Below are 72089 nucleotides of genomic sequence, written 5' to 3' on the forward strand. Positions count from 1 at the left end.
CATCTGACCATGGTGGCTTCTGTTTCCAATTTGAATTAACTTCAAGGGCAAAACCTAAAGTAAATAGATACAGGCAGGTTGCAGCAGACCTACGTGACAGGAAATGCTAGGCGTTTGGAGGGCCTAACTGTTATCAGGTAGTCTCCGAATCCCCTGCAGAAGGGAGGCCAGCATATCCCTCATCTTCTGAGCTCCAATGGTGCCGGGCCCATCCCAGCCTCTGAGATGACCAAGGAGGGGTCTCAGATGCAGCTCCCACAGCGGAGTTCTGGCTATGCTGTGAGAGCCGAAGAGTCCAGCCCTCCTAATCCTCCCAGGCTGGCACCCATGGGGTGGGTGTAGTAGATGCCACGTTGCAAATCTTCCCCTGGGAATATTGGGCTTTCGGGGGGAAAGTAACGAAGGAGATCAACATAGATTCTCACTTTATTTAACAAAATAAATTCCAGATGGATTTGGTAAACTCAGAGTCAAATGTAAAATTTAATAAAAAATTTGCAGACAAAAATGGGGAGTTAATGATACCAGGGAGAGGAAGCTATTTCTTAAAAAGAAAAACAAAGAAATGAATCACAAAGAAGGGAAAAATTGGATAGATTTGTGTACCTGAAATTCAACTGGAAAAAAAAAATTGGTGTGACTAAAGCCATCACAAATGAAATGAAAATCCAACTGGTGAACTGATGAAAAATATTTGCAACCCTTTTGATAAACAAATGCTTAGTGCCCTCAATATGTTTTTTACAAAGCTCTTGCATATCTAATAGAAAACATTAAAACCCTAAGAGAAAAAGAGTCAACAGAAATGGACAGCTCCCAGAAGAAGGAATGCAAATGACTGAAAGAACAGATGAAAAAAAATGCACATAGCCAATTTCACTAGGAGCAAATGGCAGGTTTGGAACACATTTTTAATGAGTGTATTTCATGTTGGCAAGAGGAAGTCAAGATAGATCCCTTGACCATGGCAGGAGGAAGAGCCACTTTTCTGGAAGGCATCTGGTTGCCCATGATGTACCTTAGAAGTTCATGGTTTCTGACCCAGTGATCTCATGTCCAGGAACTCATCCTCAGAGAAGATCGTAGATAAAGAGATTGGAAACATCTTACATATTCATAGGATGTTACGGATGGGACATAAGATGGAATTCTCTATGGCCGTTTAGAAAAGTTGTGAAAGACTAATGATTAAGATGTAATATGGTGAAAACGTACAGAAAACTGTATTTTTAAAATGACTTTGATATGTGTGTGAGCATGTGTCTGGATGGGGCTACGTCAATTCAGAAATATTCGTAGAAGGATATTCACCATAAAGTTAACAGCGGGTTGGGGAATTGGGGACCATGTTTCATTTTCTTCCATCTATTTTTGTGTATTTTTTACATTTCATATTACAAACACATTTTTATAATAAGGGAAAATTTCCAGTCAATTCAGTAAGATTAGAAAAGTCCGCCTCAATTTGGGGCCATTTGTGTTGGCAGGTGCCTCAGAAGGTGTGTATTAGTAAGGCAGCATTTCCCAGCCTCTGCAATCTCTGCAATCAAAACAAAGAGATGTTTCCAATCTCTTTATCTACGATCTTCTCTGAAGATGAGTTCTTGGACATGAGATCACTGGACACTCTGGGGCCAATAATTCTCTGCTCTGGGGGTTGTAGGAAGTTTAGTAGCACCCCTGGGCAGTAGGGCCACCAGATGCCAGTAGCATACCCTCCCCCCGCCCCACCAAATATCAAACAACCAAAAACATCTCAAGAAGTTGACAAAATGTCTCCTGACGGGGTAGGGAGAGCAAAAATCACCCCCAGTTGAGCACCACTGAGCCAGGGATAAGGAAGAAGCACTTTTCACCTGTTGTCTCTGGGGGTGCCATTCATCGATCCATATTTTGTTCACTTATTCATTCAGCAGACATTTTCAGATCCTTGTTCTGGGAGCTGGGAGACCTGAATTCTAGTTCCATGTCACACTTTCATTGTGTGGCCTCAAAAAGTCATCTAAGGCTCACTTATTTATCTACCAAACACTCCCTGGGCCCTTCCTTGGTCCATGGCCCCATGAAGGTGGTTGTACATGGAGGGGCAGTGTTGCATAACCTCATGCTCTGCCCTCCAGGAGGTCACCGCCCAGGAGAGGCAGCCCCTGTACAAACTGGTATGTTTAGATTTAGTGGGATGGGTGCCCACAGAGGGATGCTAGAGGGAGATGGATGGGTGAATGAAAGAGAGAGACACTAATTGGCAAGAGCAACACAGATGGTAATGATCTTTAGTATAGCCTTTTGCCTGTGCACCACACTTTACAGTTTACCAAGCGGAACATCAGACAAGACATGGTGTATTCGGTGGGATAACCGAGGAGAGTTTAAGACTGGGATACTAATGACAGCGTCGGGGGAAGACAGAAAGAGCAACAGGGAGGATGCAGCACCTTTGCAGGGAGCAGTAGCAGGCAGCCCTTCCATCCCTGGGCTGAAGGGTGCTGGAGCAGGTAAGTGATGCTGAATCCTAGAGACAGCTGTGGTTGCCTCTGTGAGAGACACTGAGGAGAGCAACCTAGCCACAGCTGACCCAGAGCCAGGCAGGGAGGGAACAGAGGGGACAAATATCCCAACTTCACTCCTCCCACCCTCCAATTTCCTGACATCACCTCCCATTGGCTGAGTCATACTGGAAGCCGGAGAGCAAGGAACACCACTGAAATGGCCCAGTCAGCTGCCTGAGTCGAAGAGCAGTGGGGTGGCGGAGAAGAAAGAGGATTGAGAGGGGCACACAGAAGATGTACAACACAGAAAGCACCATGCCTCGCCTTCTCATTTCATCCCTACAACAGTCTAGTAAGGTAGATTTTATTATCCACCTTTTTAAAGAGAGGAAGCTGAGGTTCAGAGAGGTAGGGTGATTTTCCCAAAGTCACACAGAAAAGGTGGAGATAGAAGAGATGGAGCCGGGATTGAAACCATAGTTTGCTTGAGCCTCTAAGCACCAGGCTTTGTGGTTAGGAGGACCTGGGTTCAAATCCCAACCCTCACGCTTAGTGCCTTTCAGTCTTGGGCAGTACCTGTGTGTCTCTAAATGTGCTTGTCCATAAAATGGAGTTAGCGATTCCTTCTCCAATGGGACTGTTGAGGGCTGGATCTGGAGTGTAAAATGTGGGAGGCTTCCTGGATAGTGAGAGAGCTGACTCAGGCAGGCTACCCCCTGTCTGTTCCCCACCAGGCAGTTATTAACCAGAACATCAGATTCTGCATTATGCATGGGGCAATTTGTCCGCCTCCTCCTCCACCTGCAGAATCGATCTTCGCGCTCAGCTGCCTCATTGAGATTCAGGTCTGCAGCTCTGGGACTCCATCCCGGCGTCTGGTCAATAGCTTATATTTTTAATTTGTCAATAATCAGTCCGGACCTTGGCCAGAGCCCTGTGGAGGGCTCAGCAAGATTGCTCTGCCAGGGAGGGGGAGGCAGCACTGTGCACGGAGGGGAACGGACTCTGAGTCAGGCTGGCAAGCCCAGGTGAGGATGTGGGACATGTGGGTACCCACGGCAGCCTGCCTCGCAGGCCGTGTCTCAGGTGTCAGGAGGCCTAGGGAGTCATGGAACCTGAATTCCAATCTCAGCTCTGCCACTTTAAGGGTAAGTGCCCTTGGCTGGGCACGGTGGCTCACTTTTGTAATCCCAGCATTTCGAGAGGCTGAGGCTGGAAGATCTCTTGAACACAGGAGCTTGAGACCAGCCTAAGCAACATAGCAAGATCCCCATCTTTACAAAAAATAAAAAAGAGTCCAGGCATGGTGGTGCACACCTGTAATCCCAGCTACTTGGAGGCTGAGGTGGCAAGATTGCTTCAACCCAGGAGTTTGAGGCTGTAGTGAGCTATGATTGCACCATTGCACTCCAGCCTGGCAGGCAGAAGAAGACCCTGTCTCTCAAAAATAATAATAATAATAATAATATTAATAATCGGTCAACTTGACCAACAGACTAAACCATTCAGAGCCCCCATTTCCCCATTTGTCCAGTAGTTGCTGTAGTAGTAACGCACAACTCACAGGTCTGTAGAACAATCAAGTGAGTTAATTAATACAGGTGACATGCCCAGAATAGTGCCTGATATGCAGTGAGCACATTACTGTATACATTAGCTAATATTGTGATTGTTTTTAGGAAGTCACACAAGAGAGAAATTGGTAAGTAGGCAGTGATTATCTGCATACTTACAAATTCCCAACGCAGATGGGAAACCTGATATTCACAGAGGGGAAGTGATTGTCCCCATTTTACAGATGAAGAAGCTGAGGCTCAGAGAAGTGAACTCCCTTGCTCAAGGTCACACAGCTGGGGTGCAGTGGAGCTGTCACTGCAAGCCCACAGGGTCTAACTCAAGGCTCTATGCTTCTGACCACCAGGGAATAAAGATTCTACATTATAAATGTCAAAAACAAACCTTCCTGTCTTCATTCTTGGCATTTTTGGGGAATAAGTGCATTTCCTTCTTTTCTTCCTGACAAGCAGGCACAAAGTGCCCACAGGATGGCAGGGGAGGTGAGGAGAAGAGCAAGAAAATCTGTTTCTCCTCGTGGGTTCCTATCCATCCTGTCACTAAAGAAAACCTCAGCTTTTACCTGTTCTGTGCTCCTCCCTAAAGAAAAAGCCCAGGGGAGGCCATGGGAGGAAACAGAGGAGCTTAAAGAAGGTAGTGTTGGCCACGGAGGCAGCAGAGTCCTGTCCATGGTGAGCAGACAATCTACAGAAGGGCAAAAAATGTTTGCAAACTATGCATCTGACAAAGGTCTAATATCCAGCATCTATAAGGAACATAAACAAATTTACAAGAAAAAAAAAATCCTATTAAAAAATTTGGTGAAAGACATATGCAGATATGTTCTTTTATTCTTTTCAAAAGAAGACATACGTGCGGCCAAGAAGCATATGAAAAAAAGCTCAACGTCACTGATGATTAAAGAAATACAAATCAAAACCACAATGAGATACCACCTCACACCAGCCAGAGTGGCTATTCCTAAAAAGTCAAGAAAATAAGATGCTGGTGAGAATGTGGAGAAAAAGGAATGCTTACACACTGTTGGTGGGCGTGTAAATTAGTTCAACCATTGTGGAAAGCAGTGTGGTAATTCCTCAAAGAACAAAAACATAAATACCATTCGACCAAGCAATCTTATTACTGGGTAGATACCCAAAGAAATATAAATCATTCTATCATAAAGACACATGCATGCGTATGTTCACTGCAGCACTATTCATAATAGCAAAGGCATGGCATCAACCTAAATGCCCATCAGTGGTAGACTGGATAAAGAAAACGTGGTACATACACATCATGGAATACTATGCAGGTGTGAAAAAGAACAAGATCATGTCCTTTGCAAGAACATAGATGGAGCTGGAGGTCATTATCCTTAGCAAACTAACACAGGAATAGAAAACCAAACACTACATGTTCTCACTTATAAATGGGAGCTAAATGATGAAAACACGTGGACACAGAGGGGAACCACACATGCTGGGGCCTACCAAAGGGTGGAGGTTTGGAGGAGGGAGAGGATCAGGAAAAATAACAAATGGGTACTAGGCTTATTACCTGGGTCATGGAATAATCACGTACAACAGACGCCCATGACACAAGTTTACCTGTATACCAAACCTGAACTTAAAATAAAAGTTAAAAAAATATATAGTTAGTGTTAGAGTCAGGACTTGAACACAGGCCATCGAAGGCTAGTCCAGGGCTTTTTGGTCTGTTCATGGCTTCCTGCCTCGACCTTTGCCTCTAACATCCCATCTGCTTGATTCTTGATTCTGCTGTCACTGCCTGTGCCTATCTGTCTCTTCTTGTGGACTTCACTGTCAGCTCCACGGGACAGGGTCAGTCCCTGCCATTCTTCTACAGCCCTGCCCAGAGAACCCAGTCCAAAGCTGGGCTCCTACCCGAGAGAAATAGACATGGCCCAGCAGTGAGCACTGGACCCTAAGTCAAAACACCTGGCATCATCACCTCCTAGACATGGAGTCCAAGGTGAGTCCCTCCAGCCTCAGTTCACTCACCTGCTACCTGAGAGCCATGACACTTGCATGGTTTGGTGGATTGGAGGATTCTCTGAAACAGCCCACATAAATGCTCCTGACACTATGTTGGTTAAAAAGCAGGCTCACAAGAAACATGCACTTCTACAGCTTTTCCTCCTGCAAGCCTTGGAGATTTTCTCCTATCTTCATCCTCCCATGCTCTGCTGTCTCCAGAGAAACTACCTCCTGAGTCTACACCTATTGAAATACACTTTTCCACCAGAGAACTCCCCAGACATCAGTCGAATCCCCCATACATAGAATTAGGAAGCTGTTAAATGGCCCCAGAGAATCACGGAGGCTCCTGGGACTCATTGTGAAGTGTGGATCACAGCAGGATGTCAGAGAGCCCCAGAAATCAGTGCTTTTGGAGCCTCAGCAGCCACCTAGTCTGACCCTTGTGCCAATGATCAGAGGGGAAACTGAGGCTTGGGGAGGGGGAGTGGCTTGTTCAAAGACACAGAGCCACCAGCTGGTGCGGAGCTAGGATTTTGGTCTCCACGCATTGCCCAATTTACCTTCTCGCAAAGATGCTGGGGGCAGGTGACCAGGAGCAAACCCATCCTCAGGGTTTAGGCAACTCCAAGAGAAACAGGATCTCTCCCAAGTCTCCTAATGCAATCATCTTCACAGACTTCATTGAATGTTGAGTGAGGAAAGATGAGTTCTGGTCTATGCTTTGCTCTCAGCTTTCTAGATGAACCCAGACAAGTCATGTATCACCTCTACATCCTAGTTACTCCATCTACCATGGGTCATAACTATTCACTGAAGTAATAAACAGAATAGCTCCATCATCACCAACATCATACCATCTCCTCCTCCTCCTCCTCCAGCTCCTCTTCCTCCTTTTCCTCTTCCTTTTCCTTCTTTCTTTTTCCTTTCCTCCTCCACCTTCTTCTCCCTCCCCTCCTCAGTTCACGTTTATTAAGTATTTTTACCATACTCAAGACACACTTCAAAAACATTTATAGGAAACCTAGGAGGAAGGTACTATTACCCTATTTTCCAGATGATAAAACATAAGACTGGAAATATTATTTGCTTGCATTGGGTCACCATAAGATCCCCAGAGAAGCAATCAGCATTTGGATCAGGGGGCCAGTCAGAGAGCAGAACCAACACCCTTCCTTCTGCCCTGATCCTCCTCCCATGCGGAAGGGATCTGCCACTGACAAAACCCTGCAAAGCCTGGCAAAGATTCTTTTCACTGATGCCCTTTCTGGTATTACAGACCAGAGAAGTCACGTTTGAACCTAAGCGTGACATATTGAACCTAAGCTACAGGGCCAGCTTTAATTTTTCCTGCCTCTCCCTTGGCTGAGGCTGAAGACAGCAGGTGGGTTTGCTGAGTGGCATTCAGCTGTGAAATGGGTCAGAGAAGAAATGAGGAAGGAGAATTTAACATGTTTGGGTTCCTTTGTGGCTGGAGTGTAGCCACGCGAGAAGTGAATTGAGCCTACACATTTCCCATGGGGCTGGGGATGACAGAGAAGCCCTCGAGCAGGGAGGTGGGGGAGCTACTCCTCAACTTTTGTACTAGCCCAGGATCCCTCCAGGTTTTCTAGACATTGAAGGTGCTGTCCCACCTGCTGTGTGACCCAGGCAGGTCACCTCCCTCTCTGGGCTCCAATTACTCTATCAGTGAAACAAGTACATTGGAGTTGAGAAAGAACAGTGCTAACTTCCTTGAGTTTCCTGTGGACAAAGCCTTTATGCTGACTAGCACTGCTTGGTACTATCTGTCATTAGAATTACCCAGGGTGTTTCTTAAAAATACCAATACCAGACTCTGTGTCAAAACAACTGCATAAAAATATCTGGAGATTTGAGCCCAGGCATCAAAATTGTTTAAATTCCACAGATGAATTTAGCTGCTAATTACTCTAGATTATCTCTCGAGCAAGCTTTCTGGGTGGCAAATGTAAATAGACCCATTTGACTGCTAACAAACTGAGGCTCAGACAGGAGAATGACCTATCCAAGATCACAAGATTGACCTATCCAAGGTCACAAGGGTGGCAGGGTCAACGTGAAGATGCAGTGGAGGCTCTGTCCAATGTGCTGAAACGGGAGGAAGGCAGCTCAGCAGATGTCTCTGAACTCTGACTGGAGGCTGGTGCACGCATGTCCTGACTCCCACCCTCTCACCCACACGCTCAGATTAGTTCCCCACAAAAGATGTTTTTGTCGTTTCCTTTCTACCTTTCTCTCTCTCCATCATTCTATTCCTCTTCCACATCTCTTTCTTTTTATAGATTCCTCCCTCCCTCCCTTCCTTCCTCCCTCCCTTCCTTCTTTCCTTCCCTCCTTTCTTCCTTCTTTCTTTCCTTTCTTCCTTCCTCCTTCCCTCCCTTTCTCCCTTCCTCCCTTCCTTCCTTCCCTCTCCCCTCCCTTCTTTCCTTCCTTCCTTCCTTCCCTTCCTTCCTCACTCCCTCCTTCTCTCCCTCTTCCTTTCTCTCTTGATTTATGTATCTCTTCATCTCTCTTCCCACCCCCTGTATCTCTCTGTCTCTGCCTCTCTCCATTTATCTCAGTCTCCATCTATCTCTCACCTCTTTATATCTCTTCCTCTACCTCTCTCTTTGTCCCAATCTGCGTCTTCCCAGCTGCTCCCTCATAACTCTTGACTGAAGTCTCTTCCCCACCCAGCACGTCTCCCTCTGGCTTTCTTGCTGAGGCCAAACACCAATCTCCATTCCAAGTTCTCTTTCCCTTTCCTCTCCTAGCTCTTAGGAGAAGTCCAGTTTCTCCCTATGACTCCAGACGGGGATTTAGAACCACAGATGTACCTTCCTTTCAATCTCTCATTGTAGAGAGACCCTAAATCTTCAGAGGGAAATGACTGGGGAAGATGGTTTACATAATTCAGCATGGCAATGGCTCTGCAGCCACACTCCCTACCCCAAATGGGGACACGCTTCTTTAATCAAAAAACTTGATGCTGAGCATCTACTGTGTGCTAGATTCTGGGATCACAGCAGTAATAAAGGTAGCCTTGTCTCTTCCTTCCTCCTCCTGGTGGATGAAGCAGAAAATAAGACAAGGATATAGAACTCACTTAAATTCTGTGTTATGAAGATGATAAACGAGGTGTTGGGATAGAGGGTGACTCAAAGTGGGGTGAGGCTGCTTTAGACTGAAAGATCAAGGAAGGTCTCTCTGAGAAGCTTACATTTAAACTGACTTGAAGATGAGACGGGATCAGCCATGCAAAGGGCCAGTGGAAGAGGGTTTCAAGCATAGGCCATAGCAAGTGCAAAGGTCCTGTGGCTTGGAAGAGTTTGGTAGTGTCAAATAACAGAACGAAGTCTGGGTAGCTGGAATAGGGAGGGCAAGGGAGAGCGAAGCAGGAGATGAGGGTGGAGATAGCAGGGCCAGACCCTGAACACCTTTGAGGGCTGCAGAACAGAGCTCGTCTTTGATCTTTATTGTGGTGGGTTTGGGGCTGAGGCATGCCTGTCATCTGATTTGCATGGGCATTGGTCCCATGGAGTAGTGAGGTGGGGAGAAGTGGACACATGGGCAAAGATCTTTTCATAGATGTGGCTAGGATTTAGAGGTTCATTAAAAGGTGGGATCCTCCCCCTTCTTATGCTTGTCCCATCTCGCTGGGGCTTCAGCAATTCTAACTCTACTAACTCCCCTCACAGAGCCCAGGATCTAAGGCTCTGCTTAGGGAATCATAGTACAGCTGTCATCATTATCACCGCCACCACCACCACCACCATCATCATATCCTCACCATCATCATTATTGTCATTATTTTGGAGTGGCTGTAATTGACATAGGAATAAAAGCAAGGCAAAATATCCCTAATGGTCTCGTTCAAGATTTTTGTCAGAGAAGACAGAACAAATGAATTAATTCCATAAGCACATACAGAATGCCTACTGTAGGAAGTAAAGGGAAACAGATCCCCAGAGAGGCTAAAATGTATAGCCATATCAAGAACCACTAATGTTTATTGGGCCTTCGCTAATTGCTAAGGGCTTTATAAGGATTGTCTTCTTAAATCCCTACAATAATCCTATGAGGCACATACTATGAGTTTTTCTACTTTTCAAATGAGAAAATTGAGGCACAGGGAGTTAAAGCAATCAATTTAGCAAATTAAAATCTTTCTACTCCATCCCCAGCCTTGAGACAATTGTTAGCTGCTCTGCTCCTTCCTCCCTGTCCCCTAAAACTCTGTGTTAATAGGTTCATATGTTACAAAAAAACTCAGAGACCAGAGTTTGTCCAAGTGGGTTCCAATCCTAGCACTTACAGTCTATTAAATACTTGGTTTCTCTGCATTTGCTTCTTTGTGTGTAAAAAAAAAAAAAAAGAAAAAGATAATTGGTCAACAAATGGTGACTAGTGTGGTTGTAATAGTAGTTTTAGAATTCATATTCATGTTAGCAGGGCCTTTTATGGGTAACTTCTTAAACCCAAAGAATGACCTCTAATGGTGGAATTTCTGGCATGTTGTCAAAAACAGGAGATGGTACATTTTTGAGTGAAGGACTGGGAGTGGAGGCTGACCCAGGGAATAGAAGGTTTCAATAGGGACAACCTGTCCCTCTGACCTGAGATAAGGGTCTGCCCTTCTCAGTAGGGAGAACCAAAGAGAAACCCTCATCTCACCCCTAGAACTGCTCATCCTCCTCCAAAAGCCCTCCCTCAGCGCTACAAGCTATTTCACTTCACCAACGCATGACTAATAAGCGCTTCATCGAAGGCAGTATTCAATCGTGCTGCAGAATTAAAGGAGCGGACAAGCTCACCGTATATCACCCCAGCTGCTCGTACAAGCAGGAGATCAATAGTCCAGCAATAGACATTTCATAATTAAAAGAAGAAGAAGAAGAAGAAAGGCAAGGACCCTGGCAGATGGTCTTGCATTTTCCTGTGCTTTTCAGTTCCCAAAGCTTTGGGGGATTTGCCAGAACAATAAGTCCTGGTTGGAGCTATCCCAAAAGGCTGACTGGGAAGGGACTTCAGTAAAGTCACGTGGTCCGTCCCCCTGCCTGGAGGCTGGCTGGGGACAAATGCTGCCATTTCTAGACTCACTGAAGTTCCTTTTAAGACCTCTCTGGTGCCTTTCTGTGTAATCCGAAGCTGGCTGGAGTGAACGTCCACTCCTATTCTCTTCCCAGTAGCCAAGTCTCCATCTTTAAGTTAAGCACCAAGAGTTCCCTCCGGGAAAATCTCCCCCTCAGGGTCATTTGGTTCAGTGTGGAATGAATGTGACCTCCACAATCCGGAGGTGGCCACATGGATCGGATCTGGCCAGTAAGAGCATCCCATTCATTCTCACTAATTGGTTTATGGATGCACGTGTGACCCAACTCAGGCCAATTGAGGCTGATTCTGGGACTTCGGCTGGGGCTGCTCCTCTCTTAGCAGGCGTTACTAGGCTTGGAGGACTGGAGCCTGAAGCTGCTGGGGGCCGTCTTGTCATCATGAGGATAAGAATGAAGTCGGCACACCGGGAAGCAAAACCGAGATAGAGGTGGAAAGAGGGACTGACCAGGTCCTAAGGAAATTGTTAAATTCATTCAGCCAGTCGCGAATCCGAGTTAGACTTTATTTATGAGAACCCATAAATTCTCCTTTGGTCTAAACTATGTCAAATGGGGTTACCATTAGGGTTTTTTGGTCCACCCATCTAACAAATGAGTTAATATAGAGAAAAATGCATAAACATTGAAGTTAGATTCAAAGTCCAACTCCTGACTGAACTATCTACTAACTGCGTGATCTTGGGGAAATTGCCTAAGCTTTTTGAAACTCGGTTTCCTCGCCTGTAAAATAGACATGGTGCCGCCCTCTAAGAGTTGCTGTAAGGATGAAATAAGACTGTCTAGTTCTTAAGAAGCATGAAATACAGTCAGTCCTTCCTCTTACCTTGCAGTCTCACTCTGCTGTGGGGAAGAATAAAACTATCATTCAAAGATTCTACCGCCACGATCACCATCATTTGCAGCAACAAAGTGCATGTGCTAGAATGCATCGTCGTGCAGAAAAGATGTGTGGCAGCACCACCTGGACCAAAGCGGAAAAACACAAGTAAATCTTAATTGAGGTAGCAGGTTTTGTTCAAGCACAGAATTAGCAGAAAGGAATCATGATGATTTGAAAATAAAATATCATTTGTTGCACATCCAAATGGCACCCCTCCATATTTTTCGTATTATTTTAATGAGAAAACAGAGGCTTAGAGAGGTGCGGTGACTGGACTAAAGTCACACAGCCGGCAAACCTGAGTCCAGACCCTGTGCCTTTAAATTATTTAATTTAATACTTCCTGGATCTTGGATTCTGACCATGTGTCAGGCACTCAGGAAGGCTCTGTCTGCACATGTCTTCGCATCAAATCCTCTTATCACCCTTTGAGAACAGTTGGTTCCCATTGTACACATGAGAAGCAGCCATGCTAGGCACCCAGTATGTTTACAGAGGGAAACTAGGATCTTACTTCTCATTCTATTATAAACTGCACATTTATTTTACATACATATAATATATAACCACAATTTTAAAATGATGAAAAATAAACATTTTCGGAGTTTGGTTGGTTGGTTGTTTTGTTTGTTTGTTTTTGAGTCAGAGTCTCACTCTGTCACCTAGGCTACAGTGCAGCTGTGCAATCTTGGCTCACCGCAACCTCCGCCTCCTGGGTTCAAGTGATTCTCCTGCCTGAGCCTCCTGAGTAGCTGGGATTACAGGCGCCCGCCACTACACCTAGCTAATTTTTGTATTTTTAGTAGAGACGGGGTTTCACCATGTTGTCCAGGCTGGTCTTGAACTCCTAACCTCAAGTGATCCACGCCCCTTACAGGATCAGGGATTACAGGAGTGAGCCACCATGCCTGGCCAAAAATAAATATTTTCAAAGAGCATGTTTATTATAAAAAAACTATCCAAATATATTAGTAACTGAAACAAGAAGCCAAACAACAACAGAGTAAAACAAAACAAAAAAATCTCCAAAGGAAAACCTCTCCATGCTCCATCCCCTCAACCCTTTCAGCCTCAGCCCTGCTCCTCTCCCTGATGCTCCCAGCCCTGGGAACCTTAGTCTTGCCCCGGCTCTCTGATCTTCTCTGCTGGCAACGCTTTCCTTTTCCACCTTCATCGGTGAGATCCCACTTGGTCTTCAAGCCCATTCTGCACAGCAAAGTGCCTCTCATCGGGCCACGATGAGTTTCCCAAGGACAGGTACCTGTGTGTCCAGCACCCAGCCCCAGCCTGGCCCAGAGGAGGGGGGCAGTGGATAGCGTGAATGTCCAAGAGTATGACCAGTGGGAAACAGATGACTCGGGGTCCGTGACCAGGATCAGTGCCTGACCTTGAGTCTTTACCTCGGTCATCTCTCCTGGTCCCTGCGAATTCATGTAGGGTGTGAGTTCAGAGGATAGAAGTGACATTTCTCACACACCTCCTTGGTTCCAGGTTCTGTGATGGGTATGTACATAGATATATCTTCTTTGAATCTTTAGTTTTGTATTTTTATTCTTCCATTTTACATGTAAGAAAACTGAGGTCACCAGAGAGGGAAACCGACTCAGTCAAGGCTACTGGCTGCTTATTGAGGGGCGTAAGGTACACACCTAGGTTGAAGGCACAGAGGAGTGAAGCAGCTGCCTCGCCCTGCGCCACATCACACCCTGCGGCGTTTAGACCTAGTGCTGCGGTGGATTTCTTATATCTGATCTATAACGTGTCATTCAGGCTACACCAATAGACAAGAGCTGGCCACTGGCAAATTGACCCATGTACGACTCTTTGTTCACCGTGGAAAGGGATGCTCATTTGTGAGCTTAGGAAGATGGTGGGCTGTCCCGGGAGCTGTCACCCTGTGACAATATTGACAGAGCCTGTGCCCCCACCTCGTAAAACCGCAGTGTACACACTTGGGGAAAGCAAGCCCATCCTCTCTCACTGAGAGAATAAGTGTAAGGAATTAAGGAGACTCTGATTAAACAAACAGATGTTTTTAGTCGGCAATAGAAGTGTCAACATGATCCTAATTAATGAATGTGTTAATGGCTGTTCTCTGTTTGAAGACAATAGTCACCACCTTCTAGATGTATCTGCAATGACTTTAGGGCACATACCTAATGTGTGCATACATGGAGCCTGCATGAAGGGTGAGGGGTGGAAGAGTGCAAGCCCATATGCCCTTAGGCATCCAAGGGTCACGCCTTGGACTCATAAAAGGGACACAGGATGGCATGAGTCACACACAGGGAGTGTGCCCTGAGCCTTTAGGGAATAGGTAGAATACTCAGGGCATACAGAGTGCTGGAACGCACACGGTTACAATTCCTAACACACACGTACAACACACACACCACCCCACAGCAGTCCATAATACAAAACAACTGACAATACTTACATCACCCACATCACCCCTACAGAAACACACAAGAGCACCCATATCACCCATGTGACACCCAAACAAAACACACATGCAAGGCTCACACAATACCCCCACACCACCCACACAAAATTCATGCAATGACATGCATACAACAAACACAATACACACAACACAATATAACACGATGCACACACAACACACATATATACAACACATGCTCAATACACAACACACATACTCAACATACATGTATCATATACATAGTACATCATAACACACATACACATGACACGTAAACCCAGTGTAGAGTTCATGGTTCTCAGCGCACTAGCCTGACACACTTAGCACACACTCACACACATATTCAATAGCAGCAGTAATAATATTCACTATGTGTTTCCACCATGTAGCAAGCTCTATACTGAGCTATAAAAATACAGGAATGAAGATGGTGGAGTCTCTTCCCTCAAGGGTATCTCAGGCCTGTAGAGAACCCAAGTACCTCCCAGTGAGGTATACTAACAGAGTTCCTTGACGCCACCAATATGCTTATATGTACACATATTTTCATGTATTTAAAGAAGACAAGGCATGGAAAAAGGTTTGCTATGCAGAGAAAGTCCCCAGCAATACTAAAGAGCTGTGCTGTTACCACTCAATGATCTTTTTCATGAAAATGTCAGGTAGAAAAAAATCTCATGTTTCGTATGTCAGGTAGAAAAAAAATCTCATATTTCATTGTATTTATTCTGCAACTGTCTTTTCATTTATCTCAAAGACTCTGGGAAGTGTATAATTAAACAGGTCTCCTTTTTTTCCTTGGCTACTAGGAAGCTCAGAGCTATATTTTTGGTCCACACATAGTGGGGTGTTGATTTGAATCATATACATTTCTGAGTGTCATTTCTGGTCCTATTTTATGTTCCTACATGTATTTTTCTATTTTTCTTTCATTCCATTTAAAAATATATGCCTGTAAATGACTTCTATTTTTTTGTGGAATGTTAGATGGACAGGAAGGAAGACAGACTCTAGGTAGATAGATGTATTAGGGCAGTTTTGCTGCTATAACAATCTCCAATTCTCAATGTTTCAACACAACAAAGGTTTATTTCTTGTTCATGGCACAGCCCAATGGGGGTTGGTGGGAGATAAGGCATAGCTCCATACAGCCATTCAGGGGCTCAGAGTTCCTTCAGTCTCCAGTTTCAGTGACCCTTAGGGCCTCAGGTTCCTCTGAAGGGATCCTCAAAGAGAGAGTATGTAGCATTGCTCAAGAGGTACGAAAGTGGCTGACATCACTTTCACCTTCATTTCATTGGCAAGAACTCAAGTCATATGGCCACATCACAACACAAAGGAGGCTGAAAAATGTAGTTTTCCTGTGTGCTCAAGAGGAAAATGAAAGAGGCCAGGTGAACCCACGGCATTGTCTCAACTACAACAGCCAAACCCAAGTGCGGTAGGTTTACAATGAAATAATCTGTAATTCATCCACTATTTATAGAGAGCCTACTAAATTCAAGGCTTTGTGCTAGGCGCTTTGGAATAGGGCTATCAAGATAAAATGGACACTGTTCCTGGACTCCTTCACTTGGTGCCTGGAAAATCTACTGATTAAACCAAAATGTGAACAGAAGACATCCTTGAGGTATGGAGTTGTGCATAATTTTCATTTTCCATGTGTTTTCTTATGGTTCTAAGCATTCCTCAATGAATATGTACTACATTTTTAATTGAAATGTGACACATATCTGTGAATGGACACATAGCATAAATGTACAGCTCATAGACAAATCTCATTCAAGTCTAGAAATAGAATGTTGCCAGTACCCAAGACCCTTCCTTAGGCCTCTCTCAATCTCTGCTTCTCCAGTCCTTGCTAGCGGCAAAAACTACCCTGACTTCCAAGACTAGAGCTTGGCTTTATCAGTTTTGTTTTCTGTCATGTCTTGTCCTATGTAGGTTGGCAGGAGATGAGGCCTTGTTTCATACAGTCATTCAGAGACCCAGGGTTTCTTCCATCTAGTGGCATTTAAAGGGCAAGGAAAATAAGGGAAAAAAGGTGAGATCATGTACTCAAGGTATAGCTAAATCTTTATCCTGGCACACAGTAGGACATCAGGACTGAAAGACACTGGAACTCAGGGCCATGTCCAGAGGAGGTGGAGGTAATTTCCTACAGGCAAATAATGGGGGGGCCACCAAGTAGGAACCAGTCTCTGAGCTGGGCATGGGGGACAAGCTGACTCTGCAGAGAGAGTGCAAGGCAGATGGGCAGAGGAACCCATCTGGACCAATCAACAGAGGTGAGAAGTCGTGGGGATTTTGGGGAGACCAGAGAGGGGCTCCTTCTGGCCAAAGGCTGGGATGCGAGATAGCCCTGGTGAGCATTACTGATGGAAAGAAAGGCAGGGCTCCACCTGAAAGAACCTTGATCATCAGACACACACACACAAAGTCATCTATTTATTTTACAATAGTTTAATTATCCCACATTCATTAGGCACTGAGAATGGTGCAGGGTGCTTCCTTTGCAATGATCTTAATGGTATCCATAGCGACATTGTGGGTCTACGTACAACTGTGATCCACATTTCACAAGAGTGGACACAGGCTCAGAGAGCCTAAATGACTTACCCAAGTTCGCGTAGACAGAAATGACACCATCAGAGTTTGAAATGGTGCACTGTCTTAACTGCTACCTCCTGGGTCCTCTGAAACAAGGGCTGTCCACTGTGTCATGGCCAGTGGCTGGGGTAGATGGGATGATCAAGGGGGCAGCCTATGACATGAGGTACCGGCACAAGTCTCAAAGTCAACCACAGCTCCACAGCTCAACCCCAAACCCTGCATAATGCAGTTAAACTTGAAGCCTCATTTTTCTCACCTGTAAAATGGAGCTAATAATGCTTCTGTTCCAGGGTTGCTGAGAGAGCAACAGAAGATGCCACCCCGTTGCTTAACCTCATATTGAACATTGAGTAGGGGCTGCATAAACAGCAACCATGATGACTGTTGTTGTTGCTGTTGTTGTTGCTTTTAAAGGGATGAAAGAGTCAGGGAACAGGCTGCTATACCAGTCAGGAGACAAGTAATTTGGGAACACTGTAGCAGAGGCCGGGGAAAGGGACAGCTGTGAGGGAGATTAAGGAAATTCACGCGGAATATATGTACGTCTGCTACGTATGGCACATTTGGCAAAGACAGAATCGGGATGGATACGCGCCTCCCCAGAAAGATGTGAACGGCATTTGGCATCCCTTGTTGTTCAAGCCAGGAGCAGTCCTGTGTCTGCGTGTGTCTGTGTGTTAAATGCAAATGTGGGTGCGTGTCGATGTAAATTGCACAAAGCTTGGGAGACTCAGTGGCAGATAGAGAACAAAGAGAGAGGCAGGCTTCCCTGCTGAAGAAGCCAGGTCGTCGGGGTCAGGAGGGTGGATCTGAGTCCTCTCTTCTACTTTGGGCCAACAACTGGCACTTGGCCTCAATGGCCTTGTCTATAAAATGGGACCGAGGTCCCCTTATCTCTCTTGACTCTGGGGCTAGACCAGGTCAGTTTTTGAGGTCACTATGGCTCCAAAATCTATTGTCTTAGGCCAATGAGAGGAGAGAGAATGTTTAGATAGGAGAGGAAGAACAGCCCTGAAGTTCTCAGAAGGAACCTTTGCTGCTTTAAGTCCAAGGAAGGTGAAAGAAGGGTAGACGTCGGCAGGAGATATTCAATTTCTCAAGGAGCCCAAGAAAGAGAAAGAACCAAAAAATGCAGAACTGGGACACATCCCTGAGTGGACCCTTCCTCCTAAACCACGAACAGCAGCCACTGTCACCATGCCCCCGTCCCTGAGGTCTCCTGCCCAGTCCCCTTTCTCTCCAGAGACCTCACCTACTTTATTAGCTACTTGTAGTCTTGACAGTCAGCCAAGGACAACTGGAGAGGAGATACCTTCCCAAGACCCTCTCCTCGAGAGAACAAGCCCTGTGTTAAGCCCCTGCGGGGTTTCAGAATAAAAGGCAGCATCAAAACTCAAGAAACGGAACGTGGAGCAAAACGATAAGCCAAAAAATCCTGGACTTCAACATCAGCTTGACTTGGGTGGCTAGTCATGGTTTCAGCTTGCGCAGGTCACACGTACTTGGACAGGAAACTTTATCTTCTGGAGCCTCAGTTTCTCCACCTGTGAAATAGAACCGACAGCAGAATCTACCTCTCAGGGTGGATGGGAGGATCCACGGTAATCGCTGGGTCAAGTGCTTGCCTCTGCGTCTGGCCTGGAGTAAGAGTCCTCTAATTGTCATTTGCTGCTCCCCAGATTTTGGAAGTGGGTAACATGCTCTCATTCAACCTTCCTTGGCCACGCCCTTGTGTTTACAGAGAGTCTTTTCTTTAGCCAAACACACCCAAAGGTCTTTTTCCCCAAAACATTTGTCTGCCTCCACCTTTCCACTTAATGTATTGATTTAGAAGAAGATCAAAATAAAACGTGGGAAGCTGGAAGCTGTGACACTATTTTTTTTCCTGGTACACACTGATTATGTGTAAACAGCAAATTGCGAATTATTTCCTCTTTATCTGTCAACTCCTCAAACCACCTCGGGGTCCCTCAGAATGAATAATTGGCTCTGGGACATTTCCTGACAATTGGCTTTGCGTAGATGTTTATCGCCAGGGGAGTCTTCTTCCAGCTCTAGTGTTTTTCAAGACAGAGGGTGTGGAGCAAGGGAGATGGGGAAGGGAAGGTCAGATCTACACAGCCTTGCTCCCTCCAGGGGGTCTCTTTTAAGGAGGAAGGAGGCAGGGAAGAGTGTAATCACGTGATTCAAAAACAGACTAATTGAAAAGGCCCAGCTGGATTGATTCTCTCGGGTGCCATTTCCTGTCTCGAAATCTCTCTTGATTCCCCTTACTCAGGGCAGAGAATACCTCCTTTCAGGAGCTCCCAAACTTTGCATCTCCAGATTTCACCCTTAGAACCTTGTGAAACTCAATAGTCTTTTGGGAGACAGGAGTGTGGGTGGATATAGCTACAGATTCCCAGCTCATCTAGCCTTGGAGGTTTGCAACCTTGAGTTCAAATTGCAGTTCTGTCCCTGAAAGAGCTGCATGATGCTGGTCAGGAAATGTAATTCCTCTGTGCCTCTTTTTCCTCATCTTTACAATGGGTATAGTAACAAAGCTGCCCCAGAGGCTGTGGGAGCATGAAATCATGTAGACAAGGAGTACAGCAGCTTGCACAGAGTCCCTTTGTGAGAATTAGGAAAAGCCAGCTCCTGCTGGCAGAGCAATTAGAGAACGGCTTCCTCATGCTCCAGGTGATCACTGCCTTATGCCATGGTTTGCTGAGCAGTCCAAAAACTGGGTTCAGCTCTCAGTTGCCTCTTTGGTTGGGCACTCTTCTGCAGTCCACATCCTGCACAACTATAACTGGCAGCTCTGCATGTAAAGCACTCAGCCTGTACCAGGCTCAAACACTCAGATCTGGCAGCAGCTGTGATCACTGCCATCATGTATTATCATCTGAATGATCTGGGCTCTTAAAGTCCATGAGGATCTTTAGCATAAGGTGAACCCATGTCTGAATCTCATGTTCACCATGCCCTGGCCCTGTGTCTTTGAATTGGCTCATCCATCCCAACCTCAACTTCCTCTTCTGTAAACATAGGAAACCGTAACGCCCACCTACTGTTGTGGTTTTGATTAGGTAATAGGCATCCAATGCCCCTGCAGTTCTGTGCCAGTTGCATGCCTCCCCGCCGTTGCCTTTTCCCTTTAGTAGAACAATCCATGGTCAATGTGTTAGGGAAATGAAAAAGCATATATCAAGCCATTTCAGGGAAGATGCTTGGCATTCTGAGATAGAACCTGTTTGCAGACAAAAGCACCAAGTTTGGAATTGGAAAGCTGGGGCTTAATCCCTGAGTCCACTTCACCCACTAACTCACTTTGTGACTTTGGGTAAGTCACAGACTCTCTGAGACTGGGCTGCCGTTTCTGTGAAACCAAGGGTACAGGAGATGAGAGTGGTTGCATATTTTGTGCAGCAGCAAAGCCTTTAATTCCAAACAAGCTTCCTGCAAAACCACGATATACAAAGCAGGTAAGAACAGAGATGCTCTGATTGAAGCAAGGTTCAGGGAGGGGTTGTCAACCTCCTCCTTCTTCCCTCTTCTCACCCTGCAGCACTCTCTGATGCTATTTTGAGGGACCCTGGGGCTCTGGGAACACAATGTGACAGCCATTGGACTCAGATCCTTTCCTCCTTAAATATTCCAAGACTCTGTGCTTTTACATCTACTGCCTTGCCACTCAATTTCTCTTGACCTGGTGTGTGTGTGTTTGTGTGTGTGTGTGTGTGTACCACAAACAAATGCTAAGAAAGGAAGCAAAAAGAGTTCCACCAGCCATTAAGGAGAAATTACAAATGCATTTTTCTCTGCCTCTGGCGCATTAATAAAAGAGATTACAAAACTGGAAGTGAGTTGAAGCAGGGCAGCATCACAACAATTGGGGAGGGGTGAGGAGCTGCTTCCTGTACAGTCATCTGATTTCATGGCCATTCCCATACTGAGAGAATCTGTCTGCAGCGGCTGCTGGGAGGATGTGGAGCTCATGCATTAAACATCAGGGGGACCCTCGCAACATACACCATGGGGCGGGAGAAGGATGGGGAGGAGGAAGTTCTGTGCATCAGTACAGGCTGAGGGGACACTTCTGACATGCCCCAGTGCACCAATACCATGGGCTGAGATCTAGAGATTGTTTAATAAGGGCTTTGGAAAATCACTGAAAACTTCAGGATGAAGGAGAGTGTAATATGCAGGAAGTACAAAGATATTCTAGAGTTTTGAACAAGGAAGGGCCACTTAGGGCAGGGTGGAGGGTGGTCCACACAGGGTCACTTTGTCTAGGTGGTCATAGAGAATGGTCACCATGTGCTATAAGCTCTCTGGGCTGGATGCTGGGATTGGTCATTGGAGTGAATTAAATTATTGACCCCAATTCTTCACTCTCCCTTTATCCATGCCTTTTGCCATGTGACTTTGCAACCTCTCCTCCTACAGGGTGATCCTGCACATTGGGCATGATCAAGTGGTTTGTTTCGGCCAATGGAATACAAGTGGAAGGGTCAGTGTGCTAGTTCTGGGATGAGATCTTAAGAAACCTTGTAGGTTGCCACATTTTCTCTTGCATCTCTGTCCCTGCCATGAAAGAAGCATGTTCTGGCTAACCTGCTCATACACAGAGGCTGACAGACATGCAGAGCCAAGCCAGGCACCACCTGCTGCTCAGGGCTGCCCCAGTTACTTGCAGAATAAAGCTAGGTGATGAGAAATAATGCTTATTGTTGTAGGCAATGGAGATTTAGTGGCTGTTTGTTACACAGCAACAGCTGACTGATACAGTTATACGTGAAGTCATTCATTTTATTCACATATTTGTTCATTCAGCAAATATTTCTTGAGCACTTCCATGCCAGACATTTTGCTAGGCAGTAGGGATATAATGGTTAGTAAGAAATCTAGGAAAATGGGCAGGGATTTCAGATTTATTAATTCAAGGATTGAACATGCACTATGTGCCAAGCATGGTGATAAGTACTGCAGTGACAGTGGCAAACAAAACATGTAAGGCCCCTGCACTCATGGGACTTACAGACAGCAGATCAAACAAGCAACAAGCCAGGAAACTTCCAAAAAAGCTTGACGAATAAACTTGTCTCTTCCTTTAAACTAGTCACTGTCCATTGGGCAAGACAGAAACGCCAGTAGACTACTACTATGTAAACTATTAAGCACTAGAATGAGATGCCTATAGGCAGCTCAGATAAAATACTTTATCCAACCTGGGGTTGGAGACAGGAGGAAGATAAGAGAGGGAAGCCTTTTCAGGGCACAAAATATCTGAGATGAGCACTGAAGGTCAAATAGTTTGCAGAGGGAGAGAAGAAAAGCAGGGATGGACTATGAGGCAGAAGGTCCAATAACCAGAGTAGGGAGGCAGGAAATAGTATGGTGTCATACAGAGGGTAAAAGGTACTTCCATATATTATTGGAAAATAGAGTGGAAGAGGGAGAGGCAGATGAAGGGCTTAGAGGAACCAGGTCATGAAGGAGTTCAACTGCCAAGCTGAGATGGTCGGACTCAACTGAAAGCAGAGAGGTAGTGAGCGATGGAAAGTTTCAGCGGAAGAGCACAGAATCAGGTTGCCATTTGGGAATTTTAGAATGGTGGATTGGCTGGGTTGAGACCAGAGGCAAGGAGCCCAGGAGGAGGCTGGGTAACAGCCCAGGAGAGGAGGGATAATATCCACACTGGGGCAATGTGGGGAGGGGGAGAAATTATCCCAATCTTGGAATTATGGAATCAGAGAATTTTACAGCTGAAAGTATCCTGGGACCTTCAAGTTGCCCCCCTCTCCCCCACACTTTTTCACAAAAGCTGGACCTTAGAGAAGGTGGGTGACACCACCCTGCCCAGTCTTACAGCAGTTGAGTTTAGAACTAGCCACTGAAATCAAGATCTTTATATTCTTAATCCTTAACCTCACTTCACAACCTCACTCTGTTTCCTAATCCTCACAATTTGACAGATAATAATAATTACTATAATATCTAATAACTGAGTCTTTTCCACGTGCTGGGCTCTGTGCTGAGCACATAAAGTGTAAAATCTCATTGAATCCTCCCAACATTCTGAAGGATGAGAACTCCCCATTTTACAAATAAGAAGCTTGAGGCTCAAGAGGTGAAGCAATTTGAAGTTGAACCTCAGGATCCTCATGGAGATCATAGTAGCAGCTCTCATGTAGAACTGCAGTAAAGGCTAAATGAAGCAAGGCACACATGTGCCTAGCACACTGCCTAGCACGTAGATAGGTCTTAGCAAATGATAGTGACAATAGTGATGACGATGACAATGACCAAGGATGATAATAGTGGAAAGAGGTAGATCCGTACCCCGGCCTTGACTCCACTTTGTGACTATTTTTATGGCAAACCACCTAATTCTTTGGGGCTCAATTTCCCCCATCTGTCAAATGAAAACAGTACTCTAGGGCCATAGTTCTCAACATGTGTTGCCTGAGCCGGCAGCATTAGCTGTCACTGGGGAACTTGTTGGAGATGCAAATTCTCGAGCCCTCCCTGAATGGACTAATTCTGAGACTCTGGGAGCGAGATCCAGTAATCTGTGCTTCACAAGCCCTCTTGGTAAGTCTGATGCATGTTGGAGTTTGAGAACCTCTGGTCTAGATTGCTAATTTTGCAGTTTTTGAAATGACATCAATACTTCCTTCTATCAAATTCATGAAAAGGCAGGCATAGGAAGCAGATCAGAGCTGCAGCATTAGAGGTGAGGCAGTCACCAGGACCCATGGTTCTGTTCACTCTCCCCATCCTTGTCCCCCTGCTTGGAGGCTCTGCAGGGCCAGGTGTGAAGGCCAGGGTGACGCTGCAGCCTCTCTGCTCTGCATGAATGCCTCCTGCTAACCAGAGCCCATGCTCCACACCAGCCTCCCTCCCTCCCACTCAGCCTCCCTTCCTGTTTACACATTCTGTAAAGCATGAATTTGTTGTGGCCTCGTGAAACCTGGTCTATTTCTTTCCTTCTTTATTTTTTTTTTAAAGAGGCTTGAGACTATAATTCGGTTAATTATTTCCCAGAGCCCCGGTTTGGTGGCTACAGCACAGCACGAGGCAGAGGAACGGAGACAGGTCCTCGGAAGCCTCTTTCCAGAAAATCTAATTTCATCATTGAGAAATCTTCTGTCTTAAACAGCCTCCGCCACCGCCATAAATTTACATATTCTATATGCTGCCGGAACGGAGTGGGCCCTATTTGCATAATGCTGCTGGAGGGGCTCACGCTCCTCTTGAACCTGAATGTAGCAGGAGCGAGGAAGCAATTATTAAGCTGTAGACGTTGGCAGGGAGAGAGGCCTCAGATGGATTTCGACTCCAAACCTCATTCGCCTGGGCTGCTCATTACTGAAGGCCTGCATCCCAGGCTGAAGGTGGATCCCAGGGCTGGGAAAAATCAGTGTGAATTGCTTTCTCCAGGTTATGTCTGCAGCCAGGCCGAGGCCAGATGTGGATGAGTACCTTTGGTTTTCCAACGTTGATCACTGGAGCAATCGTCTCTCTGCTCCCAAGGGGGCAATTTGCTTCTTGGACAGTGTTGTCACTTTGCCTGTGCCACACATTCCTGCCCCTTTCCCTCACACACCTCCAAGTACCTACAAGACAGGTCAGCCAGGGTTTGCTCACTTTGTGCCAGCAATCTAGCGTAAGCCTCTCAGAAATGCTTAATTAACAGAAAGGGGTGTTTCACAATGTCCCAGCTGGAAAATGGCAAGTGGAAACAGGAATTCTCTCATGCCTCAGTGGTCCTGCTTAAAATCTACCCTTCACCATCCACACTCATGCTGGCTAGGAAGTTGGGCGTCTTTCCCTCTGTGGGATCTCTGATGGGACAATCCAGTATTTTGGGGCTCAGGGTCTCAGCCCTGGGGTCATTTGGTGTTCCAGGATACATAGGTCACTCTCTACAGTTTCTGGCCCTTCCAGGACTGTGGGCTTAGCCTCCAAGTTACTTTATGTCCTGCCACTCCCAAACTCAGTAGCCCACGGGTGCAAATGGCCACCTTTGGTTCTGTAGGGACCATCTTGGATTTTACTCTGTAAGGCGCCATCTTGGTTTTTACTCTGTAGGGTGCCATCTTGGTTTTTACTCCATCTTGGATGTAAATGGCCTCCTATATGCCTGATGGTGTTCAAAGAACAGGTCCTGAGCCCAGGGAAATTTTTTGGTGGAACTTTAAGCCCAGCCCTTCCTGATAGCTTTTAAACCAGGTGAATTCATGAACCACTCAGCTAGAAATCTACCTGTCCACTTTCACAGGTAAACACCATGGGCCTGTCTGCTAAGTGATACCAATAAATGTGCTAGGCTTATACACTTATTGACTGAATGAAACACTGTCAGGCAAATCATGATCCGCTGATGGAGGAAGGATCACCAGCACTTTGCCTCTTATACTTAATAATGGATCATGTAATTTTAATTTTTCCAAAAAAAAGTTTATATCTGAGAAGTGGAAATACATTTGAAAACTCCAGTTTCACTTCTGGCTGACTTGATGCTCAAAACTGGTGGATTCACCAGCCCAGAGATGACCCATGGTACTAAAAGCCCACTCCTTTCCAGCATTTAAACAGTAAGCCATTTGTTGGAAATTTAAAACAGCGGGTTCTTTGCTGAAAAAAAAAATTGCATATCTCCACTGACTAAGAGGTGCCGTCTCCTCAAAAGACCTCAGTATTTTGTCCTCGGCGAGAACTGTCTCATTACAAGAATTTGGAGGGAAGTCACTTTTTCCATAAGACTGCATCCAACATTGAATTATTTCTCCAAGAAAAGGAGATTGTTCCTGATTAGCCAAACTCAGGACTCTTAAAAACACAAAATGGTGACTTTTCCAGAGGAAACTATTTGGCTGCATAATTGGAACCAGTGCTTAAGAGCCACAGATAGTCTCTAAAGTTAGATTTCAGGATGCAGGTGTGGGTATGTACTCAAGCAAGACCTTGACATCTCTAAGCCTCAGTTTCCTGATCTCTAAAGTGAGGATAATGATAGTACCTTCTTCAATATTGTCACTGGAGGGATTAGATGAAAATGATGCACAGCAGTTGAATCACAGAAAGGTTAAATAACATGCCTGAAGCCAGAGGAAGTTATGATACAGGCATACTTTGAACTCAGGTATGTGCTCGTTCAGCCATCATGTTGCATGGTGCTACCTACCATGGTACAGGTATGCTGATGACTGGTACTTACAAAAACCCAGAGTCATACCAGTTGGCTTTCTGGGCTGAATGGCTCAAAAGTCTTCAAAGAGAAGATACACAAAGAAATACAGGGTTCACTAAACTGGTAAGTGTGTTTAGGGACAGAAATAAGTGGCTATTTCCAAGCAGAATTAGTAAAGACCCAGTCTTTCATTTTATCTGGAAGGCCCCCGTTGCTTGCCATGCAAGGTGGGTTGCTATGGTAAAGGTAATGGAAGGTGAAGTGACAGGATATGTTAATATACCAAAGAGAAGAGTTTACTTGTAAATAACCTCTCATCACAGTTGACTAGTTGACTCCCTTGAGTTATCCAGTTGCCTATACCTTGATTCCAGGCTGCATTAAGGATCAGCCATGTTTCAAGAGCTGGTGGCTGCCCTCCCAGCATGCCTCTGATAAAGTTGCAACCTCTGAGGGCATTTCCTGGTGACAGTAACAAGCAGTGCAAGGTACCAACCAGCAGGACAGCACAAAGTAAAGGGAACAGTTGCACCATGTGAAAACACAAAAGCTCACCTAATTAAGAACCAGCAGTGTTGTAATTGTTTGTTTGACAGTAACTCCTAAACCTGAACAGGTGCCAACACCATAACCCAGAGATCCCACATTGGGTACATACCCGACAAAAATGACTGCATATGTGCACTGAAAGACATGTGTGAGAATGTTCTGGGTGCACTCCTCTAATCCCTGAAACTGAGAACTACCCAAATGTCCATCAACAGTTAAGTGAATACATTATGCCATATTCCCAGAAAGGTGTACCATATGACAGGCTTGGCAAATCCAGCCAGTGGCCAAATCCAGCCACCTCCTGTTTTGTAAATAAAGTTTTATCAGACACAGCCAGGTTCATTCATTTATATATTGTTGATGGCAGCTTTTGTACTACAACAGCAGAATTGGCCCTTTCCAGAACAAATTTACCAACTTCTGCTGCATAAGAATGAAAATGAGCAGTCTATAACTTCCCTGCGAAACGTGGGTGATTTTCACAAACATAATATTGAGTGAAAGGAGAAAACACACACAAGTACCTGTTGTGCGATTGCGTTTACATAAAGTACAAAGGCAGGCAGAACTAGTCTGTGTTGCTAGAGGACAGAATAATGGCTATCCATGAAGAATAGTAACTGAACTGGGCGCTGGGAACATTCTGATTCTTAATCTGGGTGCCGATTACGTGGGAGTTCATTTTGTGAAAATTCATCAAGACGTGCACAGCGATGTCTATGCTTTCCCTCACGCACGTTGTTCGTCGATAAAGATTTAAAAATAAATAAAAAAAAGAAACGGTGGGTGTAGATGGTGATGCCAAGTATTTTCTCAATGTATTTCCTGGACAGAAAGCTCAAATAACAGATTGTCGAGTTAGGAAACAGATAACTTTAACTTTTACACATGAGCACACATTTATTCATTCACTCTACAAATGTTTATTGATTACTCACCACGCGCCAGGTGCTAGGGAATCGGCAGTGAATGAAATGGAATACAGATCCTGCCTGCTTGGTACTTACATTCACGCTCACACACGCCCGGGAAGCCCCACACGGGTGTGCACCCACACTTACCGGCATGGACCTGGAGACACACGGGCCCAGGACCTGCATTTGCAAGTGGAGCCCTTCTCAAGCAAGCACTTTTCAGAATTGTGCTTTTCCTCCTCTCTACTGTAATCACTGCCTCCCTCATCCCACGGACATAGGAACTGAGGAAGGAGCTCAGTTTACTCTACATCGCCCAGAGGAACCTGTATCTTCAGAGTGCTATGGGTCTGTACGGGCCTGGAATCCATAGTTTAGACCCCAAAGGGTAATGAGTCAAACCAGCTTTCCCAGGTCACATTGGCATCTGACCTACATGGAGGTCAAACAGAAGGACACCCAGGGCTGAGTAAGGAGGTGACCTTGAACTCAAGGATGCCCTTGGATGCTCCTTGGATTTTCTGCCAGGCTTCCTGCACTCAATGTGGTTACCTGCCACCCATGCGTGTGGTCACTAGAGCCTTGCGACCCAGTGGCCAGGGTTTTCCCACATGTGAATGAATGGCATGTTGAGATTGCATATTATTTGTACCTCATCTTCTTGGGGAAAAAAAAGGCCGGAATGATAGAGCTGGGGATTCATGAGCCCAAGTCCTGCATGTTGTGAATAAGGAAATGGAGGCCTCACCGTGGGGAGGAGCTTGCACAAGTTCTCATGCTCAGCCCAGGCCATGCCTGCAAGACTCCAACCAGGAGCCCGTCCCTTACTCTAGGTGAATGCTTCACTGATGAGGTACTCACACTGAAAGGGGACAGCTGGTCCTTCTCTAATGGCCTCATCACTTCGATCAAATCCACCTCGTTACCCTGGAAGATGTGACTGCACGACCTGGTCCCTGCTCACCTCTCTGACCCTCATCTCCTGCCACTCTACTCTCCTCCAGCCTCCTTTTTTTTCCTCCAACATCTCATGCTCATTCCTACCTCAGGACTGTTCCCTCTACCTGGAGCACCCTTCACGCTGGATCATGAGGTTGGCTCCTTTGATTCGTTGGTGTCTTAGCACAGATGTCATCATCTCTCAGAGAGGCCTTCCTCAGTCACCTCATCTCAGCAAGACACCATCTCCTCACTCTCTATCCCCCTACCCTTATGTGACTTTCTTCACAGCCCTCATCACCATCTGAAATCATCCCCTTTATTTGTCTATTTTGTGAGCACTATCAGGGCAGGGATTGCCTTCCTGTTCATTGCTCTATCCCAGTGCCTCCAAGAAACTTGGCATGTAGTAAGCATTTAGGATATGTTAAATAAACAAATGGAGGAAGGAATGAAAAAAAGCATCTATACTAGATTGCTCACAATGCAGCCACATCTCTGAGGGATGCAAGCTCTCCCGGCCACTCTGATTAAGACATATCCAGTATCAAGAATAGCTTCTGGATTCTTTGTATATGAAGCATATTGACCGCGGCTGAAGGGACACTTGACAGCAATTTGTGTTTACATCTTTGATCAATAGGCATCTCACTGCTCACTCCAATGCAATCTATTGCTTATGGTTATTAATTATGGTGCTTTCTTTTTCTTGCATCTCCTTGATGCCCATGAGGTCTGTCGTTCATCTTCTACTGTGGGGAGTTCCCAGGTCTGTAGTGGATGCTGAGAAGGAGCCTCTGAGTGTTGTTTGTTTTCCCCGCCCAATGTTTGAACCACAGTTCTAGACTCTGCCCCTCTCTCTCCCATGTGCACCTGTGAAGAGGCTGAGTTGGGGACATTGTGGGTAGAGGGCACCGTAGTTCCGACCTCAACTCTGTCCTCCACTCACTGTGTGTCCTTGGCCCCATCACTTTCCCCTCTCTAGGCCTTGATTCTACTCGCCTTCAAAATGAGAAGGCTTTTAGAGACCACTTCAAGTTCTGAAACTTTGGAATTTTTCATGAACAGTGTTCATGCTTTTAATACCGAGTCCTGCCATCTTCATTGGACACGTGGTCCATTCCTATAATCTCTGAATTGCATCCATTCACTCATTCACTCAACAATAACTCATGCATTCAGATACCCAGCTAACAGATACTTTTTTGGAATCTTCAAATGTCCCTATGAAGCACCTGGGATATACTTAGCCACAGTTACTGTTAAATAAAAGGCACTCAATCTCCCCTTCTCTGGTTATTTAATATAAGCTTCCCAAGAACTTTGGGAATAAAACTGTAACCTACTATTACACAGATGAAGAAACTAAAGCCCAGCCTGGTCAAGGACTTGCCCAAGGTCACACAGCTAATGAGTGGCTAAGCCAGGATTTGAACCCAGAGACATCTGGCCTAAACTTTGTAATCTGACCATTCCAACTTGGGATCTCAACTCTAAAATACCATCCATTCTGCCCCTTTTTAGGAGAGATCTCTGGAAGTTCATTTAGCCATATGCCAGTGTTTCTCATCAAAGAGAGAACCATTTTAAAGAAGGACAGTGATTGTTATAACATTGAGCCAAAGCATCCATGGCTTATAGCCCAGGAGAGTTCACAAACTGGGTCTAATTAGTTGCCACCAATTAACATCGAATCACCCTTCAACTGGGTACCACAATCATCTCAAAATCAAGAAGACAGACTACCCAGATCGTACTTAAAGAAAGAGGCTACACATCAAATGCCATTTACTATGCTAAGCAGATTCCTTTTTCCTACAATGTGCTGATTTTGAGACATGGAAATACATTCAAATTAACCCCTGAGCTATTCCTCTTCTAAATTCTCCATTTAGGGTTGACTCCATGGCGCGTGATATTACTAATTTGGAGCTCTGGGAAGGCATGCTGATTGCCTTAGACGTGGGTAAGGACTCTGCTAACATATAGTTTCATGCCGGGTGGAAATCAGAGTTCAGGGTACATGCTCCAGCTCCCAGAGCAACATGGAAGATCTCTCTTACCCCCACCCCAGGACCCGGCTCCAATCAAATCCATTCTTGAACTCATTAAACAAATATTTATGGCCAGGCATGGTGGCTTGCACCTGTAACCCCAGCACTTTGGGAGGCTGAGGTGAAAGAATAACTTGAGGCAAGGAGTTTGAGACTAGCCTAGGCAACATAGTGAGATCCCATCTGTACAAAAAGTTTAAAAATTAACCGGGCATGATGGTGCATGCCTGTAGTCCCAGCTACTCAAGAAACTGAGGCAGGAGAATTGCTTCTGCCCAGGAGTTCGAGGCTGCAGTGAGACAGAGAGCCTGCCTCTTTATATATTTATATAGCACCTACTATGCACTGGACACTGTCCTTGGTGCTGGAGATGTGAGCTAAGGCAGAGAATAAAAGATAAAAGGTTCTGCCTTTAAGATACTTATATTGTAGTGGGAGAGACAGATAATAGTAATAATAAATTATGTATCACATTTGATAGAGAAAAGTTCTATGAAGCCAAGTGAATCAGGGTCAAGCAACAGACTAGTGTATGGCAGAGATTGTGATTTAAGGTAGGATTATCAGGGAAGATCTTGTGGAGAAGAAGACAAATGAACCAAAATTTTATTCCACGGCTCCTGAAAGAATCCGAGGAAAGGTAATGGGGCCTCCAACCATGGCAGAAACAGTGGCAATGCAAGGGCAGCTGGAAGTCACAGAATATTTTGAAAGTAGGGTCCACAGTGGTTGTGATGGAGTGGAAGGTGGGCAGTGGAATAAAGGGAAGAGACAAAGGTGACTCCAAGGTTCCCTGAGCACCTGGGAGGGTGGATTTGTCATTACCTGTAATGGATACACCTGCTAATAGAATGGAGAGGATTGGTTCCATTTGGGGCACACTCTGAGATGTCTGCACGACAGTCACATGGAGTTGTCAAGCAAACCAGATATGTTCCCTGTAGATCCTGCTCCAAGCAAAGTCCATTAGGGCCTTTCATGGCCCCTGCTGTATGTTTTGTTCACACCATGCCTCTACCTGAAGGGCCCTCCCTCATGTCAACAGGGGCAATCCCTGTGTTTGCCTTCCCAACTAGTCCATGAACCTGGAATCCTGCTCCTCTTCAGAAATCTCCTAGTCCCTTTCTCTGTGCCTTTTCCAGGCCTTTTTTCTTTCCTACCCAGCTGCTAACAGGCAGATGAAAGAGGAAATATTTAAGGGTTGGCAAGGGCATGAGGGGAGGCCCTGCCCTCATATCTCACAAGTGACCAACTCTCTCCTTGGGAGTATGCTGACCTGCCTTCTCCCCTGTCTCCTGAGAACCCCAGTCTCTTCTTAAAAGCCGCAGGCCTTTTCACAATATGCCTTTATCAATATGATTCCAATAAACGTTTCAGTTCCGCATATAAATTCCAGTGCCTGGCTGCCCAGCGGAGGAGACCTGCTCAATGAGTAGACCATAAAGATGTAATAATGCAATTAAAAGGTATGGCCTGTCACCCTCGTAAAGCTGGAGATCAATGCGGGGGTGAGTGGGGGAGCTAAAGGCAGCAGGAAAAGGAATCTGGCTTCCTTGCAGTGTCTGAAGGATGAAGAAACAGAATCAGGGGAAAAAGTACCTGGCTGGGCCTTGGGAAGAGGTTTCGTCTCTGGCTTGGGGTCCTATCCTGGGCCTCTAACCTCCCCATAGAGGGTTAGATGTTAAGAGACATGGGTTCTGTCTCCAGGCCAGACTCAGGAGATTTAAGGCTTTAAACATGTCTTTTCTACTCTATAAGCTTCAGTGTCCTTACCAGTAAAATGGGTGTATGATAATACTATCTCCTTCACAGAGCTGTTGAGATAGAACAGATCCAAATAATTTTAGTGCCAGAGAGGTTCTGAGTTCAGGGGCTGCAAACTCAAATACCTACAGGGGCTGGACAGAGGTGCACATGAGGGAGCGAGGTGGGCCAGGTGAAGAGATATAGGGAATGATGGAGACTGGGGCACAATGGGCAGTGCAAATCTCGTTGAAAGAAAGCAGCACTACCCTTTCCCTCCTGCCAAGGCAGGAAGTCTGATGTCATGCAGGTATGTCAGCCAGGTGTCACCAGAGCTCATTTTTAAAGAGACGCAGAATTTGGATGTCAGACTTCAGAATGTTCACAACTCTACATTAACAAAATGTAATCACACCTGCTGGTCATATACAGCGAGGGGCCTTCCATTTTCCACTGTTCCTCTGGGCTAACTCACTTGGGCGTTGATGGGCCTCTGGTAATGCATGACGCCACATTCAGGCTGTTTGTTTCCATGCAGGTATGCGTGTAGAATTATCACAGTACATAAACTGTGGTAACAAAACTGCCCGAGCTCACCTCCCAGCTCTGCATTTGGCTGACTGTGTGATCTCTGGCGAGTTACTTAGCCTCTCTGTGCCGCAGCTTCCTCGGGTGAAAAGTGAAGTTAGGAGCAATTCCTACACAGAGTGTTGATATGAGGATTAGATGACCCCTCCCTGCAAAGCACTGAGGACAGTCCCTTGGTGCTTCCTCCTGAAGGTTGTTTTCATGGATGCACAAAGGTGCTCACGCTGGGCACGTGGTTCATGGCCTGCTGCTCTCAGTTCCAGAGCTTGCAATGACAACCTGTCATCCCTTCCCAAGTGCATTTCTCTTCCCAAGGAGGGAACCACCCTCCAACCAGAAACTTGGACAACCTCCTTCTTCTCCATCACCTGCTTCCTGTAAGAAGCCAGTCCCTTGGAATCAGCCCCCGTAACATTCCCTGGGTCTGGTTGGTTCTCTAGGCCTCACTGCCACCATCCGCCTCTGTCTCAGTCTCTCTCCTAACTGGTTTTTCTCTCTCTCTTGGCTCCTGCATGCCGTCTCCACTATGGCTGCCCGAAGGAGCCCTCCAAGTCACACATCCTCCCACCTTTTCGCTGATGCCTTTCAGCTCCCAGAACACAACACGCTCTTTACCACCTTCATGGCTGTGCTTTGACTGTTTGCTCCACCTGGAATGCTGTTTCCCGTTTTTCCACTTCAGGTTTGCTTGGCTAACTTCTACTGTCCTTCAAGGTGCAGCTCAAGTCATTCCTCCTCCAGGCAGTCCTCCTGAATCCCTTAACAGTGTTCAGTGCCTTCTCTGGGCTTTTATGCCTCTGGGTTCTATGAAAATCCTGGAATTAATCACACTGAATTTTCACTGTCTGTTTGCATGACTATGTCGCTCTGCAGCCTGCAACCTGGGAGGACTGGGATCCTGTCTTATTTATCCCTATGTATCTCCTGTGATTGGCACAGAGGAGAATGTACTTGTTGAATGAGTGAATGAAATGATTCAATGTTTGCTCATGTGAAACGTTGCCATCAGCATCATTAAGGAGACTATTGCAAGACAAGTTATAAGGCTCATATCACAAACAGGTCCTGGAGATTCTGGTCCTCTGAGATCAAAGCTTGAAGTGCAATTGGCATTTCCAGGAGTGGAATCCGGGACTCACACCCAGGACAAGCAAAGACACAGTGGCAGTGAGATCACTACATGATGAGACAGCCAGCTCCACCTGGAAGCAGCTCTACTAGCTAGAAAGGTCTGCATTGCCTCCTAGGTACTTCCAAAGCTCTTCCTTGATCTGGTCACTAAAGATGAGAGAGATTAGCTGTGTTTTCTCCCACCCATTCATATTGGCAAACACAAAGAGCTTAAAGGGGCAGAAGGGAGTGGGTGATACTTCTAACTGAAGTTTCACTTGGGGCATGTGAATAGATTTCAGGGGGTCTTTGAGCATCCTGAACGATTCATTGCTTTGCTCAGCCATTTATTCAACAATCACAGCACACTGGATACAGAGTTGAAGAAAACAAATGGACTTCCTGCCCTCACAAGGATTACGCTCTAGAGCAGAAGACAAACCTTCATCAAATAACATGTAAATACAGTCATGCATCATTTAACAACAGGGATACATTTTGAGAAATGTGTCATCAGGCGATTTCATCATTGTGCAGACATCATGGGGTACTTACACAAACCTAGATGGTATTAATATTTTTGCATATTTTTATTTACATATTAGGTTGGTGCAGAAGTAATTGTGGTTTTGCCTTTAAAGTAATGGCAAAACCCGTGATTACTTTTACACCAACCTAATATTTTTTTTTGTATGGAAAACCAAATGTTTCAGCACAATTACTGAATATCAATCATTTTCCCTACTTGATCTGCAATGTCAATATCAAATGCCATACATCAGGTTTCTATATATGATCCATTATAATCTTATGGGACTGCAGTCATATATGTGGTCCATTGTTGACCACTATTTTGTTATACAGTGGATAACTATATGTATCATATCCCCACTAAGGAGAGAGGTTAAGATGGAGTCACAGTAGTTGGCTTCGTCTGATAGATTGGGAACGGCATCTCTGAGGACTAGGGCTGAGAAGAGATGAGGACTAAAGGAAAGGGGGAAGGGAGGGCCTCCCTGGCAGACAGAGTAGTGAGTACAAAGGCCATGTGGTGAAAGGAAATATTGGAAGTGATTGGAAGTAAAATAATGGACATGAGAAGCTCTCAATAGGTACACAAAGGATTGCATAAAACTCTAAAATGTTTAGAACCCTGGTGTCTGAGCCAATGATTCTGGAACTGTGGCCTAAAGAACACTTATTCAGAAATGCAGGCCCCAGACCTCTTGAATCAGACTCCAGTGGCAGGACTCTGGGATGTATATTTTATTGAAAGATTTAGATACACCTTAAAGCTTTAAAACTTGTCTGTTTGCATGACTATGTCCCTCTGCAGCCTGCAACCTGGGAGGACTGGGACCCTATCTTATATGTCCCAATGTATCTCCTGTGATTGACACAGAGGAGAATATACTTGTTGAATGAGTAAATGAAATGATTCAATGTTTGTTCAATGTGAAACGCTGTCATCATCATTAAGGAGACTATTGCAAGACAAGTTATAAAACTCATGTCACAAACAGGTCCTGGAGATTCTGGGTCCTCGGAGATCAAATCTTGAAGTGCAATTGGCATTTCCAGGAGTGGAATCCAGGACTCACACCCAGAACAAGCAAAGACACAGTGGCAGTGAGATCACTACATACACTATCATGAAGCACTCCCCTACCATCCCCCTACAACACAGTATTTTGGCAACTATTGCTAGAAAAATGGGAACTACAATGTATTAAGTACCTACCATGTGTTATCTCCTATATGAGCTTTATCTCATTTAATCTTGGCAGTAGCCTTATTTTACACCCAAAGAAACTGAGGCTCAGAGAGGTGAAGTCACTAAGTCAGGCATGCAAACCCAAGTCTATGTATCACCTGAGCCCAAGCTCATTGCTTCTTCCTGACCATGCTTCTTCCCTTTCAGCCCTTCCACTCCCGAGACTCTCCACTCCATCCCCATATTAAGCCAAAGTTGAGTACACTGGACACCAGAATAATAAGTGGGAAAGAGAGGGACAGGTCTGATGAGTTACCGTGAGATGAGCACTGGGCTGTGGGTCAAGAGGCCAACCCCAGCTTTGCTGCTGACATTCTGTGTTGTCTTAAACAAGTCACATCCTCTCTTAGGGTCTCCATTTCTTCATCTGTAAGTGAAATAAATCTATAAAAATATACACCTGTCTTGTATCATGGACTTTAATGAGATAATGTCTAGAAAAAAGAGTTCTATGGCACAAATAAGAATAAGTGTAGTAACTAACATTTGTTAAGCCTCTACTATGTGCTATTTAATCAACAGTAACCTTGTGAGCAGATGAAAAAGCAGAAGCTAGGCCGGGCGCGGTGGCTCAAGCCTGTAATCCCAGCACTTTGGGAGGCCGAGATGGGCGGATCACGAGGTCAGGAGATCGAGAGACGATCCCGGCTAACACGGTGAAACCCCGTCTCTACTAAAAAATACAAAAAACTAGCCGGGCGAGGTGGCGGGCGCCTGTAGTCCCAGCTACTCGGGAGGCTGAGGCAGGAGAATGGCGTAAACCCGGGAGGCGGAGCTTGCAGTGAGCTGAGATCCGGCCACTGCACTCCAGCCTGGGTGACAGAGCAAGACTCCGTCTCAAAAAAAAAAAAAAAAAAGAAAAAGAAAAAGCAGAAGCTCAGAGAATATGGGAACAGAGATACTGTGCTGTTTCCAAGCTGGTATCTCAAAGGGCTTCTTGCAATTCTTCTCTCTCTTGGACTCTAGAGAGAGAGGCCGTGCACCATGGACCATGCACCATGAGAACAAGCCCAGACTGGCCTGATGGGGGAGAAGACGAGTGATTTACCCAAGGTCACACAGCCAGCAGATTGCCTGAAGAGGCTTGCCTGAGAACCAAGGCCTATCTCATTCCAGAACTGAAGTCCATGACACTATGTTGACTCCCAGTAATAAAGCTTTATACATATATATTATCCAATATAGATTTTCTGGAGCCCAGATTTTCTGTAGCCCTGAAGTAGAGACTAGGATGGTGGTAATTTCAGGACAGCTACAGGCATGAGCCAAACCACTAGGGCTAGGGAACCACTTACTGCTCATAGAATCATGAAGAATTTGCCTGGAAGGAATCTCAAATAGAATCTTCTCCATCTTACATATTGTACAGATGGCAACACTGAGGCTTAGGGAGGGTGAGGGATTGTCTGAGACCCAAAAGGGTACAGAAACAAATGGAGAAACAGAGCTCAAATGGGCCACCTCCTCCCTTCCTGCTCAAAATGCCATCTAATTCAGATGTTCAAGGAAAGGAGGCTGAGAGTGGGAGTGAGAATCACTGGGAGAAAGAAGAGATGAGCTAAGACTTATATGCAGACAAGAGAGAGTCAGGATCAGATGGAAAAGGAGGGCCAGGCTGTCTCTAGAATGACGGGCCTTCATGGCTGGCGTTGGAACGTTTGAACTTAGAGCCAGAGGACTCTAGGTTCAAGTCTTATGTGATTTATTTGCTTGCAAAACTGGCCCAAGTTTTCCCTACCTTTCTGTGTCCTTGCCATTTGCAATGTGTCTTTTCAGTTCCCTCCATTAGATGGTTGTGTCTGTCTCCAACTCTTCACTTTGGATTGGCTGTGTCACTTACTTTACCCCTATAATGTGTGCAGTGGATTCTGTGCCTTTTCCAAGCCTGGGCCCCAAAAGGCCTTGTGAGTTTCTGCTATTTCTCTTGGAACTTGCTCATCTACCATGATCTGCTAGTGGATTAGAGACACATGGCCCTACACCCCCCATCATCCCAGTCCAATAGTCAGCCAACCACGAGACTTATGCAAATCCATCTTTTTGCATGAATAAGCCCAGTCATGATTAGCTGAGTCCAGCCCAGACTACTAAAACTGCCCAGCTGACCCATAGACTTGTAGGCAATAACAAATGCTTGTTGTTCAAAGCCACTGAATTTTGGGGTTGTTTGTTACTCAGCAATAGCTAACATACATCTTGGTCCCCTTACTTCCTAACTTTGTGATCTTGAAAATAATCACTTCACCTCTCCAAGCCTTCATTTCCCCATTCACAAAATGGTGGTGATCACAATGATGTAATAAGGCTAATCTCCCAGAGTCTTTATGAAGATGAAACAAAATAATGCATTCAAGATTAACAGCACAGTGCCTAGCATACTAGCATACAGTGAGAGCTCAGTACCTGTTGATTTCTTTCTCCAGGGGTCCATGCCATAGCCTGGGTCCACCCAGAGATTAGAGAATGTATGGTTTGCCTCACGGGGACCTTTTCAGAAAGACCTGTAATTAAATAGAGGCTAATAGGTCCTGGAATTCCAAGTCACAATCCATCCTCTTGAACCCCTGGCCCCTGGGCCAGTCAGGGCAGGGGCAATGCCAGGGCAGGCAGCCCTGATGCAGGCTAAGTTCAGCAGTGCAGTTTGCTCTGCTTGCCAGAGCTTGCATGTTTACATACATCCCATAATTACCATCTGCACAGCCAGCGGCATTTGTTGCAAATGGGCCGTTTCCATCTGTTGAAGCAATTTCCTCAGAGGAATTTGCATTGATCACTTTTTTATGCAAAGCTTTTGTATAGATCATTTTTCCCCCCAATGGTTTTTAATAGGTCTAAATATTTGAGGGGCAGGGAGGGGCCTCAGAAGGAAGGTGGTTGTAGACTGGGCAAAGTCGTGGTGCAGGGGAGAAGCTGGGGGAGGCTGCTCTTCCACAAAACTCCACCTGTATTCCTCATCTAGAGACCCACCTCAACCACTGTTAAAGACCCCAGACTAGGCAACGCCATTTCAAATATTTATTGTTTGCCTTTATACTTGAGCTGGTAGCTCGTGGTTAATGGAGAGGCCACAGAACGAGGGAAAATGGGGCGTGGTAATTAAGCAGGCAACTGGTGACTCCAGCTCAGAGCTTTGTACCTGAGAGGACCAGATGGACGATTTTGCATATTTTTGACAGCTGTAATGAACAGGGCAGCTCCGTATTGATTAAATGTCTGGGAAATTAGCGCAACCCTCTGGAGCTTCATTATTTACTATTTCTGCTCAAATTCTCAGCAAAGTTTACACAGGCAGAAGTCAGCAGTAAGAGAAGGAGGAAAAGAGGAGACAGTTGAACAAGATGATAAATGCTTCATAGGGTGTCAGCCCAACAGACGCAGAGCAGAGAGGTGAATGTGGTTTTGACATTGAGCTCCCGAAGGCTAAAGATCTTGGTGGATTCATTTCTGCATCCCCAGTGTCCAGCAAAGTATCTGCCACATAGTAGGCTCTCAGGAAATAACTCACCCTGGACCGAGCATTTAACTAGAAATCAAAATCTGGGTTCTGGATCTGCGCAGAGATTTGGTCCTCAGTAAGAAAATGACAGACCCCAGTCTGTCCCACATTTATAGTAGATGAAGTCATGCCCTTGAAAATAAAACCTGAAACTTTTGCAAACAAAAAGTTCATGGGTAAGTAACTGCTACCCTGACACTCCCCCAGCCCCATGTTGATTCTTCTCTGAGCACTGTCACATTCCTAATGACAATGAGCCACCAAAGGATGCTGCAAAAATACAAGAAGTCCCCCAAAACATGACTCAGCAAGGTTCAGGTGGAGTTTGTCAAAGTGGTGTCTGCAAAACACCTGCATCAGGATCACCTAGGGATCTTACTCACTAAGAATCAATGGGCTAGAAAAGCTCCCAAGGAATTTTGATATGCTAAATTTGGGGGATAACTATGGGCTCTAAATCCTGGATTCCAATCCTAATTCTGCTTCTTATCAGTCACGTGACCTTGCATAACATAGCACGATGTTCTTTGAATCTGAGTCTCTTTCCTCAACCACAGCTGGATAACGTGATTCACCTCTTGAAAGCTCGCTGTAGGATTCAGTGAGATAACATGGAAAGGACAATGTTCGGTACAGAGTAGGTGTTCAGTAAATGCCATTTAGGATTATTGCTGTTGGAGAGAGCATTTTAGGAGTTGTTTCACCAGGTCAGATTTGCCCAGATTAAGGGCCTTGAGGCTGTCCCTGGAGCCGCCCAAGGCCTCAGCCCCCTAACTCGTGACCTCTCCATTCAGTAAGCCACATTCTGTTCTTTCCACTGGTATCTGATCTCCCATGCATGACTTTTGCACTAGAAAAAAAGTCCTGAAACCCTTGAATGTACCTGGATCTTTCTCTTTAAGATTTTTAGTGATGTCTCCTACTCCTGATACCACTGATCTGACTACCCTTCACCTGACACCTATTGGTTCCAGTCCTTGGCAAGCACATTTGTTGCAACAGAATTTCAATGTGTTCATCAGGAGAAGAGAGAGAAAAGGCCCTGGGTAAGAGGCTAGGCATTAGCCAGATACACAGATTGGTGTAAAGGAGCTTCTCAGCAACAGTTTCCTTCCATCCACAGAAGCCAATCAGGTCTTAACTAGCATAGTCAGGCTTCAGTAAATGTTGAAAGAATGGAAGATGAATGGACACATTCAATAAGTGACAGATATATTGATGTTGATGATGAAGAGGAGAAGGATAGTGATGGTTCCCTTTTGCCACAGGATTCACCAAAATTTTCTGATTTATATTACTGTTTCCTGGAGACATTTGTATTTGAGACCCTGATTTATTAGCTGGATGAAGAAATGGATGGATGGATGGATGGATGGATGGATGGATGGATGGATGGATGGATGGAAGGATGGATGGACAGACAGATGGATGGATGGATGAATGGATAAATGGGTGGATACATGAGTGGGTGGATAGATGGGTGAGTGGATGGATGGATGGATGGATGGACGGACGGACGGACGGATGGATGGATGGATGGATGGATGAGGGTGAATGCTTAGAAATAAGGACAAAAGGAAGGAAGGAAGAAGAAAGAAAAGAAAATGAGATGTAAAGGGAAGAAAAAGAAAGAATGAAGAACAGGGGAAGAAAAGAAAAATGGGGAGAGGAGAGAGACCACAAATTCCATTGTACTGTAAACACTCATCAAGCAAGACTAAGAGAAAATGAAGTAAATTCATCCAATGTATCATGGAATATTACTGTATTTCATTTACTTTCCCTCCAATTAGGTAAGAAGCCTATTCTATTAACAGCTACCCTTGCAGATCCAGGCAAAATTAACTCCTGGTGCCTCATCCCGGCAGCAGGGCAATTGATTCTTCCCCATAATCCGTTTATTTCATTAGCAATACATTTATTTGGTACATGCATTTTGCCACGCTGCAGCAACGAAATGGCCCTGCAAGGTGTGGGGCATGGGGGAGCGCGTGGAATATTAACCAAATCGCTATTACCGCCATGGCAGTGCTTAAAGATCATATGTAAATCAAATGTCAGGGGAGAAAATTGTAGCAAGGGCTGTCAGGAAACAATTTGCCAGTGGTTAAAGGCACAGCTCATGGCTGGGTGAATTGTGAACTTTGCAAATGGAAAACCAAGCTGGTTTTCACTGTGGGAGCTGATGAGACCTGAAGGAAGAAGAGTGGAGAGGCTGGGAACATATTGGATATTTTGTACCCTACAAATATAAAAACAAACAAACAAAAATCGCATTCACTTTAAAATATTCGCAGCCAGTTGCTATGGTGAGTTCCCATTGAAAGTGAATCTTGCTCGTTGAAGAATTTCACCACCATTTCTGTCCTGTTTATCTAGAAGGAGGATTTCATTACGTGGACAAAGCAGTTGTTGTCAAAAAGTAGTGTGGTCTTTTTCTTCCCAGGCTTCTAGAAATTGTTCCAGAAATGGTTTCCATGTTGGAAAAAAAAAAAAAAAAAAAAAACACATACTGTTATTGTTATCATTGTAATATCTTATGTCCCCAACATGTGTGACCTGTAATTCTATTCTTGTGAATTTACCTTTGTGGGTTGAGTGTGTGTATGTGTTTGTGCTGTGCATGTGTGTAATGCTTACCAGGGTACTTTGCAAGCAGGGTTCTGTCATTGTTCTCAGTATTTCAAGCAGGAGGGGATTTAATACGTAGAGTTAGAAGCTTCCTTACTTGTTGGAAAGACAGGGAAAGCAAAGCTCAGCAAAGCTTCCAGGAAATCCAGAAGCTCAGGAGTCACAGGGAATACTCATGGGTAATGTTGGCTGCAGGTATCCAGGAAGTAGATGATTCCCAGGTGTCAACAGCAGCCACCTGCAGAACGCTCGCCTTCCCTCTACACCCGCTGCAGCTACCTCTGGGCTACTATGGCTTCTCCACCTTTCAAATTGCATGTAAGGGCTACTTCTTCCAGACAGCTCACCTCTCCATAATTCGTTTCAGGAAAAGAAGATTGATTTAGAATGTTAAATCGCGACTCCAGCACGAGAAATGAGACCTTGGCTAAGTCATTTCGCCTCTGTGCTGTACATCCGTTTTCCCAGTTCTGAAATGAGCTTAATAGTGCCTTGTCACAACAGAGACAGGGCTGGGATGAAGTAACGTGATGTATGTAAAATGTCTAAGTACTTGGCACATAGTAGGGACCCGGTTAATGTCAATTGCTTTTTGTTCTCTTTCTTTTACCCTTTGTATAACCCTCGGAGGTTCATTTAAAGCCAATTCTCTCCGTATAGATATTGCCAGGGTACATGGAGCGATTTCCCAGGGTTCCTGGTTCCCCTGGGAAAAGTCCTCCCTTAAAGAAAGCCATTAAGGATTTAATTTCTTATCATCTTCCATTCCAACTAGCCAGAGTGTTATGAATAATATCCTATTAGCTGGAGACATTCAAACAATCACCCGTTAACATGTTCTTACGGCGAAATGATGAAGCGTCCTCCGAAATCACGGTGCTTATCTGCGGCCCACTCAGCAGGCACTCCATCACTCCCACCAACGACACTTCTTGTATTGCTGTCTTGGATTCCAACTAATCACTAAGGGGCAGGCAGCGGGGTGAGAGGAGAGCCAGGAGCCTCCAGGGCTGCAAGCTCCTCCTGCAGCCTTCCTGCCCCACGGTGCATGGTAAGGTGCCTATCCCAGAGGGGATTGAAGCCACTTCTTGAGAAATACCGTGAAACAAATCACAAACACAGAGTGATTTTGTAACAGGAAAACAAGGTCAATAAAACCATGATTGTGGACCGCATCAAGACAAGCACATACAAGAATGAAGAAGAGTTATGTAGAGGAGTTATTGGAAAAAAAGGCAAATGAAACAGCTAAAATAGAGGCATCTACTTTCACGAGTTAGAGGAGCTCTTAGAGACTGGCTACTGCAGTTTTTAATTCCCTGCCCCACCCCCAGTAGTGTGCCCTAGAGGCTTAGTCCAGAGCCACTTACAGAGCGTTCACCGCCACATATGTTGGGGAAGAAAAAAAAAGAAGAAGAAAATACTGAATATCTAAGTTCTTCTTGTTGCTTTGCAATGCATATCTCATGTTAAGGGTCCAATCTACCCTATTACTTTTTTTTTTTTTTTTTTTTTTTTTTTTTGAGACGGAGTCTCGCTCTGTCGCCCAGGCTGGAGTGCAGTGGCCGGATCTCAGCTCACTGCAAGCTCCGCCTCCCGGATTAACGCCATTCTCCTGCCTCAGCCTCCCAAGTAGCTGGGACTACAGATGCCTGCCACCACCATGCCCGGCTAATTCTTTTTTTGTATTTTTAGTAGAGACGGCGTTTCACCATGTTAGCCAGGACGTACACCCATTTACTTTTATCAGTGCAAGGCTTACCTAACCTATTGAACCACAGAATGCTTGTTTTTGTCCCCACATACACCAAAAAATATTCCTTGGTAGTGATGGCTCTTTCTACCAGCTGGTGAGCATAGTTTTCTTTCTTATTTAGTCTCTCTTGATGAATATATCTGTATCTGTTTGTGAATATATACATATATATATAGTTTTTTTAATTTTTATACTGGTCAAAGAGCAAATAGAAGTGTGGTGCATATTGCACAAAATGTAGCTCTGCCCCAAGGAAAGAGGAAAGCAAGCTAATAGAGTTGGTGCTCCTACTATGTGCTAAGCATTTCAGATGCATTATCCTGCTTACCTCTCACAATAACCCTATGAAGCACACCCCATTCTTTCCCCTTGTTTAACCCATTGTTTCTCAAAATGAGGCCAGAACAACTAGCTAAAGAGTCTGACCCCAGGCCAGTGAGAGCCCATATCTGGATTCTGAGTCCTGGCCCAGAGCACCTTTCCCTGTGATGCCATGCTCCTTTGCTCTTTGGGATGCCAAGGACCTGCTTCTCTCCCCTGTCTAAGGACACGATGAGCTTGTGTGCATGACTGCAGAGGACTGATTCATGGACCTGCTAAGATCCAGGATTACCTATGATTCCACACTGCTGAGATTGTGAGCAGAAAATACTGCGCAGGAGTAAGTGGGTAAAGACAGCATCTACCCACCACTGCCTTCATACTGTGAAAAGACAAAACCTATCAAGACAGGTGAGAGGCAGTCTCCCTGCCGTCAGCATGCAGCAGCTCAAAATGATTCATTAATCCTCACAATCCACCAGTAAGTCCTTACGGTTACTATACCCACTTTTAAGATGAGCAGACTGAGGCTTGCAGAGGTTATGAAACTTGCCAAGAAGTAAAGTCACCTAGAGTTCAGGAGACAAAAAAAAATGTCTTGGGAAGAAAGACAAAAGGCAACAAGAAGGACAAAGAATCATTTTTGAGCCCTTTCCCTGTGGCATTGCAGGCTGGGATTCTTCATTCAGTCTTAGCTGAAATTAGAACTAAGCAGTTGGCCTGGCTCCCATTTTACAGATGATGCTTCTGAGATCTGAAGTTTTAAGTAACTCTTCCTAGATCATGGCTAAGCCTGGGATACTCTTTTTTTGTTTGTTTGTTTGTTTTTTGTTTGTTTGTTTTTGAGATGGAGTCTTACTCTGTCACCCAGGCTGGAGTTCAGTGGTGCAATGTCAGCACACTGCAACCTCCACCTCCCGGGTTCAAGCGATTCTCCTGCCTCAGCCTCTCTAGCAGCTGGGATTGCAAACATGCACCACCATGCCCCATTAATTTCTGTATTTTTAGCAGAGATGCAGTTTTGCCATGTTGGCCAGGCTGGTCTCAAACTCTCAGCTTCTTGTGATCCACCCATCTCAGACCCCCAAAGTGCTGGGATTATAGGCATGAGCCACCGCACCCTAAAATTGGGACACTTTCTTGTTGCCAACCCCGGGCCCATCCTCTTTCCTCTCTCCTTCCCTTACCTGCCTAAGGAATCTCAGTGCCTGTTCTTTTTCTTGGGGTTGTTGATAAGGAGGGGACTGATGAGACATTGGCAGATGGAGGAGAGGGACAGCTCCGGGAAAGATGCTCCTATTTAGGGGCACTTCCATGCTTAAGTGCTTCCCTTCCGTTCTCTCTGACCTTGGGTGGCTGCAGTCGCCTTAAGTGCACAGTAATATACTCTCAGTCACTGTTCAATGCCCAAGGGAATGGTTTAAGGCCCTCCACTGGAGTGAATATTTTTATGCAGGCTATAATTTCTTTTAAGACCTTCACAGCCTTCCTGCAGCCTCCACCATGCCCTCTCCTCCAGAGAGCACACAGCCGAAAGAATAGCCACTTTCTAATGACGGGAGCCGTGAACTTCAGGCAGAGAAGATGGACTGAGCCACCCCTGGGGCTCAGGGCAGGAGCTGATCTCTCACCGTCTTCTCTTTTTGTCCCCAAATGTATCATCTGTAATAATACTCATGACAACATTTATAGAATGCTAACTCTATGCCAGCCTTATTCTAGGAGACAATGCATATCTCATTTAATCTTCTCAACAACTTTAAGAGGCTGGTAGCCCATTTTACAGATGAGTGAACTGAAAAGCAAGGGCTTCACAGAGAAAGCAAGTGCTGTGTAACTTGCCCACGGTCACACCACAAGCAAGGGGGAAGCTGGACTAGAAAACTAGGGAGTCTGGGATCTATCCACAATGCCAACCTACCTTCTACCCAGCAGCCTGGGGCATCGATCTAAAGAGCAAACCTGATCACATCACTCCTCAGCTTGAAACCCTCCTGTGGCTCCCTATTGTCCTTGGACCAGAGATCAAATCTTTCCCCACTGTGTCTGCAGGCCCACTTCTCCATCCCTGTCTTGCCCCCTACTCTTCCTGGCACTCAGCATGCCAACTGCACTGGTTTCTTTTGTGTTTCTAGAATTCTCCACGATCTTGATCCTGCCACAGGACCCTGCCACAGGACCCTGCATCTGCTGTTTCCTCTGCCTAGATCATTCTTAGCCACAGATCTTCAATCCACACCCAGCTGGTTAATTCCTTCTCACTCAAGCACCACCTCCTCAGGGAAGCCTTCCCTGACTGCCTTTCTTGGGCAATGCCCCCATAACTGTCCCTTTATTCTAGTTCCACATTTCTAGTTTTACATTGGTTTATGTGATTATTTGAATCGTATCTGTCTCCCCAGCTAGACTGTGAGTTTCAGGACAGAAGATACAATGACTGTCTCGTTCACTGACTGATATGGTTTGGCTGTGTCTCTACCCAAATCTCACCTTGAATTGTAATAATCTCCACATGTCAAGGGCAGGGCCAGGTGGAGATAACTGAATTATGGGGGTGGTTCCCCCCATACTATTCTCGTGGTAGTGACTATGTCTCACCAGTTTTGATGGTTTTACAAATGGGAGTTCCCCTGCACAAATTCTCTTGCCTGCTGACATGTAAGACGTGACTTTGCTCCTCCTTTGCCTTCCACTGTGATTGTGAGGTCTCCCCAGACATGTGGAACAGTGAGTCAATTAAATCTCTCCTTTAAAAATTACACCGTCTCGGGTATGTCTTTATTAGCAGTGTGAAAACAGAATAATACATTGACATTTTCCCAGTTGCTGGAATCATTGACTTCCCAAAATACTTGCTGAATGACCAAATAAGTAAGTGAATGAATGAATGAGAGAGGAGATGCAGGGAAGGAACAAGGCATCCTGGTTGGCAGATCTGTAGGGCCCAGACCAGGGTAAGATGGGTGGCAGGAAACTAAAGGGGCACCAGAAAACTCAGTAGCCAAAATAAATATTTTAATGTGGTATTTTTAAAAATCAAATTTAATGAAAAAACCCGCAATGAACAAAGTCTAAAAATTCTAAATAAAGCTTTATAAAGAACCATTTTGGAGGCTGAGGCAAATGGAGAAATCAGTCTACTCATCCTGTAATGGTTTAAAATGTTGATCTTCTGCTCATCAGGGATTTATTTGCACTAACTTTCATTTTTTAAATAATGTTTTATTAGTGTTATCTATCTTGACTACTGAACTTTTTGGTGCCCCTTAAGTTTTGTGCCCAACAATTGTCTCACTCTAGTCCTGTCTGGTTCCAGTCCTTGCTTTGTCATCAGAGAGCTCTGCAACCTCGAGCCAGTTACTTGACCACTCTGGTCCTCTTGATCATCATGAGTAGAGGTGGAGTGATCAATGCGAGGTGGCCCACAGTTGGTGCCTTCCTTTCTGAGATGGCAGTCATAGAGCATCAAGCATGGTGCCACAGGGCCTTTGCACTTGTAATTGCCTCTGCCTAGAACACCACCAAGAACTCATAAATAGTAACCGCCCATGAAACAGATATGCATCAGATAATCATTTCTACTTCATGGATGAGGAAAGTGATGCTCCAGAATATCATGTGCATTGCTTCGCGTTGTGAATTTTGTAAGACACGAGGCTGAGTTCGGAAGGCTAAACCTGGTGTTCTTTCCACTGGCTCCCCAAGTCCCCTCTCCAAGTCCAAACCCCTGCCCCAGTGAGCAGAGCTGGAAAACAGAGTAGAGAAAGGACAGAGAGTAAGCAAGAGGCAGAGATGGGATTGCAACCCAGGTCTTCTGGGCCCCAGCTGAAGTACTTTCCTCAGCCCCATAGTGCATTTGAAACTTGCTAAGATTTTTTAAGAGACTTTGCACTACCAAACCAAGAGATCAGTCAATACGTGGCCCTATAATGGAGGCACTGGAGGCATCTTTCAATCGTCAGTGCTGGAGGGGTCCTCCCTCTGTGATGGTCTTATACTTTATACAGCCCAGAGTTCTTTCTTCTCTGACCTCATGGAGCTACCCATTCCCTTCTAGAGGCATGAAACAGTGAGGGACAGGTGTTCTCCCCAAAAGATGCTTTTGGCGGCAAACTCTTTAAAAACAATCCTCTTCCAATTCACCCACCCCCACGCAAAGTTCACTCTGTTATCATAGGAAGAAAAGTGTTGTGAATACAGCACAAGCTGTGTCATCGGACAGAGGTGAACTTGAACCCAGCTCCGCAGCCATAGAAAGTCCGTTCACCTCTGCTGTGCCAGTCATTTGTTAAAAGTGTACTGGGATATTGCTGGAGTTATGGAAAGCCATACATTCATGTGTGCACCCATACATATATGTTCAGTTTTTATATAAATGGGATCATATTGTGCACCGTCTTCTGCAAATGGATTTTTTTTCACTTATTGCTTCTTGGTTATCTTAGAATGGGTCTTAAGAATGCAGGCTTTAAGGTCAGGTGCAGTGGCTCACACCTGTAATCCCAGCACTTTGGGAGGCCAAGGTGGACAGATCCAGAGATCAGGAGTTCAAGACCAACCTGGCCAACGAAGTGAAACCCCGTCTCTACTAATGATACAAAAATTAACTGGGCATGGTGGCGGATGCCTGTAATCCCAGCTACTCAGGAGGCTGAGGCAGGAGAACTGCTTGAACACAGGAGGCAGAGGTTGCAGTGAGCTGAGATTGCGCCACTGCACTCCAGCCTGGACGACAGAGCAAGACTCCGCCTCAAAAAAAGGAAGAAGAAGAAGAATGCAGGCTTTAGAGACAGATCACGTGGTTTAAATCTCAGGTCTGCAACATGCTGGCTGGACGTCCTAACATCCTTCACAAATTTGCATGTCATCTTTGCACAGGGACTATGCTAATCTTCTCTGTGTCATTCCAGTTATAGTGTATGAGCACGACAAAGGTCCTAACCTCCTAATCCCACCTTTCCTGAGTGTTCACATCTGTCAAATGGGAATATTAATCGTGTGCAGGTGTACCTGAAAGGATTAAATGATGGAATGCAGGGAGAGTGCTAACTCCTATTTAGGGTTTGGTAGATGCTGACTAATATTATTCCGAAAATTTGCTTTGGTTATTTTCAGCTATCGTACGGCATTTCAGAGTGTGCTTAACCTTTATCCTGTTTGTGGACATTCAGGACTTTTCTGTATGTATTATGGAACTGCATGTCAAATTGGGGGATGCAGGTTCCACTTGAAATTGATCACAGCCATTATTGCTCAGAAATTGAGTGGTTACGAAGGCAGAAAATATACAGGAGGAAGGTTTGTTTTGTCAGTATAATGTTGATGTTTTACAATGAGAAAGTGCTCATGGAACTGCTCATGAAAGAGGGAAAAACAAAAAGGTAGAGAAAGAAAAGAAGGAAGGGGAGGAAGAAAAAGATATAGAGGGTGGTAAGTGGAGTGTCAAATGACAGGCACAAGATCTTGAACATACGAGGCCTGCCTCGGATGATGGCAGTTACAGTGTCATCATCCCCTCCTAAAAGTCATGATCCCAGGTCAGGAGCAGTGGCTCACACCTGTAATCCTAGCACTTTGGGAGGCCAAGGTGGGCAGATCACCTGAGGTCAGGAGTTCAAGACCAGTCTGGCCAACATGGTGAAATCCCGCCTCTACTAAAAATACAAAAAATTAGCCAGGTGTGGTGGCAGGCGCCTGCAATACTCAGGAGGCTGAGGCGGGGAGAATTGCTTGAACCCAGGAGACAGAGGTTGCAGTGAGCCGAGATTGCGCCATTGCACTCCAGCCTGGGGAACAAGAGCAAAACTCTGTCTCAAAACAAAAAAAAAAGGTCAAGATCCCAAAATTATGTGGAGTTTCACCAATCTGAGACAGTGAAAAAAATCTTTCAGGCTCACTGTTCTGAGGCAATAATAAAGGATGGCAACATGTGTGCATGCATGGCTGTGTGTTTATGTGCATGCACACGTGCATCTTTGTGTGTAATTGTGTGTAGATGTGTGTGAGCCTGTGTGTATCTCTATGCATGCCTGTGTGTGTATTTGTATATGCATGCTTGAGTGTGTGCATCGTGCACATACATGTCCTTTTCTGCAAAGTGATTTTTTGCATTGATTGCTTCTTGGGTATTTTAGGGTGGGACTTACTCTGTGTGTCAGTGTCTGCATGTACGTGTGCCTGGATGTGTGTCCTCATGTATGTGTGCACATCTCTGTGTGTGTGCATACACATATGTGCATGTGTTTCCTCTTGGGTCGACAGGAATCCCAACAAATAAGGTGATGTATAATGGGTGCGAAATAGTTTTGAAAGCTGCCCATTCTATACGTATGTAGCTAAGGAGACTTCACATTCATGTCCAGAATGCAAAGCCATCCTGATTGATCCCCCTCTCCACCTTCCACTTTCCCTTTGCTTCCCTTAAATTCTCTAATTGTCATCTCCATCCACACAAAGAGTAGCGGATCCTGCAGCATATAACCTTCCCTGACTTAGTCACTTGAGAAAGCCAAGCTTTCTGGCTGATGGAAGATCGCCTCTAATTATCATCTTAAAAATTATGTTTGGGATGAAAATCTCTGTAAAATGCACTATGCTCTTTGATAGTTTGGACAGGGCCCCTTGAACTAAATCTCAGATCTATCATTATGAGCATCATTTGTTTTCCAGTGAGAAATGAAAGGCTCTGTACAATGCCAAGGGGTCTCCCCCTCTGCCCCTTCACAAAATGGCCCTAGACTGCACAGTTTTTGCCATTAGTGAGGCTATTCTCAAATAATCCTACCTATTTCTGATGCCCGTGAAGACACCACCAGCCAACTTTATTGGCCTTTATTACCTGCAGCTTTTCCTTCTCCCTTTTTATTTGTTGAATTCAATCTGTAGACAGGAAGATCAGCTAATCACCTTTGTTAGTACTGTGTGCAAACCAAGAATAGCTAGGCTCTAAGTGAGATCCAAGGGCTGCTGATTAGCATAAAGGATTTAAAACAATAGGATCCTTGCTCTTATTGGTTGTTGGGTGGACAGTAAAAGTCCTGATTCATCAAATTAAAGGAGCTGCACCAGCTGAACCAAGGCTCCATCTACAGTCCAGGTATTGTGCTAAGCACAGGGGTTCAGGGATGTCAGAGGCTGTCTGGATATGATATCTGAGGATTCGAGAGGGGTGACTTGTGGGTGGGGGTGATGTTCCAGAATAAAACGTGGTCTTGGCACTTGAGATTTGGATCTATTTGGCAGTACCAAACATTTATGCTCACACAATAGATACACGAGAATAGATGTCAACACTCAGAGACACCCACACTCACATATTAGGCAGTGCATTCTGAGGGCTAACCAGGGAGTGCTGCAGCTGTGCACCTGAGGCATTTAGGTGCGCTGGGGAAGGATGGGAAGGCTCCTCCCTACTTTTCCATCATCTCTTCTATCAGGGGAGCATTTCATGGCAACAGACTAGGGAGAGTGACAGGAGATCTGGAATCTAGCCTCTGTACCCCAAATGACTCTTACGTGATTGTGACTTTAAGTATGGCCCTTCTCCTCTCTGGGCCCCACTTTAAAATGATGAAATTGGACCAGATGATATCTGAGGCACCCCTGAGTTTAAAACACTCCTCGAATCTGATTCTGAGAATGTGATTGATAATAATAAACATCATGTGTTAAGTGTTGACCACCTTCTATTTCTTCCTCATTTAGCCCAATACAGTGGGTGCTGCTGCTTTCCCATTTTACATTTGAGAAAACTGAGGCTACAAGCAATTAAGAGGCCCGCCCTAAGTCACGCAGCTAATTAGTGTCAGAGTTGCAATTTGGACCCAGGCAATCTGGCCCCAGAGTCTGTGCTCTTAATCACTATGCACTGCGCTCCTGACGTCCTGCAAATTCACCCTTCTGGAGTCTTGCAGACAGGAAGGGTCACTTCCTGTCCCCCCTCTGTGATTCCCCATGCCTTGTCTGGGTCTTTGTTAGTAACATCTCAGGGCTCTCGAGGGTTGAGAGAGAGGGAAGAGGAGAACCAGGGTCTCCGATGCCTTGGAACTTGAGGCAGGCTGGCACCCTGAGGTCCCCGGGCACAGTTCCCCGGCACGTTCATCTGGCGCCGGCGGGCAGATGGGTATGCTGGCCAGTCCTGCCAGCCTGCCAGCTGGCCCGGAGCACCCGGTGGCTGGCACCTCGGCCACTCGGATGGGCTGCCAGCCCGCCTCCCACAGGCATGCAGCTGGCAGTGAGGAGCAGATGGGCCGGCCGGCCGGGCCGTTGGCTCTCCGTTACGCTGCCAGCTGGCTCCGCTGCACTTGGTGTCTTGGCACCTCTGGGCTGGCGTTGGTGGGCAGGAGGGCTGACATGTTGGCTTCCTATAGACGGGCAGCTGGCACAGGCAGCAGAGGGGAGGGTTCCTCGCCCCCTCCTGGCTGCTCCCTTAAATGCCCAGGAGTCTTGGTCAATGGGAACTGAAGCCGGAATCCACCCCGCTGTTGTCCTGAGGAGTTTACTGTAAGAGCGAGCTTCCTCTCCCACACCTCCTAGGATCTGCATTGATTTGCACAAGCTCTGGCCTCCCCAGGACCTGACACCTTCCTGCCCCTGACTCCCAGCGCTCTAGCTCCCTTCACGTGCCAGGGAAGGAGTGTCCCCTGGCAGGGACCCCCAGTTCCTGCCAGCTTCTCTCTGCCTCCCTTGAAGTTGGGCCGCCAGTCCTTTTTCAGCTCGTCTAATTCAAAGGCTCGGCTTCTGTGAGTGCCAGAGAACTGGACTCAGCAAAGGCTGGAATCCTGGTGAGATGCTCCATGAATGCCCAGGAGTCCTGGTTCCAGTCCTTGCATGTTCTCATGGGTGCTGTGAGAACACATGCTTCCCTCTTCAGGCCTTGGTTTCTCTATCACTTCTTTCTTATTACCCACTCAAAAATGAATAGTTCAGAATAAAACAGAATCCTAGATAAACCATAACACGTTCATGACCCCTGACATTCTAGGTGCAAGCTTATGTATTTGGATGCTGTTACCTGTTGAATCGTGTCCAGAAAATGATGTTAAAATCCTAATCTCCCAAACTTGGGAATGAGACCTTATTTGGAAATAGGATATTTGCCGATGAACAAACTAAGATAAGGTTATGGGGTAGGACCTAATTTAATATGGCTATATCCTTATCAAAAGGGGGAATTTGGACACGGACATACATAGAATGAAGATGATGAAAAGATACAGGGAGAAAACAGCCATCTACAGGACAAGGACCCCTGGGATCACAGGCTGCTAAGAGAGAGGCTTGGAACAGATACTGTCTCACAGCCTTCAGAAGGAGCCTGCCCTGTCCATACCTTGATCTATAACTTCTGGCCTCCAAACCTGTAAACAAGTAAATTTCCCTTTTTCTCAGCCCCCTGGTCTGCAGCACTTTGTCATGGCAGCCCTAGAAAACCAACACAGGTGAGCATGCCAGTTTCTGGGGGAAGGTTCACACGTTTCATCAGGTCATCATGGGGGCTCATGATCCACCCCACCTCAAATTACAACCCAGTCCTACATGGGCTTCCCACGAGGTAGCATAAGAGCTGTCTGGCTGGGTGCGGTGGCTCATGCCTATAATGCCAGCACTTTGGGAGGCCAAGGCAGGTGGGTCACTTGAGGCAAGGAGTTCGAGATCGGCCTGGCTGACATGGTGAAGCCCCATCTCTACTAAAAATACAAACTATTAGCCAGGCGTGGTGGTGCACACCTGCAATCCCAGCCACTCAGGAGTCTGAGACAGGAGAATCACTTGAACCCAGAAGGTGAAGGTTGCAATGAGCCAAGATTGTGTCATTGCACTGCAACCTGGGTGACAGAGTAAAATTTCATCTAAAAAACAAAACAAAACAAAATAAAAAAAGCTGTCCTGAACGCTTCAGGCAGCCGAGTTAAGGTGCCTTTTACCTGCTGCTGAGAGCACTCTGAACCACCGATACTATTCAGGGACAGTTATTTCAGGGGTTGACTCTCCTCATGGACATAAAATGGCTGCAGAAGCCCCAGCATCACTCCCAGATCCAATCACACTTAGAGATACATTCTGAAACCCTACATAATAAAGTGTAAAGCACAGAAATGGATATGGCAACATGGTTTGGGCTATCCAGGGGATTTTTTATTCAGACAAACTGAACCCATTACCCATTATTTCAGATTTAAAGGAAGTAAAGATCAGCCCCCTTTTCATATCTAGCTTTGGATGTGATATCAGAAGACCTGGAGTCTAGCCCCTACCCCCTTATTTTCTAGCTTTACAGACTAATTATGTAGAGCCTTCAACTGGAAAGCAAAAAAATATGAGTCAAGCAACTTCAGGCATGGTGGCTCAGGCCTGTAATCCCAGCACTTTGGGAGGCCAAGGCAGGTGGATCACAAGGTCATGAGATCGAGACCATCCTGGCTAACACGGTGAAACTCCGTCTCTACTAAACGTACAAAAAAATTAGCCAGGCATGGCAGCGGGCACCTGTAGTCCCAGCTACTTGGGAGGCTGAGGCAGGAGAATGGCGTGAACCTGGGAGGTGGAGCGCTCAGTGAGCCAAGATCATGCCACTGCACTCCAGCCTGGGGGGCAGAGCAAGGCTCTGTCTCAAAAAAAAAAAAAATTAATATCATGTCATCTTTTAATTCCACTTCTAGGAATCAATCTGAGGATGTGCATCAAACTATGGAAAAAGTTTTATTTAAGAAGGTGCTTATTGAAGCAGTTGGTTTGTAAATTTAAGAAACAAAAAAAGTGAAACAACTGCCCTGGATGGGGTTGGTGGTTTAGGATACTCTCAGCTGCAAGTAACAGGCATCTTAACTCGGCTGCCCGAAGGAGTCAGGACATCCACTATCTTACCTTATGAGAAGCCCAGACTGAGAGTGCAGTGAGAAGGTGCCTGCAGAGGTCTACATGTTAGCTTTTTTGCCTGGGCTCACTGTCCTCATGGACACAAAATGGCTGCAGAGATCCCAGCATCACATCCAGATCCAGCCATATTTAGAGAAAGAATGGGGACATTGCCTCATGAATGCCTCTTTGTAAAAGCCAAACGAAGTTTCCCAGGGGCCCCCAGCAAATTTTCCTTTATATTTCATGACCTGTGATCGTGCCATATGTCCAGGTCTTAACGAACCTTCACAAGATGAATAAAGTGGCTGTAATTGGATTGGTCAGTCAGGGCCTCCTCTCTGAGATTGGAGGCAGGGCTGGCTCCGGGACACTGATGGTGGACTTGGACTCTATGAGGAGGAGGAAAATCGGTGTAGGAGCTCAATGTTTAGCAGGTAGTCAACAGGATGGTGTGGTCGTCGCTGGTTGTAGGATAGTTACAAATGAAAAAGTTAAGATTATGTTAAAATTAAATGGCAAAAATAAATAGGTGATGAAGATTGAGCTGTACATGGCAAGGATTATCATCAATGGAGAAATGCATTCTTGGAAATCGGTAAGACCAGCACCCCAGTATGATTAGCAAATGTGAACATGTCCGTGGGATATAAATATCTACTAGCCCATGAGAAAAGTAAAAGTGGTATCCCTAATAATCAAAGTATTTTGCTTACAACGCTGGCCACGTTTATAGAATCTGATTTTTTGAGGAAACAGGCACTCAACTGCATTAACAATGGATACACAAATGGGCACAACAAGTTGGCCTTGAGGTCATGCCTGTTTATTTTTTTAATTAAGGTGAAATTCACATAACATAAAATTAACCGTTTTAAGGTGAACAATTTCAACGGCTTTCTGTACATTTATAATGTCATACTACCATCACCTCTACCTAATTCCAAAGCATTCTCATCACCCTAAAAGAAAATCCTATACCCCTTAACCAGTCACTCCCCACTACCCCTCCCCACAGCCACTGGCAACCACTAATCTACTTTCCGTCTTCGTGGATTGGATTCACCTGTTCTGGATATATCAAATAAATGATGGATCATGTGATCTTTTATGTCTCGCTTATTTCACTTAACGTGGTGGTGTCTTCCAGGTACATCCATATTGTAACATGCATCAGTTCTTCACTCCTTTTCACGACTGAGTAATGTTCCATTGCATGTGCCTGCTTTTTGACCTGCCAGTTTCACATCTGGAAACTTATTCCAAGAAAATGATCATGAAATTTTGCAGAGAATAGCTACCAGGACCTTTCTGAATGCATTATTTAGATGGCCACAAGATGAGACTTGGGAAAGTAATTATGATTTATCTGTATGACAGGATATGAGGAAGGCAGCATCCATTGTATTACAGCAGAATATTTCACAATACCAGAAACTACTTACAATTGCTCCTCAGCCTTTTGGCTAAGATCAAGTATTGAAACTACTTGTGGCATGGTGATACTTCCATTAAAAGCGTATTATAAAACCTTGTGTTCTGTATGACCCCCTTGTCAGTCATTGCTTCTGTTATAAAGAGCATTTGTGAGGTGTGGAACGTCTACTGTGCATCAGGCACTGTTCAAGGTGCTGAATAGAAAGCAGTGATTTAAATAGACAGAATCACTCATTTTGGGTAGTGTGCAACATTATAGTGTGTGTAACTTTGGTGGGGGCTGATGAATGGGCAATAGGGGGTCCCCTGGGGGAAGGAAGGAGGTGATATCCATGTACTTTGAGAGTCTAAATGTATAAGTAGAAAGAAGTATGGGTGGTAGATTATAAGTAATCTTTATTCCTTTCTTTTTATGTGCTTGTAATGTCCACATATTTTTCAGTAAACTTGTGTGTTATTTTTATAATCAGGAAAAAGAAAGCTGACTTGTAACTGGTAGACTTATTAAGAACTACTATATTACAACACCAAAATGAATATAATTGAAATGTAAATTATATTGCAGAATTTAAATATTGTAGACTCTATGCTTATAATCATATATATGTGTGTACATGTATATATACGTGTGGATATATGTGTATGTGTGTACACATATATACACATACACATGCGTGAATATACACATACACATGCGTGTATATACACATATATACACATACACATATATATAAAGCTGTGTAAAAACCAGTTGCTTTGTATCATAATTGACACATAGTGGGTATTCAATAAATTCCTGTTGAATGAATGGATTATTTGTCTATTTGCTTCTTATTTTTTGTATTTCCACATTTTCCTCAGGATCATGTGGTTTCTTTTTTTGAGACAAAACATCAACCAATTATTGTTTTATTTTAAAATTTTAGTCATATAATACATTTGCAAGGTAAATAAACTTTAGTGTAAGGAGCTAAACAAGACCAGGTTTACACGGTGTCTTCTGCCTCATCGTAGGCCTTCTAGAAATGTTTGTCTCTTTCTTTCTCCCTGGAGTCCTCTAAAAAAGATCCCATTTACAAGAGAAAAATTGACTCCTCTGCAATTGTTTCTCTCCTGTACATCTGTGATATAAATCACAGCCTTCTTGAAGAGCCTCTTCAGAGCTCATAGACTCTTAGAGTTGGGGGGAACCTTGAAGATCCCCAATCCTTTCTCACTCCACCCCAATATACAGATGAGGAAACTGAGGTCCATGGAGGAAAAGTGACCTGCCCAAGGTCACACAGGAGACAGTGACAGAGCAGGAGTGGGAACCCACTCCTTACTTCTTAAAGTTTACTTCCTCCCATCTTACTGACAGCTGCCTCTGCCAATTTTAGCATGAAGCATGCTCATGATGTTGGGGGGCCTCATGCTCCTTGGGAGTGAGTGTGTTAGGTTTTTTTGGAGGCCTCAGTTTCCCTACTCAGATCCGCGCTTCCATTGGAGGATGCCTTCATCCTTGCAAAGAGACAAAGTCCAGCTTCACGAAGGAAAGCTCTAGAAGGCTCCCACTCTGCCTTTGCAGCTACTGCAGAACTCTGACTGTGAAGGCCAAAAGAGACATGTCTACAAATGCATTTGACGTTTCCTGAGGGCCTCCCCTGGGCCAGTTCCTGTGTTGGGCTTCAGGGATGCAGAGACAGGCACAAACCCTCCTCTGCTAGTGGAGGAGAAAGACAAATGAACAGATGACACATAAACATGATGGAGCAAAGTCCCAAGTCCCAGGGAGACCAGTCTCAGGAGAGGGGCTGATGGTGTTTTAGGGCAAACCTAGATAGAAGCTTCCATGAAGGCAATGGCCTTAGCAGCAAGTTCTTGAAGCAGAAACTCCTAAATCAGGGTTCAGAGATGGGATTATTGAGACCAGGGAAACCACTGACATTGTAAACAAGATGGTGAGAATGTGCATTGATTTCCTTGGGAGAGGGTGTACAATTTCCCATCTGGTTGGTAAAATGGATTTTAGTCTCTACTCCTCCACAGGGATTTTAAGAAGCACTGTCTTACTGGATAAGGAGGCATGTCAAGTGACAGCAACAGTGTGTCCAATGACAAGGGATGCAATGTTACGTGGCATGTTGGAAAAACAGAGTCCTTAAGGATGGGGCTCCTGGATGGTGGCAGCAAAGCATGGGAATAGATGGGGCCCACATCAAGAACCTCACACTAGAAAAGGGTTTTACCAGGTAGATGCATGAGGAAGTTTTCTTGAGTCCTCTGTTGATTTCAGAGACAGTCTTTTGCATTTCACGCTCTGCTTTAAACCTCTGATTGCCTAAGATTTCCTAGAGCCCTGTGGTCCCCACCCGGCTCTGGAACAGATTAAGTGCCCCCATCTTCTGCAAAATGGGCAATGCTAACATCCCATATTGCAGAGGAGGAAACCGAGGCTCAGAGCAGGGGATGTGGATTGCCCAAAGTCACAGGGTTGGAGCAGATCCTGGGTGCATCTGTTATCTGTCACCCTGGGTTACCTTCTACACAACCTTGAGAGCACCTGCTCACAGACCACAGCCAAGCCCTGCCAGAGAGACCCAAGGAGGGGGCCGTCCACACCCCCTCCCTCTCTTCTGTCCACCTCTGCATCCTTACAACTCCCTGGCCATGTATAAAACATTCCTAGAAACCACTTATTTCTCATGCATTTTCCATGAGGTCGGGCCCAAGTTAAAACATATAAACATAAAAATATCAAGAAGCACTTTAAAAAAAAGAAAGAAAGAAAAGGCTATGTTTCATAAAATACCAAGAGACCAATTTCTGCACTTGCCCTGTTCCCCTGGCTGGTCACCCAGGGTTGTTCATTCTCTCCTCCTTTCTCTTGCCTGCTTTTCTCTCCTCTATCAACTTTTCGTCTTTCCCTTTCAGCTTCACCTTTTCCATTTTTCTTTTCTCTCTTCTTTTTCTCTTTTCTGGGCTCATTTCCCCATCCATTTACCTTGCTCTCAAAGTTTTCCTCTGTCTGCGTTTCCACCTGTATTTCTCTGGTTCTTTCTGGCTGTTTTCCTCTTTCTCTGCGTGTGTGTGTCTCTGATTCTCTTATCTGTGTCTTGCTGAGTAAGCATCCTTTGTTTTCTCCTTGCTTGGTTTCTGCCAAGGTTCCTTCTTGCCCCTCGTACACCCATAACAATAGCTAAAGGTCAAGGAAATGACAGTGATCCCAAGAGTTGGTGAAGATACGGAGCCACTGGAACCCCAGCCACTGCTGGTGGAAGTGTAAATTGGCGCAACCACTTTGAAAACTGTTTGGCAGTTTCTACTAAAGCTACAGGTCTATTTACCCTGTGACCAGATATCCCATTCCTGGGTGTATTCCAAGGAGAAATGAGAGCTTTTATTTCCCCAAAGGCGTAGAGGAGGGTGTTCATGCCTGCTTGACTCAAAGTAGGCCAAACTGGAAACAGCCCAAATAGCCATCCACAGGAAAATTGATAATTGAATTCTAAAGCGTTTATGCATTGGAATATTGCACAGCAATGATAACAATGAACTACCGCGACACGTCACAACATGGATCAGTCCCCAAAACGTTGTTTTTAAGAAAAAGCCTCAACACACAATAGTATACGCTGTATAATTTCATCTGTTTAAAGTTCAAGAACCGGCAAAACGAATCTATGTGCCAGAAGCCAGAAGAGTGGCTATCTTTGAGGAGGTGTGCATTGACTTGAGTGGCACAAGAAATCCTTCTAGGGTGTCCGAAATGTTCTATATATTGATCTGCGTAAAGTACAAACATGGGTAAAATATCCATTACTCTGCACATAAGATTCGTGCAGCTTACTGTAAGTTATAACTCCATTTAAAAATAAAGAAAAATTAATAGTACATAGAATTGCTTATTGTAATCATTATGCTAATAATAATTTTTATTAGCACAATCGGCAAATGATTTAGACTCAGGACCCATAAACTCATACATGTTTTCGATCCCACTGATTAAGATGAAAGCGGGCATTTAGGTGCCCATGGCTAAGAACTCATCTTCCTACTAGACTGAGTTGACTCCTCAGATGCCTCCAACGTCACTGTTACTAGGAGAGCCACACACCCTGGGACCATTTGGAAAGACCTTCCTTGGAGAGAGAAAGACTGCTCCCATTCCCAGGTCTCACATTTATGGCATCTGTCTGATGCTTTGTTATTTTATTTCCTGCTTCATTGGTAGCTATCATGATTATGGTATAACTCAACACTTAACTTTGATAACCAAGTAGTTAATTAATAGCACAAAACCCAAATCCAAGTTAACAGGAAGCGGGTGGTCTAGCTGGAAACCTCAAGGAAATTGTTGCCTCTGTAGAGCCATCAGAAAACTATGACAGCCAACAGGGGAGGCTGAAGGAGAACCAAAACTCCAGCCCTGGGACTCTGAAAGGCCTTTATTTATGTTTTTCTTCTTCATTTGAGTCCTCCCAGGAGGGGAGGAAAACACAGAACCCAGCTTTCCTGCTTCAACAGCGTGGGTGTGAGCCCAACACACATAACCCTTGAAGGCAAACTAAAACCCACTTATTTTCATTGAAAGGGAGGAACTAGGGCCAGAGGGACTCAGGCACTATTAGTTAAATAATGGTGCTTAAAAATGCATTGAATTTAGCTGCCTCCCCACCCCTAAAAAAATCTGGAATTTTCCTATTGAGTATACTTTTTTCTCTTGCCCATGAATATTAATGCTTTTCTCAGAGAGCTCTACTTGAAAAAAAAAAAAAAAAACAAGAATAAATTAAATACCTACAGATTTTTCTAATTCCTCTTTTTGGTGACATGCCGTCATTACATCAAATTACTGAGATGGGCCCGCTCTTTTTTTTTTTCTTTTTGGGTGAAAATTATGGAATATAAAGTATATGTAAATGGTGCAAAGGAGGAAAAAAAACTGTGAAGGAAGAATAGGGGAAGGAAAGGCATTAGGTATTCCGCCGGCGTAGTAGTCAGCCAATTAATCAAGCAGTGGCGAGAAAAAGATGCAGAAAGGATGAGTTCGCCCTTCATGTTGATGGGGCCGGCGCAGGGCAAACGCTACGGCACCTGAGCTCACGGTTAGGCATGCAGAAAGGGATCATGGGAATATCTTCCCGTCTTTGTCTTTCTCGTGAAGGATGGAAAATGTCAAGCTGTTGTTTGGCTGGATTGAGGGGGATGGGGGTGGGGGAGAGTCGAGGAGGATTCACAGTCTGGTGAGGCAAGGTTTTAACTCTTTGAGGACATCTCTACCTCCCCTCCTTCCCCAGCCCCAGCTCCACCTTCTCCTTCTCCCAGCCCCCAAGCACATCTGTAGGGAACTCTGCCTGCAAACGGCAAGTGGGAAGGCGCTGATTGATGGTGACATGCAGGCTGGGGCAGCCTGTGTGTGTGTGTGTGTGTGTATGTGTGTGTGTGTGTGAATGCGCATGTGCGTGCATGTGTATGTGTGTGCATGTGCATGCATGTGTGTATGTGTGTGTTTGTGTGTGTATTTGTGCACACACATGTCGGGGGCGGTCAAGAGGTATTTTTCCTCTCCCTCATAAGTGTTCTTTGTTCATTCTGGAAATGAGCGTCCATGACCCCTTCTCTCTCTAACCCTGTCATGTCCCCTTGGAAGTGAGCAGTGCCTTGAAATCAAAGAGTGGCTGCAAATACGATGGTTGTAGTAATGAGGCTTTGAGGACACAACCAGGGCTCCCTCTGCATGGCCCTCAGTATGCTAAGCCCACCCAGGAGGGTGGCCTGACAGGTGTCCCCTGGAACCATCAGAATTCCAGGATGACTGTAAGGACTGGCCACTCCTAGGACTGGTGCTCAAAAGAGAATTACAGTGCAGGGCTTATCACTCACACTAATAATGATGATCACATAGTAATGTAATAATTAGCCAACTTCACCAGCAATGCCTTGTCCTGATGCCTTTAAATTTCCACATCATTTCACTATTTTTAAACTCTGGAAAAACCACGGTCCCAAGGAAAGATGTATCATTAATTCACTCATGGAGAACATGGGTATTTGATTCTCCCCATTTGCCCTTGGAATGGACTTGGTGAGCACTAAGTGGTCTATTTCGTGGGCACTGAGTGGTCTACTTTGGCAGATGAGGATGCTGAGATCAAAGGGCTTCCTTTCGGCCAGTGGGTGGACTTACAAGGAGCTCAAAGCATGTCTCCAGTTCTTATGCCAAGGCTTTCTGTCCTTTGGCCAGAGAGGAATGAGCAAAATGAACTACATCCTGTTCCACCACCCTCTCCCAGGACCAGTCTATGACCATTGCCAGCACATCATGTGAGCCCACTGTGAGACCCAGGTGCTGGATCCAATCCATACACAAAGCATGGTCCAGGGACCAGCAGCATCCTCCTACATAAGAGCTTGCTAAAAATGCAGCGTCTCTGGCCTCGGCCCTACTGAATCAGAGCCTGCCTTTTAACAACATTCCTGGGTGATTCGTGTGCACATTGAAGTTTGAGAAACACTGTTTTAAGGCAGACTTATGCCCTATATTTACTGTGTGAATTCCGGGTGAGTCTGATGATCAAAGGCAGCTTCTACCCCACGAAATATGGTACCAGGTAACATCTGCTGGGACTAAGTGTGGGAGTTGTTCGACTGCTCTTCGCCCATCCTGACACACCCTATGAGATGGGCACTGTAGATGTGCCCATATTACAGATGAGGACACAGACACATGAAGAGGTGAGGGGACTTGCCCGAGGTGGGACAGCCAACAAGCAGCACAGCCAGAATTGGAACCCAAGCACCTGAGTCCCCTTTCGGGCCGGTGATCCTTAAGCTTGAGGATGCATCAGAATCGCCTGAAAGACTTGTGGAAATGTAGATTTCTGGACACCAACCTAAAGTTTCTGATTCAGAGGTGGACCCCAAAATGTGCCTTTCTAACAAGTTCTCAGGCAGCAATGCTGAGGCTGCAAATATGGGGCCCACGCTTTGAGAACAGCTGCTCACTGGAGGTTCATCACCTGTGTCAAGAAACTAGCTGGTTGTGTGATCAACTCCAACCAGATATGATTGAGATTCGAGTCAGTGCCCCTGCCCTAAAAAGAAAAAGAAAAAAGGTGTATGTATGTGGGTGTGGGCGTGGTGTATGCATAGGGAATCACAAATAACTAAAACACAAAGAGCGCATGGTGGTCCACAGAAGGGAAAATTACCTTTTGATGATCCCCAGCTTGGTGACATGAGCTGTCCCCATGCTCCTCATTGCCATGGTGAATTAAGAGTACATTGCAGCATCATTGCTGTAATAATCCTTTCCATTATTTAACCTGGACAATGCATGGTGTTATAATGGGTTTCCTGCCTCTGGTCATTAAACCAACACTTACAAGGCCCAGCTTGTCCTGGATGGGTTCGGTGCAGGACATTGGAGACCAGGAAGATAAGACACAGGCTCTGTCCTTCAACAACTCCCAGGTGGCTGGCTACACCCTTCCATTTGGGGCGGGTGGGTGGAAGGGAAGGTGTGCATAATTATGGAAGAAAAAAGGGGGGTCCTGAAAAGCATTCACAGCTGAAGTGACCTGGTAATATTTGAATGTTACTTTCTTGTTGTTGTATGCTGCTTGGAAAAAGTTTATCTGTAAGTGGACTAAAAATACAAACAATTTTAAAATACAAAATTGAAAGCATAACTTCCAAAGTTCTTCCCCCCAAGGGGAATAACTTAACATTTTTGGGGAGTGGGCAAATATCGTTTTAGATATCTCCTTCTATTTTCCTCTCTTCCTCCCTATCTCTCTCCTCTCTCCTTCCCTTCCTTCCTTTCCCCTCCCCTCCCTTCTCTTCCCTCAATCTCTCTCTCTCACCCTTCCCATCTCTCTCTGCTTGTTTCTCTTCCTCTCTTTCTTTATCCCTCTTATTCCCTCCCCTCTCTTACTCTCCCCTCTTCTGTCTTTCTCTTCCCCTCTTTGTCTTCCTCCCTTCCTTTCTCCCTCCTATCCTCTCTTCTCTGTCTTCCTCCCTCTCTCCCTCCCATTCTGTCTCCCCAACCTCTCTTTCTGCTTCTCTCCATCACCTACAGGTATATGACCAGATGCACCTCTGCGTATTTGAGAGCAGTGGTGGAAAAAGACTAAGAGTCCATCAGGCAGCCAAGAGTCAGAAGGGTGTGGGGGAAAATGGATGCTATATGGTAAGGAATGTAAAGTGACCTGTGGAATGACAGCCCTAAAGAACTAACCCAAGAGTCTGAAGAATGAGGGGATGCCCAGCAGGTGAGTCAGCAGGGCCTGGATCACGGTGTGCAGTTTGCACGTTACCCTAAAAGGAATGGGAAGCCAGGGAAGGTTCTAAGCAGGGGAAAGGCTTGGTCTTTTTGCCTTTTAGGGAAACCTCTCTGGTAGCTAGTGTTGGGTCAGACTGAAAGGAGAGAAGCCAGAAGCCGTGAGGCTGGCCGCATCAGATTCATCACAGCTAAGAAATCTTAAAAGAAAGATGACAGGATGCCAAGGAGGAGGTGTGTTTGGGTGTCGGGCATTTTCCAATTAAGAGAAAATAGAACCCTGAAAGATATTTTCCTTCTGCAAACTCCAAGGAGAGAAAGAAAGAGAGAAAAAAAAGAAAGGAAGGAAGGAAGGAAGGAAGGAAGGAAGGAAGGAAGGAAGGAAGGAAGGAAGGAAGGATGGGAGGGAGGGAGGGAAAAAATAAATCCCAGACTCCCCCGTGTTTGTCTCTTTATCTCTATGAACCTCAATTTCCTTATCTGTAAAATATATTTAAAATTCCCATTTAGCAAAGTGTTCAAAGAGCAAATGGATGCCCCTGGATTTTGCAAATTATAAAGTTCTTAACCAACAAGCAACCGTGGCTGCTGCTGTTGTCCTATGGTTGACTGCATTTGTAGCTCTTTACATACTTCACAGAAGTTCTTACCGCCTGCCTTATGTTTTCATAATTCTGTATCTTTCAGCTTCTGCCTCTAGAGCAGCACTCTTTCTAATAGAACTTTCTGTGATGATGGAAACATTGCATATCTGAGCTGTCCAATGTGGGAGCCACCAGTTTCCTGTGGAACACTTTCAGTGTGACTGATGTGACGGAGAAACCTCATTTTACATTTTATTTAATTATAATTAATATACATTTAGATTTAAATAGTCACAGATGTCTTCCACATTGGACAGCACAAACCTGGAAAGAAAGACCATTGAAAACATGGACTATGTCTTACCTGCCTTGCAATCCCTGCTTTACAATGGATGGATGGACGGATGGATGGATGGATGGATGGATGGATGGATGGATGGATGGATGTCTAGATGAGTGAATAGATGGAAGGATATATGAGTGCATGAGTAGAAGGATGAATGTGTAGATGGGTGAATAGATGGAAGAATGGATGGTGGGTGGATGGATGGATACATGAGTGGGTGAGTGGAAGAATTGTTGGTTGGGTGGATGGATGAATGGATGGATAGGTAGATGAATAAGTGCATGGAAGGATGGATGGATGGATGGATGGATGGATGGATGGATGGACGGATGAATGGGTGTGTCGATAGGTGAATATGTGGATGTATATATGAGTGGGTGAGTAGAAGGATGAATGTATAGATGGGTGAATAGATGGAAGAACGGATGGGGGGTTGATGGAAGGATATGTGAGTCAGTGACTGAGTGAGTAGAAGAATGGTAGGGTGCATGGGTGAATGGATGGATAGGTAGATGAATAAATGAACGGAAGGATGAATGGATGAGTGTGTAGGTGGAAGGACGGGAGTATTGGAGGATGCATGGGTGCATGGATATATGTGTGAGTGAAGAGAAGGATGGATGGGTACATGGGTGGGTTGGTGCATGGATGGATGGATGGATGGATGGATGGATGGATGGTTATAACAGGTGCTTACTAGTATGGCTGAAAGGGCTCTCAAATCAAACTAAAAACATCTGGTTGATGTCTTCACTCCATCACATACAAGTTGAATGACCTAAAGCAAAGTATTTTACATATCAGAGCCTCAGTTTCCTCATCTGTAAAATAATTCTAATCTCAGAGGGCTGTCATGAGGGTGAAATGAGATCATTTAAAGCACTCTACAACATATAACGGACTGTACAAATGTAGGGCATCACTATTATGTTTCATGTCCATTGAGCAATTGAGTAAATGGAGCAGTTGCTCCTGATGCATAGTAGATCCTTGATAAACGTGATAAATGAAGGCAAAAATGAGTAAACCATTACTTACAATATGAAGCACAAGCCAAGAGAGGGAATCATAGTTTTGAGGAATACCAAGAGTAATGGATTTTTAGGAAACTGCTGAGGGGGTCAGTTGGAGAAAGACATGGTGAGTCTGGTGGAGAAGGAAGGGTTAAGATTTTGGATTCGGGCAGATCTGGGTTCAAATTCCAGCTTGTCTACTTTGACAATCTGTAACTTTGGGCCAATCTCTTCACCTGCTAGTAATTTCTCTCCATAGATATTAATGGCATTGGAGATGATTCTCTACTTCGGAAGACTTTGGAAAAATTACCTGAAATACAGCATGTGTAATTACCCCATAACAGTCACATAGTAGATGCTCAATGAATATATGTCCCATAACAGTTCCCCTCCCTAGACATAGATTAAGGGATGGGTAGAACAGCTAAAAGAGAAAGGTATTCTATGTTTCCAAAGAATTAAAATACCACTGCCAATAATAATAACAGCTAACATGAACTAAACTCCATCTACATGTCTGGTATTTAGCTAAGTTCCTTGTGTATAGTAATTATCTTAATTATTCCCTATCCCAATCCTGCAAAGTCAATTCTATTATTATTCCCATTTCGCGGATAAGAAAACTAAGAGCCTGAGAGGTTAGCTAACTTGCCCAGGGTCACACAGGAGCTGAGATGAGAACTCGAGGCACCTGATGCCCCACGTTGTGTTTTTATAAAGCATAAAAGTAAGATGCTCAGCCTCTTAGGGGTTAACTCTCCCACAGTTAACTTTAATTGAACCCTTCCCACATATAAGGCAGTTAACATACTTTATCTGCAAACCTTCCACTATCTTGTTGGGGAGGCATTATCAACCCTGTTTTATAGATAGTAAAACTGAGGCTCAGAGAGGTGAAGCCTCTTGCCTAAGGTCACACAGCCATGAAGCTTCAGATCTTGGATCTGCACTCAAGTTGTAGATTCCAGGGCTGGTGGCTTCACTGCACCACATTTGTGTGGAGACAAGAGAGGAGAACACTTTGCAGGTGCTTTTTCCGGGAGACACATACTTCCTTCCCCTAGTGAGCCCTTCCAACCAGGGAGACAACAGCCCCTGAGTCAAACAGCTTTTGGGAGATGCAATTGCTCTTTTTCCATTCCATCTCCCCCATTGGCTCATAGCTTCCAGAAATCTATTCTTCCTGCAACGTGCCTGTCTTGGACTTCTATGTGTGCTGCAATTTTCCAAAATACTGATGTAAAGATGACTCATTCCTACGTTCAAAGAAGAAACTCCTCCACCCTAATCAACCTGGGAAAGACTGCTGAGTGGGGGAGCTGGACACCTGCTTCTGGTCTTGTTCAGGCAGTGTGTGAGCCTCTCTGTGTCTCAGTGGCCCCATCTTTAAAATCGGCAGGTTTGTCCCAGAGCTAACCAAGTCCCCTTCCAGCTTTGATTCTCACTGGTCCTGCTTCTCAGATCTCTGCCTTCAGGGTTGGACTCTGCGGGACCTAGTTGGTAACATAGGCAGCTGCCTACTTGGGGTGGGTTATCTACCCCAGGGGTATTTATGTTCTCTGCTTAAAAAAAAAAAAAAAAAAAATCCCTCATTAAAACAGAAACACCCCCAGAAGTGAGTAACAACTCCCACCTTGACAGAACAGGTCTAGCCTTTGGGTGGCGGTGGAGGCAAGCAGACTCAATAGTAGGGGATGCATCTTGTGGGGCGGCCAACACTGATTTGGGGCTTTCTCTCACTCTGCTCCTACCCAGAACCTTACTTGTCCTTATTATTCTTTTCAAGAACAAAAATACCTGACGCTGGATAATTGAGCTCTGGGGAAATTTCTCTCCCCTCCCCTAGGTAGTTTGTTAGTGATATCGTAAAAAATGTATTGACATGACATAATGTTGACAATCAATTCTTAAGTGAAAAAAATCCTACAACTAAAAGAACCAAGTTACAGAGTAATATGTATGGTAGGAGGCCATATTTTAAAGATATATACTATTTAAATATATATTTATATGTATACATAGAAATTTTATGGGGAAATGTTCCTGGAGGAAATACGGCAAAATGCGAATGGTCCCTTTCTCTGGGAGGTAGAAAGGGATTTCTAAGATGTTCTTCCCCCAGTTCCATGATGTGTGAGTCACTGGAGTGGGAATGACATGATAGTTTGCTCACCTCTATGTCTTCAGCACCTGACACAGCACTGACAATACAGTAGGTACATGAGAAATGTTTGTTGAATAGATGGAGAGGAATTTGTCCTTCACATTTTCTATAATGTGCTTGCCTTGTTCTTATAAAGATAAATTTAATAAGTGCTTAATTGTTAAGTAAATCCTTTTAAAATGAACAGGAAACTGGTCTAAATGAAGTATCATTATCTACTGGAAACCTGGACCGAGAATGGGGCTGCAAGATGGAGCCTCTGGGCAGTGAGATGATGCTATTTGGGTTGATGGTCAGAGCCTGGCACATGTTTTGGGCATCAGGGGCCTCTGTGAGAACACCTGGGCTTAGCCTCAGAGGGAGCTGCAGACAGCACATTCGGGGGTCCACATCCACAGTATATTGGCACCATACCAGTCTTTCCTGGGCAGGGTAGGACAGCAGTCTCCACATTTCCAGAAGGTCAGAATGGTATGGAAGCCTATTGTCAATCTATCTTGGGTCACTGGTGATAAGGAAGCCTCTTGAAGCAGAATCACTCTCCCCTCCTCTGACCTGCCCTTCCAGACCAGGCCTCCAACCCAGCCTCATGCCCTGCTTTGCCTGGCTACCTGTCCCAGAAGCCTGTGATGTCCAGGGATAAGACCACGACCTAACCCCTGGCTAGCTCAATTCAGACTAGCTCAGGGAAAATGCTCAGGTTTGAGGCCACTAGGCCCATGTTTAAGTTGGGAGCATCATTCCACTACTCTAAGCCTCAGTTTTCTCATCTGTAAAATGAAAATAATGCTATCTTCTTTGTGCAGTGGTTAAGAAGATTAAGGAAATCATGCATGTACCATGCTAGCTTTGAGCACAGAGCCCAACATGTACCAATTGGCCAATAATTAGAAGTTTCCACCATCAGAAAAGGGTATCTGGGTTCAGAACAGATTCCCTGTGTAAGAAATGGGGTGTTATGCCAAGAAAAAGAGAAGACAGCAGGAATCTTCAGTCATGTACCAGTTAGATACTGCTGCATAACAAATAATCCCACAATTTGGCAGCCTGAAATAACAACTACTTACTATTTCTCATGGTTTCTGGGGATTCGGAATTTGGAAATAGCCCTGCTGGGTGGTGCTGGCTTGGGATCTCTCTTGAAATGGCAGTCAGATGGGGGCCAGAATGGGGATATCTTCAAAGTTTCTTCACTTCCATGCCTGGTGCCTGAACTGGGCAGGTATAACAGCTGGTGGTTGGGACGGTAGGGATTCATGGGCATCTCCGTCTCCATGCCCTCTTTCCACATCATCTTCCCAGCGTGGTGGCTTCAGGGCCACAAACATGTCACATGGTAGCCTCGGGGCCCAAAGATGCATGTCCTCAGGGAGAGCTGGAGCAGAAACTACAGCAACAATTCAACCTTGCCTTGAGAGTCACCCAGCAACACTCCTACAGTATTTTATTTGTGAGGAACAAATGGCTCTTTCCCAGAGAATAAAGCTGGTATCCATACGGACCATGGGGTGATGGTGGTGACCCACCCAGGGGACAGAGGAACTGCAGGCTGGAGACTGTGGGCTCTAGCTCCCAGTCACAGCCCCTCCTGACTCAGTTTCCCCATCTAGAAAGTCAGGGAGTGGCCTCGACAGTGTCTTGAAGGCACTGTGCCATTGGGGGTGCTGCAGTGAGGCTGACCTGAGTTTGCGTTCTGGTGCTGCCGCTGACTAATTCTGTGACCCTGGAGAAGTCATTTCACCTCTCAGTGCCTCATTGTAAAGGGGGAAGGCGGTGCCCACTGTGAAGATGGTGAGTGTCACATGCACGTGAGGTGCACAACACGTAGGAAGTAGGCTTCTAGTAGTAGGCGTCTTTGCAGCATCTGCATAATTACCAAAAAGTGTGGAAACCTGTGACCAAGGTGGTTGTTTTATTTCACACCTAAGATCTTCACTTTTTATAACCTGGCCAGGTGATAGAGAACTTCTACATTCCCCAGCCACTGTCTCCCTCTTTCCCCAACATACACACACACACACACACACACACACTCTCTCTCTCTCTCTCTCTCCCCCCATTCCTCTCTCACACACACATATGTGCACACATTCTCACATAGACAAGTGCAGACCCATGTACATACACTCATGTGCATTTATACACACGTATACATGTACACGTGTGCACATATGTGCACACTTCCTCTCTCACACACGTGCATATGTACACATATCCATGCTTATATACGTACGTACATATCTCACAAACATACACATTCATATGTACATGTGCACATATGTACACAATCACACACTTATGTATATTTGTACACACAAGCACACATGTGTACACATGTATACACTCTCATAAGCACATGTACACACATATGCACATGGACAACTATTTCACATCCCTATGTACATGTACACATGTACACATACTCCATCTTTCTCATATACATATACACAACGCTATCCCTGTCACACTCGTGCACACACATATGCACACTCTTACATGTACACACACTCTCACATACACATGTACACAAATGTACCCACACACCCTCCATCTCTCACACACATACACACTCTCCCTCCCCTGCATCCCCTCTCTTATGTACACATATACGTACACACTCATGTATTCTGTGCACACACTCTCACACACTCACATGTACACACATATATACACACATCCTTTCACTCATACACACTCGCATATAAATGAACACATATAGACACTCTCTTACACTCACACGGACAAGTACACATATACACACATAATCTGTCACACACACTTCACACACTCTGCACACTCTGGCCTTCCCATCTAGCCGGTGCTGGCAATTTTTCCATCAGCCCATCTGCCCTACTCTGCACCCTTCTCCACCCCACTCTCTGCCCTGGAGGTACACCAGTGCATGCATCAAGGGTTTCTTGTTGTGTTAAGCCAACAGCAAGGCCCAGCAGGAGATGAGAAAAGTAAGGTTGAGGACTTCCTATGAGAGAAGTCCCTTGGGCAGGCTGGTCCCCACCACTGAGGTCCACAGCTCCTGTCCGCAGGTTCCCATTACTCAGCCTCCCCATCCTGTGGTTCTGGGAACCTCTCACCTCCCTTGCCCCTTGGCCCTTAGAGGTAGTAACAGCTTCCTGCTATGACTAATCCCAGTGCTGCACCTGCCCTGTGATTTCCCTACATCCTGTCCCCACATTTGTAAATAGTATGCACACATATCCATGCTTGTATACATATGTACATACTGTCTCACAAACATACACACTCGTATGTACA

At 45.2% G+C, this 72089-nt stretch overlaps 1 non-coding gene across 1 annotated transcript; it reads right to left on the minus strand.

Moving 5' to 3' along the window:
* Positions 1-48982: 48982 nt before the first annotated feature.
* On the minus strand, positions 48983-49086 carry LOC123567315 (U6 spliceosomal RNA). The gene has a single exon (XR_006690236.2). It is a non-coding gene; the product is annotated as a U6 spliceosomal RNA (small nuclear RNA).
* Between the last annotated feature and the right edge of the window lie 23003 nt (positions 49087-72089).

The sequence above is a fragment of the Macaca fascicularis genome, chromosome 10 (genome assembly GCF_037993035.2).
Source record: "Macaca fascicularis isolate 582-1 chromosome 10, T2T-MFA8v1.1".
Taxonomy (NCBI): Eukaryota; Metazoa; Chordata; class Mammalia; order Primates; family Cercopithecidae; genus Macaca; species Macaca fascicularis.